Genomic DNA, 60,948 nt, shown 5'->3' with positions numbered 1-60,948 from the left:
TTAATCTAAAAAGTGTTTTGTTCTTATATTTAGAACCGGAGAGACTATAAAATAAAAAGGTATTTAATAGGTTAAAAATTTACTTTGTTATTTTATAATATTTTACAAATTAAACAGTCCCTTGTAAATTATAATTTTGCATAGGCTTTCAATCATATTATATTTCTTCAATTGAATTTCATTAACTAAGTACTGAAATCATCTGAGAGGCGGTGGGTGGATGGATCCCATGGACATGGTTTAGTATCATCATCGAAAAGTTAATTTTCTCAAACTATGCTAATAAATAATGCAGATGTTTGACTAAATAATTGGCACTGTACAGTACACTACAACTAGACTGCAAGACAAAAATATAGTTTTTGTATTGTTTGCAGTACTTGATTGTCTTGCAGTCTACTTGAAATGTACTGTATAGACATTAGTATTAAATTGGAAAGTATGGGAGACAGTGCTATAGGATAAGTGTCCCATAAGAGTGACAATCATCGCATAATATATTATTGTATTGGGTGACAACTACAAGTATTTTTTATACGAATATAGATGATGAAAGACAAATAATTCATTCATTGTTTGTATTTGGTGGTGAGATATTAAAATTTTTATTTTACAAGTGGTCAATTATTCTTATTTTTTGAGAAACGGTACTCATAAAATTAAAGTTAGAAGAATAACTATGGAAGAAAAGTTAGAAGGCTCCGAGAATTAAAATTACTCTTTTGAGAAACGGTACATAGAACAAAATCAAACCTCTTGAAAATAAAACACTTGCAACTCCACTCCACAAAGTGTACTCATAACCACTATGATGATGACCCTTGCTTTATTCAGAGTAAGTAGCAACATCCATTCATTAAAATTGTATTGATTTTTCATTCTTCATCCCATAAATCATCAAGAAGAGGCTTGGTTGGTCCTTTGATGAGTCTCTCTTGATGGATTTCACTTATTTTCCTGTAATCATCTTCAGTCAATGACCAGTCAAAGATTTGCAAGTTTTGGTTCATCCTCTCCTTGTCATAGCTTTTAACCACAAAACTCAATCCTTGTTCATATAACCATCTAAGACAAATCTGCAAATTATTTGATTGAAACATTAAATTTATGAACAGGTAAAACATATATAGTTCTTAAAGTAATATAACTAAAATAAATCAAATCAATGTTTTAATAACCGGATCGAAGATCGAATCGTTGAAGCCTTCAGATAATATTCTGTTGGTTCAATTGATTTAAATACGGTTGAATCAAATGATAAATAAAAAAATAAAGAGCAAAGGAAATGAAAACCAATTAAACTAGTAAGAATCAAACCAATGGATTTTTTATAAAATCGAAAATTTCGATTCGATTTTTAAAACATTGTGGTATATACACACTCTTATGATGATATTATATATACCTGAGCTATAGTCTTGCCATGAGCATCTGCCAATTCTTTGAGTATATCATTGTCCATCACTAAATTAGCTCCCCTGCTAGCACCCTTCCTTAGGGGTGAGAAGGCAGTTACAATAATACCCTTTTCCTTGCAGAAAGCTCTCAGTTTCTCTTGTTGCCAACCAAGGTTTACTTCAACCTATTAGGATTAATTAATCAATGATTATTAGTATATTAATTCAAGTAAAATATGGTTAGCCTAATTTCAATTTATGATATTAGTAGTATTAATTACTTGATTCACTACTGGAGGGATGGTTGCAAAGGATAGCAATTTTTCAAGCTTCTTGATAGAGAAGTTACTGACTCCAATAGCTTTGGTGAGACCAAGTTTTTGAGATTCTTCCAATGATGTCCACACACCTTTCATGTCAAATTCTACAATGTCTGATACATCAATAGGGTATTTAACTTCACCAGGTTTAGTAGTAATTGGCCAATGGATCAAAATGAGGTCTAAGTATTCTAATTGAAGAGTCCTGCAAATTACAAACATGTATACATCATAAGTGTCGAATTTGATTATGTGTCTACTCAGTGGTAAGAGTTTGATTTTGTAACTTTAACGAATATAGTTCAAATCACTTTGAAAACTGTTGTAAAATGATCATTAATGTCAATTTAATTAATAATAATTTCTCACTTATATAATTTCTTTTATATAAAAAAAAAAAGTAGCTAGAACTAGAATTTTAGTTTTTATTACTTGAGAGATTTCTGTAGAGCAGGAACAATGAGCTGAGGATGATTATCAGTGACCCACAATTTAGAAGTAACAAAAAGTTCATCTCTAGATGAAATTAATCCAAGTTTAAGTGCTTCAGCTATAGCTTCACCAACAGATTGTTCAACACCATAAGCAGCAGCAGCATCAAAATGTCTATAACCCTGTTTGATGGCTTCAAGGACAGCATCTTTTGTAGTTACCTTACTGGTTGCTTCCGGCGCAGTGCCGAGGCCCATTACCGGCATTTTCCGTTGTCCGGTGGCGGAAGGGAGGACTATTTCAGGGACTGTAGGTGCAGCAGCAGCAGCCATTTTGTTTGTTGTGTTACAGGATTATGTGATAAGAAGAATGTTTAATTGGAATGTTTTGAACAAAAGGGTGGCCAAAGCTTCTATTTATGATAGGAATTTAGGAATTAATATAAAAAAAATTATGGGGTAGGTGGGTTTAGTAGTGTGCTAATTTGACCATCTACTCAGTGGTAGCTGCACTCTGGATTTTAAGAGAGCAAGCCATAGCTACTTACAATACAATGTGAAATATTTTAATTTTAAACAAATTTCTAATAATAGAATTAGTAAATAAAAATTGTCAAATTATCTAGTAGTTTTTTTTTTTTTTTGACAAATCAAATTATCTAGTAGTTAAAAGTTTATTTTATAAGATGAATAATTAAGAGTATCGGAGTTCCACCTTATATTTCTACTTATTATGTACACTTTCTTAATCTAGTCTAGAGTCTAGACAGAGTTTGAATTGGGTTTTGGATTTTCTTTTTCTTGTTAAGTTTGGGTTTTGGATACTTATAGTTACCATCTTTAACTTGATTTTGTATATATATATGTTTATGATTTTATTTTTTTTGGATAGATCATATTTTGACAAAAATAATTCTAGAGAGCGAAAGAAGTGGTCAACTTCCACTTCTTCAAGAGGCATGATGGAATTGGCGGTGGGGTAGTCAGTGACACGTCAACTAGTTGTTTAGGGAAAAAGATTCCCTGCTGTAACTGCGTTGACGCAGTTACGGTGTGAACCGTCCGATCATAATGAATGGTCAGGATTATTTTAGAGTATATTTAATCAAAACCGTTTGATCAAAAATCAGAGGTAAAGATTCATTACAGTGTTAAACTGTGTGGTTTTTCAACTGTAGGAAATCCAGGTCCGTTGTTTAGTTGCTTCAAGATAATGAAGCTAGTTGTTTATAGTTTATAAGTTTGTTTTACAAAGTTTATAAGTTAAATCAAACGGGCAGGTGAATTGGGGCTGAACAATGTTATTTTTAATTTGGATGCTAAGAGCGTTGTTGTCAACAGTTTTAACCCGACAACACATGATCTATCTTATTTTGAGTTTATTATTATAGATTGTAAATCTTGTTTACTAAACTTATGTTCAAACTCATTGGTTGAGTTCTCTAGGAAGCAAGCTAATATGGTAGCCCATAAGTTACAAAATTCACCGTTGGATTGAAAGTTTATATTATAGACCATCTATAGAAAAATTTAGAAAAATTGAAAATCATTTGATATTTTATTGAGACACATCAATGAAATTTTGGTATTACTAAAATGATGTTACACAAGATGTCCCAACAACTGCTTTATAAATAATGTTGTATTGATTGTTGGCACATCTTACGTAACATGTAAAAACTGACAGAAAATAAATAAATTACACAAGTAATTGTTAACCCAGTTCAGCCAACTGCTTACTCTGGGGGATACCAATCCAGGAAGGAAATCCACTAATAGTTCTAGTCACTAAGACCTCCAGCAAACCCTTGGATTTATGTCTTATACTAAGACCTCCAGCAAACCCTTGGTTTACATCTTATAACCTGGACACTACTCATGCAACTTCTGCCTAGGAACTCCTAGACATGAGATCCCATCTCACTTCCACTCAACCAACACAACCTGTGTTGTTTATACAATGTTGGGAATAATGTGGTAACAACTTACCAAGACAATATTTCACTCTTGCTTAAAAGCTTCAAGTGAATCACACACAGTTAACTCTGTACTTCAAAGCTTAGGAGTAACCTTAAAAAGCAAATAACAAATTCAGTTCTTAACTCGTGTTATAGAATCCACAAGTAAGAATCACAATTAACAAAGACAGACACTTTTGCTCAATAAAGACTCAATTGTATATTTCTAATATTTTCAATGAGATCCTTAGTCTTGAACTTGGTCTTCATATAAATAGTGAACTAGCACGCTCCACTTGCTTTAGAATAGATAGGACGCTCCTTGAGAATCATAAAAGGTGATCTGATTCATTTTCAATCTTCATCAATGATATATCAAAACTTTCCAAAAGTGTTTGAATGACTTTAGAAGATAAGTATAGTCATACAGTTGTTCCATTAAGTCTGACTTATCTCAAAAACACCTGATCAGATCAAATCTTCAATAAACGCGCTCTTAAGTGGATTTCCATATATAGCAGATGCTCATATTAAATGCGCGAGATTTCCTTAGCAAATAGGATGTTGTAACATGTTTTCCAACATCTTGTTAGCATATTTGTTTTAGCAAAATTAGGCCAATTCAAATATCCAACAATCTCCCCCTTTGGCAATTTTTGGCTAAAACAATTTCAGGCCATTTTGAGAGATATAAAAGCGCAATCCTTCAAGTCACCATAATCACACAAAATGAAGGTTGTTAGAGAATTATAAACAAAATTTCACATAGGTGAAAAAATGTAAGTATCAGAGGCAGGCAGCAGCGGAGTCATCATCAAATAGCCTCGAGCAAAAATAAACATGGTTATCTATCGTGGTATCAGAGCGTATATGAGTAATCAAAATACGTCATATGTTAGCAAAGATGTTGCAACATATGGTAGCACAACTTCTATCACATCACAGGTTCTTCAGAATATCAAAGCACGTGATTTTCCAATCAGGGCAGCATCCATCTAGCAAAGACTCCCCCTGAATTCATCAGATCGTGCATCATCTCAGGGTAAAAGAAATTTACTCCCCCTGAATACTTGCTTACTGCTACTTTACACACAAGTGTCTTAAAACATGTCACGACAAAAGACACAACAACATTGTAGCAGAAACAAACAAATCAAAGTCTACTCCCCCTTTTTAGCCACAAAATGTGCCAAAATAGGAAAGCATAGTATCCAAAGTGCAGAATTTAAACAAAGTTACAAACCATGCACTAAGGTGCTAAAATCCAGGGCACAAAACCCACAAACCAAATAAAAGTACAGCAAAACCAAATAATAAAAAGATTACATAATCATTCTTCATCACTGCTATCAGAGTCATCATCCTCCGCATCTGTAGCAGTGTCATAGACCTCATCATCAGCATCTTGGGGTTCACCTTCAGCAGCAACGTTTTCACTAACTTTGACAGGTGCATCATCAGCTTCCAGACCTTGAATCATCTTCACAAACATTTTCTTCTTCTCCTCAAGCTCATCTTTCTGTTTATCAATCTCCCGATATTGAACTTTTAGAGCAGCAATGATCTCCATTTTGGTCATAGTACTAGCTCCATCAGCAGATGTCCCAACATGGTCTGCAACATTATGATCTCCAAACAATTTGTGATGAAAGGTGAAAGCAGTTTCCCTTTTCTTAGGAGTATCAGTCACAACCTTGATATCTGGATATTGATCCAAAATGATCCCACATAACAAAGATGGAAATGCTATGGGCATCTTAACAGCAGTGGATCTAATATGCTTCATAGTTTGATCAAAAATAAAAGAACCATAATCATAATCTACTTTGGTTCCTACAACATAAATGAAACGACCCAAACTTGTTGCAACATTTGTTGCATGATTGGTTGGTACCCAGTTTGTAGACCCAATCCTATTCAGGATGGCATACTTCACATTCAACTTGTTCTTGGGCCACACCTTGACCTTACCAGCAGTAATCTCATAACTCATAACATCGTTTGCAACCTCCAACTCAGCCTTAGGTTCTACAGACTTTCCTAGATAATTATTGATCACAGTAGGAGAAAAATTGATACATTTACCTCTGACATACACCTTGTGATAGTCTTTGCTCAGTTGATTGTCACACTCCTCAGGAATGTTGACAAGAAATTCTTTGACCAGGAGTTCATAACAGGGACTAAAGTCACCAACAGTCTTCAGCAGGCCAGCTTCCTTGATGCAGTGAAAGATGTCTTGACATTTCAGGGCATCTTTGGTCAATTCCCTCTCCACAGCTAGTCTCCTCTGGTATATGTAATCCCATCTTAGAGCAAAAGCAGCACGATGGAAAGAAATGTTGTCACAAGGAGCTTATTCAACATTTTGGGGCACTTTCTTTGTAGTAGCTTTTGTTTAGGTGTGGGAGATGAGATGTTTGGAACATCTTCTGCAGCATCATAATCTGAATCACTTGATGATTCTTTCTTCCTCTTCAAGGTCTCCTTCTTCTTGCTAGTGGGAGCAAAGACTTTACTCCATCCTTTCATTGGTCCAACACCTGTTGTTTTGACTATAGGTGCAGGAGTTTTGCTTGCAGTAGGCACAACTTTACCTGAACTGCTTCTCAGCCTCTCTTTTTATACCACCAGTAGTTCTTTTCAGCAGGCTTGGTGGTCTCATAAGTGTCAACATCAACTACATCATCTCCTTTTCCTTTCTCAGCATCCAAGGATTTTTCAGCTTCCTTTTCTTTCTCACTGATGGGAATAGACTGGTTGCTTTCTTCAGATTGAGTATTGTTGGGTTTTTGAGATTGGCTAAAATTTTGCAAAAGCCAACCAGCCAGATGCTGGATTGCGATGCTGTAGCATCATCGTACAGCATCCTGATACTCTGTTTTGCGCAGAATTTCTTTTTCAAATCAAAGGAAGATTTAAGTCGTTTTTATATCCAAGCACGTGCGACTATTCAAGACGTGGCTTGTTCTACAAGTTTTCCTGAAGGCGGTTTGAGAATTATTATTGAAAACAAAAATATAACTTGTTATATTTTTGAAAATAATAATTTATGTTTTTTTTGTTTGGCCACACATGAAACAAAACAAATTATATTTCTGGAAATAATATAGGGTTGGCCGCAATTTTTACAGCTGTGTTTGTCTGAAGACCTAACTTGCACATCAAGACAATTGAAGACTATAAATATGTGAAGCCTCAAGCTATTCTACTCATGTATTCTAAACCGTGTTCTTTACAAAGTGTGAGTTTTTAGGGTTTAGAGTTTGTGTCTTTTGTCAGCCTTTCTTGTGTCAATTTGATGCAAGTTTAGGACTGTGTTTTGGTTGTTAATTGTAAGCTACTCCTAAGCTTTGAAGCACGGAGTTAGTGTGTGTGATTCACTCATAAGCTTTTAAGCAAGAGTGTGGTCTAGTTTCTAGGAGAGTGTCTCCATCTTGATTATTATTATTGACAGCAACATGGTACGTGTTGTTAGGGGGAATTTGGGACGGGGTCTCATTATCTAAGAGGTTCTTAGATAGGATTGCACGGGTAGTGTCTAGGTGATAAGTCAAGTACCGGGTGTTGGTCGAGGGCTTTGAACTAGAGCTATTATAGTGGATTCATTCCTGGATTGGTATTCCCCAGAGTAGGTGACGTTGCACTGAACTGGGTTAACAATTACCTGTCTTATTTATTGTTCTGCAATTTATTTATTTATTTACTGTGTTCGGCGACTGTCTTGCTGCAACGTGTGCTATAGCATCTTGTGCAGCATTGTGTTCACTGCGTGCCAGATTTCAATTGGTATCAGAGCAGGCACCCTTTCTGGTTATAGGGTGAGCTCCAGGGAGAATGTCTGGCAACATGGAAAAAGAAGGAGGGCTTGTAAGCAGACCACCGCTTCTAGTTGGTGTCTCCAACTATGATTATTGGAAATCACGCATGATTGCTTTCCTAAAATCTATGAATAGCAAAACTTGGAAGGCTGTTCTGAAAGGATGGGACCCCCCTGTAGTCATGGACAAGGATGGAAAGCCAACACTTGAACTAAAAGCTGAGGAGGACTGGTCTAAAGAAGAGGATGAGCTTGCTTTGGGAAACTCAAAAGCACTATATGCATTATACAATGGGGTAGACAAACACATCTTCAAACTGATCAAAAAATGTGTCTCAGCAAAGGAAGCTTGGAAGATTCTTGAAACTGTTCATGAAGGTACTCCTCAGGTAAAAATGTCTAAATTACAGATTCTTACTACTCAGTTTGAAAATTTACGTATGAAGGAGGAGGAAACAATTCAAGATTTTCATATGACTATTCTAGACTATGATAATCAATTTGATGCTTTGGGAGAGAAAATTCCCGAAGAAAAGTTAGTAAGAAAAATGCTTAGATCACTTCCAAAGAAATTTGATATGAAAGTCACAGCTATGGAAGAAGCCAAAAACATATCTCAGATGAAGCTGGATGAACTGGTTGGATCACTCCAAACTTATGAAAGTGTTGCAAATGGAAGAAGTGAAAAGAAAAATAAGAGCATTGCCTTCTCATCTAAAAATAATGAAGAAGAACTGAAGGATGAAGAAGAATCTAATGAGAGTATTTCTGAGGCCATGGTGTTATTGGGAAAACAATTCAACAAAGTTCTGAAACGAATGGATAAGAGACCCAGATCAAATTTCAAAAACAATGCTCCAGGCACTATGCGCAGCAATGAAAATCAAGGAAAACCAAAAGGTGAGGAAAAATCAAGCTTAAACAGAAACATTCGATGTCATGAATGTGAAGGATATGGCCACATCAGACCTGAGTGTCCAACATATCAGAAGAGAACAAAGAAAGGGCTAACTGTCAGTTGGTCTGAGGATGATGACTCAGAAGATGATACAGCATCTGTAACTGCTAAACATATCTCAGTCTTAACAGGTATTGTTACATCTGATACAGAATCTGATGATGGAGAGGTAACCTATGAAGAGCTTGCTGAATCCTACAAGGAACTTTGTCTTAAGAGTGAAGAAATCTGCAGGGTTATTGAGAAACAAAAGGTAACCATCAATGAGTTAAAAGCAGAAAAATCTGAGAATATCTCAAAGATGGAGGAACTTCAAAAGAAGGTAAATTATCTATCCTCTGATCTTGAAATCTGCAGGGTTATTGAGAAACAAAAGGTAACCATCAATGAGTTAAAAGCAGAAAAATTTGAGAATATCTCAAAGATGGAGGAACTTCAAAAGAAGGTAAATTATATGTCCTCTGATCTTGAAGAAGCTAAGGAAGTCATTGAAAAATTAAATGCTGACATTTGGCGGTTGAGAAAATTCTCTGACATGTTGTATAAAGATGATGAGCATCTTGACAAACTTCATAAGGCTGATGGTCAACTGGAGGAAATCTTAGAGAAAAATGTTCGAAAGCCTAGGAATATTGGGCTTAGCTATGAGAATGTCAACAAATTCAAAAATTATAGTCCTGACCTCATGTACATGGATCCTAGAGAAACTCAAAAGCAAAGGATGCCTTATCAAAAGCCGCAGCATCATCAGCAGCATTCCATGTCAAGAAATAGAAGAAAACACCATGCGTGGAGATGTCATTACTGTGGTAGAAAAGGGCACATAAGGCCTTACTGCTACAAACTATATGGGTACCCTAACAGACGTCCTCAGCATAAACCTGTTTCCACAACTGCCTCTACTCAACAAGAATGGAAACCTAAAGGTGAAAATGAGAAGAAAAGTGATACAACTCAACCTGAAAAAGAGACTACTGCTCTGATTGCTCACACATCACTTAGAGCTTCATCAAGGGAAGACTGGTACTTCGATAGTGGCTGTTCAAGACACATGACCGGAATAAGTAAATTTCTTGTTGGTATAAAGTCTTATTCAACCAGCTTTGTAACCTTTGGTGATGGTGCAAAAGGAGAAATTGTTGGGATAGGGGAGCTCAGAAGTAATAGCTTGCCTAAACTAAACAATGTTCTGTTAGTAAGAGGATTGACTGCAAACTTGATAAGTATTAGTCAACTATGCGACCAAGGAATGAAAGTAAACTTCACCAAGTCTGAATGTTTGGTTACAAATAACGAAGGTGAGATTCTGATGAAAGGTGTCAGATCAAAAGACAACTGCTATCTATGGGTTCCCCAAGAAGAAACAAATATGTCAACATGCTTAATCACTAAAGAAGATGAAGTAAAACTATGGCACCAAAAGCTTGGTCATCTTAATCTAAGAAGCATGAAGAAAGCAATATCTAAAGAAGCCATCAGAGGACTGCCAAATCTCAAAATTGAAGAAGGTAGCATATGTGGAGACTGTCAGATTGGGAAACAAACCAAGATGCCACATCCAAAGCTGCAGCATCTTACCACCACCAGAGTTCTTGAACTCCTACACATGGACTTGATGGGTCCTATGCAAACTGAAAGCTTGGGAGGTAAAAGGTACGCATATGTTGTTGTTGATGACTTTTCTAGATACACATGGATAAATTTTATTAGAAAGAAATCAGAAACCTTTGATATGTTCAAAGATCTATGTATTCAACTTCAAAGGGAGAAAAACAATGTTGTATTAAGGATCAGAAGTGATCATGGTAAGGAGTTTGAAAACTCCAGGTTCTCTGACTTCTGTGCCTCTGAAGGCATCATACATGAATTCTCATCTCCCATTACACCACAACAAAATGGTGTAGTAGAAAGGAAAAATAGAACTATACAAGAGTCTGCAAGGGTAATGTTACATGCAAAGAAGCTTTCACATGGTTTTTGGGCAGAAGCTATGAATACTGCCTGCTATATTCATAATCGTGTCACCCTGAGATCTGGAACAACAACTACTCTGTACGAATTATGGAAAGAGAGGAAACCTACTGTTAAGCACTTCCATGTGTTTGGTAGTAAATGCTACATCTTGTCTGATAGAGAACCAAGAACCAAAATGGACCCTAAAAGTGATGAGGGCATATTCTTGGGATACTCAACAAATAGTAGAGCCTACAGAGTATATAATAATAGAACCAAAACCATGATGGAGTCTATAAATGTGGTAATAGATGACACCTCAAGTGAAACTGCTGAAGATGATACAGAAGATGCTACAGCATCTATAACAGGTGGTGTAGATTGTGAAACTACTAATGAATCCAAGAATGATACAGAGGTTACTGCATCTGAACAAATCTCTGCTACTCCAAAGAAAGGACCTTCTACTCGTACTCAAAAGAATCATCCTACAGACCTGATTATTGGTAATCCCAATCAAGGAATTACTACTAGAAGGACACTTGACTTAGTTTCTAATGCTTGTTTTGTGTCTAAATTTGAGCCAAAAAATGTGAAGAAAGCTCTGACTGATGAGTTCTGGATAAATGCTATGCAAGAAGAGCTAAATCAGTTCAAGAGGAATGAAGTTTGGGACTTGGTTCCTAGACCTGAAAATGCAAATGTAATTGGTACCAAATGGGTCTACAAGAACAAGTCTGATGAAAGTGGAACTGTAACCAGAAACAAGGCAAGGCTGGTTGCACAAGGATACTCACAGATTGAAGGGATAGATTTTGATGAGACTTTTGCTCCGGTTGCTCGTCTTGAATCCATTAGATTACTTCTAGGAGTGGCATGCATTCTAAAATTCAAGTTATTCCAAATGGATGTGAAAAGTGCCTTCCTCAATGGGTACTTAAATGAAGAAGTGTGTGTGGAACAACCAAAGGGGTTTGTTGATCCAAGCTTTCCAAATCATGTTTACAAATTAAAGAAAGCTCTATATGGATTAAAACAAGCACCTCGAGCATGGTATGAAAGATTGACTGAGTTCCTTATTAGTCAAGGCTACAGGAAAAGAGGAAATGACAAGACTCTATTTGTGAAAGAAGATCAAGGCAAATTTCTAATAGCACAAATCTATGTTGATGACATTGTCTTTGGAGGAATGTCTAGTGAGATGGTACAGCATTTCGTGCAGCAAATGCAGTCTGAGTTTGAGATGAGTCTTGTAGGTGAACTAACCTACTTTCTTGGGCTCCAAGTAAAGCAGATGGAAGATACTATTTTTATCTCCCAAAGCAAGTATGCAAGAAATATAGTGAAGAAGTTTGGTATGGAAAGTGCTGCTCATAAAAGAACACCTGCAGCAACCCATTTAAAGCTTACCAAAGATGAAAAGGGAGTTGATGTTGATCAAAGTCTTTATAGAAGCATGATAGGAAGCTTATTATACCTTACAGCCAGCAGGCCTGATATTACCTTTGCGGTAGGAGTATGTGCTAGGTACCAAGCTGAGCCAAAGATGAGTCATCTTGCTCAAGTAAAGAGAATTTTGAAGTATGTGAATGGTACATGTGACTATGGGATCCTGTATACTCATGGTGAGAATTCTATGCTAGTAGGGTATTGTGATGCTGATTGGGCAGGTTGTGCAGATGATAGAAAAAGCACCTCGGGAGCTTGTTTCTTTTTGGGCAACAATCTTATATCTTGGTTCAGCAAGAAACAGAACTGTGTATCTTTATCTACAGCTGAAGCAGAGTACATAGCTGCTGGTAGTAGCTGCTCCCAGCTATTATGGATGAAACAAATGTTGCTAGAGTACAATGTGGTACAAGATGCTATGGCATTGTACTGTGACAATCTTAGTGCCATAAATATTTCAAAGAATCCTATCCAACATAGCAGGACGAAGCATATTGATATTAGGCACCATTTTATTAGAGATCTAGTTGAAGAAGGTATTGTGACTCTTGAGCATATTGCCACTGAAGAACAACTGGCTGATATTTTTACTAAGGCTCTAGATGCGGTCCAATTTGAAAAATTGTGAGGCAAACTTGGGATTTGCCTATCTGAAGAGTTATATCAATTATTGCAAGTGTGGCGTGCAGTTTTCTCTTCAACTTATTTAGTAATGCACGCTATTATGGGTAATGTTGAAACATCTGAAGATTTGGTAAGAATTGTGTGTTTGTTGATGATAAGGATGTTTCTTGTGGTGAGAAAGTATTTGTCAGAGAAAGTTATGTGGTGTTCTCCCCTGCTGTGTTTAACATTTGTTGGTAATGATATTAGCGCTCCAACTGAGGTCAAAGATGACTCTGTGTTGGAACATGTCAAGAAGAGTGTTCCTGAGAAAGATGCTGCACATGATGCTACAACATCTGCAGCACGGGAAAATTTGGATAACATCGTGATACCCGAGTCTCCAGACGATGTTATTGTTCCTGACAAAGAAAAGGGTTCTGAAGCAACTACTACTGATAATGTTTTTGTTCATGATATCTATGTGATCCCTTATGTTGATGATAGTGGTAAAACTATGTTTGTTCCTTTGAATGTTGATGAATCTGCTGAGAAAGATTCAAATGTTATTTATGTGGACAATCTCAACCTTACTGAGAGGACTCCTGCTTCTAGTACTAGGAGGTTAAGGAGCAATGCTGGTAAAGGTGTAGCTGTTTCTAATGTTCCTGTCAAGACTGCCAAGGAAAAGAAAATCTATGGTCTTAAAAGACAGTGGAGTAAGATTACTAGGCCCTCTGAGCCAAAGAAGAAGCTTTTGAGGAGGAAGACTATTTCCTCAAGTGATTCAGAGTTTGAGGAAGACCAACATGCTACTACATCGCCTACAGCATCCTCAAAGAAGTCTGTGAAGAAAAAAAGGATCCCTCAAGATGTATCCCCTGTACCCATTGACAACATTTCCTTTCATCGTTTTGAAAATGTTGACAGGTGGAAATTTGTGATAAAAAGAAGGCTTGCTGTGGAAAGGAATTTAAGTGAAGTTTTTTTACAATGCCAAAAGCTTTGATTAATGCAGCTGGATTGATGAAAACTGCAACTGGGCTCCAACTACTCATTCCAATACTGTGGCTACAGGTTTGGCTAGGTTTATATATGTTGTAGGGACCAGATCACCTTTTGCCTTTGGTTCTTATATTCTTGATGAAACTGTTCTGCATGGTAAGCCATGTACTGTGAAGATGTCTATAGACTTTCCTACACTGATGTGTGACATTATTCTAGCTCAACATCCTGACATTTGTACTAAGGCTGGTGTTCCTAGTAAGAGAGGTTGTGATTTATCTTTTGATTTTAGACTGTTTGAGGGTACACATGCTGCATCATCTGTCAACCAGTCAAACTGATGTTTTGCCTAGGAAGCAAATGACTGTTGACCTCAAGGTGTTTTTTCAATGTCAATCCTGGTGTTCTTAATGATATTGCAGGTGGTGATACTGAGGTAGAGGAGGAGGACTCTGACGCAAGTCCTTCTATGTGACCTGCTTATGCTTTATTTGCATGTCCTTTTGGATTTTAATATGTTGGGCTACGCCTTGATGCTCTCTGGATTGTAACATGCATAATCCATGTCTTTGGGTCCGATACTCCAGGTTTTCTATGCCCTGATGGTTTGTGTATGCACTTTATGAGTTCCTATGCTCTGATTCTCTCTGCACTCTATGTGATCCTCTATGATCTGACATCCTGCGACTTTTATGCTACTTGGTATTCTATGGTTCTCTGTTTTGCTCCTATTCTATGGAACTGACCTTCTTTGTCAGAATTTATGGCTAAAAAGGGGGAGTAAAATGGTGTTTATGTGCATGATGTGATGAAAAATGCTATAGCATCTAGTATAGCATGTTTTATGTGATATGCATAATTTGAGGGGGAGTGGAAGTTTATGCATATATTGAGGGGGAGTAGGTAGAATTTATTTTTCTACTACTTTTAATATGCATGCTTATATAGGAATTTATTTTTCCTATTCCCTGTGGCGTTACTTAAATTTTACGGAGTTTATTTCTCCTGTCTTGAATCCACTATGTGAGAGTTTATTTCTCTCTATCTGTACTTTGAGGCTAAGATGTGTTATGTTCCGCTGTTGCATGCCTCTGATGCTTACGTGCTAGCTATATGAACTTTTTACTTTCTTTCTTAGTTGTGTGCTTATGTTGACTCGAAGGAAAGTTTAAATAGCTTAGCATCGTTCTACTTTCTTTCCTAGTTGTGTGCTTATGTTGAATCGAAGGAAAGTTTAGACTGTATCTCTCTATGCACTGGCCTAAGGTTGTTTTAGCCAAAATTTGCCAAAGGGGGAGATTGTTGGGTTTTTGAGATTGGCTAAAATTTTGCAAAAGCCAACCAGCCAGATGCTGGATTGCGATGCTGTAGCATCATCGTACAGCATCCTAATACTCTGTTTTGCGCAGAATTTCTTTTTCAAATCAAAGGAAGATTTAAGTCGTTTTTATATCCAAGCACGTGCGACTATTCAAGACGTGGCTTGTTCTACAAGTTTTCCTGAAGGCGGTTTGAGAATTATTATTGAAAACAAAAATATAACTTGTTATATTTTTGAAAATAATAATTTATGTTTTTTTTGTTTGGCCACACATGAAACAAAACAAATTATATTTCTGGAAATAATATAGGGTTGGCCGCAATTTTTACAGCTGTGTTTGTCTGAAGACCTAACTTGCACATCAAGACAATTGAAGACTATAAATATGTGAAGCCTCAAGCTATTCTACTCATGTATTCTAAACCGTGTTCTTTACAAAGTGTGAGTTTTTAGGGTTTAGAGTTTGTGTCTTTTGTCAGCCTTTCTTGTGTCAATTTGATGCAAGTTTAAGACTGTGTTTTGGTTGTTAATTGTAAGCTACTCCTAAGCTTTGAAGCACGGAGTTAGTGTGTGTGATTCACTCATAAGCTTTTAAGCAAGAGTGTGGTCTAGCTTCTAGGAGAGTGTCTCCATCTTGATTATTATTATTGACAGCAACATGGTACGTGTTGTTAGAGGGAATTTGGGACGGGGTCTCATTATCTAAGAGGTTCTTAGATAGGATTGCACGGGTAGTGTCTAGGTGATAAGTCAAGTACCGGGTGTTGGTCGAGGGCTTTGAACTAGAGCTATTATAGTGGATTCATTCCTGGATTGGTATCCCCCAGAGTAGGTGACGTTGCACTGAACTGGGTTAACAATTACCTGTCTTATTTATTGTTCTGCAATTTATTTATTTATTTACTGTGTTCTGCGACTGTCTTGCTGCAACGTGTGCTATAGCATCTTGTGCAGCATTGTGTTCACTGCGTGCCAGATTTCAAGTATCTTCTTCATCATCAGAAATACCCTCTTGAGCAGTTCCAGTTTCTTCATCAGAAGAATCAGATGCTGTGACAATTGTCTCAACATCTTTCTCAACAGCAGCTTCCTTCATGGTTTCCTTGTCAGCAGTTTCAGCATCCTCAGGTTGATTCAATGATGTCTCAACATCTGGCATGACATCTTCTTCAGTAACAACATGATTTGATTTCTCAGTCACCATCTCAGCAATTGTTGGTGATTTATCAGCAGTTTTAGAGTCAATCTCTGTAGGGGTATCATCTGTTTGCATTTCAGATTCAACAGGCTCAGAGGTAATATTCTTCTTCTCAGCAGCAGATCCCAAATTCTCAGTTGAATTAGGGTTATCAGAAGTTGGGGCTTTGGTTTCAACCACTTCAAACACAGGTTTAGGGTTCTGAGGTTCACCTTCGATAGTCTCAGATGTTTTCTCAAATGTGTTGACAAATGATTGAACTCCAAAAACTAATTCAGACATGGTATAAGGAATTTTAGACTTATAATCCCTTCTTTTCTGTTTAGAGCTTTCCTTACCAGATTTATTAGTCACAGAGGGAGAAATAGCTTGACTTACTTTTGGAGTTTTACTCTTCTTCTCTACTGATTTACCCTTTCCTTTTTTCTCAGCAGCACTTGATTGAACTTTGGTGTTGCTAGTATGCACAGTGGTAATGGGAACAACATCCTTGATAATTTTAGACGATTCAATCTTTGCTTTTGATCGTGTGGAACGAGCGGACTTGGTGGTTTGAGATGATTCAGACATGTTGAGGTGGTGATTTCTGAGTTTTGAGAAGATGAACAAATGGGGTTTGTAGGGAGAAGTAGAAGAATAGGGTTCTCGAACAAAAATTAGATTTTGGGAGAAAAGAAATTGATTGCGTGTGATGACATATTTAAGGGAAGTTTGTAATGATTTCCCTAAATTGGCGTGCATTAATGAATGGGAGAGGAGAGCGGTTTCCTTTTACACGTCATAACTGCTGTAACTGCTATGCTTCCTCATGCAGGCAAATTCCTAATTTGCCCCTTAAAAATTCAAATTGATTTGCATCAAGTGCTTTTGTGAAAATATCAGCTAGCTGCTCATTTGTACCAACATGCTTTAGCTCCACACAATTTTCTTCTACTAGGTCTCTGATGAAGTGATGCTTGATGTCTATATGTTTAGTCCTTGAGTGTTGAACAGGATTTTTTGAAATGTTGATTACACTCAAGTTGTCACAGTATAATGTCATGACATCTTGGTCAACATTATATTCCTTCAGCATTTGCTTCATCCACATCAGTTGAGAGCAACTGCTTCCTGCAGCTATGTATTCAGCCTCAGCAGTAGATAGAGACACACAATTTTGCTTCTTGCTGAACCATGAAATTAGGTTGTCACCTAGAAAGAAGCAACTTCCTGATGTACTTTTCCTTTCATCAGCACTTCCAACCCAGTCAGCATCACAATACCCTACTAAGGTAGAGTTCTTTGTCTGTGAGTACAGAATCCCATAGTCACTGGTCCCATTAATATACTTCAGAACTCTTTTGACTTGTACAAGGTGGCTCATCTTTGGTTTGGCCTGATATCTTGCACACACACCAACAGCAAAAGTGATGTCAGGTCTACTTGTTGTGAGATACAAAAGACTACCAATCATGCTTCTGTATAAGCTTTGATCAACATCAATGCCTTTCTCATCTTTGGTTAACTTCAAGTGAGTAGCAGCTGGAGTTTTTTTGTGTGCTGCAATGTCCATTCCAAATTTCTTGATCATATTCTTTGCATACTTGCTTTGAGAGACAAATATGGTGTCTTCCATCTGCCAAAGCCAACCTAACCTACATATAGTTGTTTATAGAGTTAAACATATTTTTCATCTCTTAAAAATATACAAATATGTTCATTTTAGTTTCAATAAAATTTCATATGTTTTAAGTCCTTAAAATGCAAAACTAGTACTTTTAGTCCTACTGGGTGTCTCATGAAGATCTAAAAACATACTGTACTAATTTTAATAAATCAAAGAGAAAAAAAAACTGCAAAAAGGAAGAAGCTATATATATGTACCAAAATTCACATATTTTTTAAGTTTGAAAATACAAATGCATCATTGGTCTTCCTTATTTTATATAAGTTGAGATTTTAGTTACTTCCATTTCTAAATATGTGATTTTGAATTTTTTAAATCTTTGACATTTTTAAATGATATGATGATGTGGGCAAGTGATATTGATGACATTTTTGGATCCATATTTTTTTGTGTACCACAACTCAAAATTTCTACCCCCCAATTTCATATTAAAGTAAAATATTAGATATTTAAAAAATTAAGGACCAAAATTCCAGATTTAAAAAATAGAAGGATTAAATTCCTAATTATATTTTTATTTTCATAGGTACTAAAAGTATATATAGTAAAGGGTGAAAATAAAGTAATAAACCATTCTTAATATAGGGGTCAAAACTGAATTTAAACTTAATATAAAATGAATATAAGTTCTTAGTGGCGGATGCTAGCATGGGAAAGGCTTCATAGGTCTCCCACCATGGGAAAATTACATGAGCCGTTGGATTAACAATATTATGATGTAGTGCTTCTAGGTGATAATTTATTTTCTCTCTCTTTCCATCATCTCTTTCCTCTAGGTGTTTCTTGTGTGTTTTCGTTTCTTTTCAACTTCAAATCAATATTAATGCAAAAATCTCCCAATTTTATTTCTATTAAATTCATTGAAATTTCAAACTAATTAAGCAATTACTAGCTAGATCTATGCATCATAAAATATTCATAAGTGAATAGAAAAGTCCAACCAAGCAATTGAAAAATTATCGATTTAAAACCCATTAAATCCTCACACAAATACTCACAATCATCTCCTTTTTTTATTATTTTTCTTTGTAGAAGTTTCTTGGTTGGTGTTTACTTACCACAACAACAATGATATTAATTATAATAATAATGGATTTTAATTTTTTTTTTTATAATTTTAACCAAAACATTCGTTGAAAGAATTGGAGAAAATGAGAGTAGGGGAAAAACGAATTGGAAGAAAAAAAATGAAATAAGAGAAAATGGCTAAACAAAAAACACAAAAAAAAAAAAAAACTTGTGATGAATCTTTTATTGTTTGAGTCTGAATCATAGTGTGACTATGGTGAAGAGATGTAGAGAACTAAGAGGTGATGATGACAGAAAAGGTGAAATGAGGTATGTTTCTGAACTTAGATGCAAAGATAGTTGGTAATGCATCTATAACTAGTGGTGACTCTCATAATGTGGTTCAGTTGTGGGACTTCGGGTGGACCTGTTAGTGACATGGGTTTAGTTGGACTAGTGAACAAGGTTTACTAGGTGTTGAACTTAACTAGAATTGTTGGAGACTAACAATAGCTTGAAGTATGTTTCAGAGGAGTTGAAGAGGTCTTGCGTGTTACAAGGTAGAGATATGGTGTGTATACTTTGGTGGGAAACTCAGTTTGAGGTGGAGTCTTCCAATAGTGATAGACAATCAACATTAGCTCTTAGCTATCTAATCGAAGATAGGGAGGAGAATGGTATTGTTGAACCAAAGGGGGATGACCATGGAGACCTTGTGGATCATGTTTTCAATTGTGGCTGAAGAAGTGCAAGACCTTGAGAGGATCTTTAGGGAGGCAATTGAAAGCAACAATGATAAAACTTGAGAACTTGTAGGACTGCTGGAGGTAGTTGGGTGCAAGGGGAGTTTGATGTTGCAGCTTGTGGAACCGCCTAAAATTCCAAGGTTGGTTTAGAGCTAAGCAATACTTCGATAGGACGGAAGGCATTTTGGGGGTCGAAGGGTGGTGGAGGCTTGTAGGGCTATCCCAAAAATCCATGGATAGTCGGAGGCAAGCAATTCTTCAGGAGGACGAAAAAGGCACAATCCGGGGGCTTAAGAGGGATGATGGAGCTTGTTGAGCTATCTAAAATGTCGATGATATTGGGGAGCAAGCGTTTCTTCAGGGAGGTACGAAGTTGACCACTCTGGAGGCTGAAGAGGGTGCGGTGAATCTTGTGGGTGCTACCAAACATCCTATGGTAGTGGGAGGCAAGATCTTCATGAGGGGCGGAAGACAATCCGAGGATGAATGAGAGGTTGTGGGAAGCAAGTGGAGGATGGTACCTAGGTCAAGGTGCAAGTGAGACCTGGACTTGGATGGTGTTCTTGAATGAGAGAGTTGAAGGAGGATGGAGTGCAGCACGGTGGTTGATGGGGTCACTATCCATTTAAAGGCAAGGTGGAGAATTGTTGAAATATGTCTTGAAATCTCAGTTACAAGAAGTCAGGAAAATCTGATGTGAATCTGCCTGCTGTGCGAGGCGCGGGAAAGCTGCACGAGGTGCATACTTGTTTTCTGTCTTCAGAAGTCAGGTTCTGCCTCCTGCGTGAAGTGCATGGAGGGTTGCGCGAGGCGCAGACGCGTAATGCAGTTTTGCTGTTTTGCAATTTTTTTGTGAAAAGAAATCTTTTCTTGGAAAGCACTATGACTTGGATTTGTTTTATTTTAAAATAGATTTGTTACTAGTTTTTTTTGGAATATATTTTTCTATAAATAGGGATCACTTTATTCATAGAAAAATTGAGAGAGAGAAATCATGTAGAGACAAGGATTAGGGTTTGCCACCTCACAAGAGCTAGGGTTTTAGAGAGGAAAAAGAGTTTTCTCTTGGTACAACTCTAGGGTGGGCGAACTATCTTTGTGGTACACCTTGGGAAACACTTATCAAATTGAGTCTCTTGGCCACGAGAAGAGATTCGGGTTTTGGGTAGAATTATGATTAAGTCTTGTAACTCAATTGAAACTCTTTGTAAAGTTACTCTTTGATATAGTGGAACGGATGAGTTGCTCTCTCCCAGACTAGGTCATTGTTGGACCGAACTGGGTAAGAAAATTATCGTGTTCTTTTTTCTCCTTTATCTTATTTATCGTTATTATTATTATTGCTTATTCCGCTTAATCATTGATTGCCGTTATATTGCTCCATACATCAAGTTCTTTTATTAGTGTGATTTATTGACGAATTCACAACAACGAAAAAATTAAAATTATAACATGCATTACTAGAAAACGAGTTCTTAATTAATCTCAATGACATAAACACAAAGAAATTAGAAAAGTTGTGTTACAATCTCTCAATAAGACCTTTTCAATATACACCACCAAAATTGGATCTAATACAACGTGTCTAAGGAGGGATTTATTCTTGTTAAGATTAACTTGAAATAATGCAATATAAGGATGATTTGACGATTGAAATTTGAGTGTTAAAACATGAAATGGTAATAAGATTAAGAGTATAATTTTCACTTTTTTCACTATAAAAATTAATAATACTAACATTCACCGTTTAATTTTTCACTATAAAAATTATTAGTATTTTTTTTACATTAATCCTTTGATTCTTAGGGGAAGGGGCTCCGATAATTTAGAGCTGGGTCTTGCTAACGAGTGTTCCCCGGAGCACTCTTTAAGCATTTCATTTAAAGAAGTTTTTTATTCAAAAAATGAAACACTACAATTTTCAATGCGTTGACTTTACGCATTCCCATAAAAATTCTATAAAAAAAACTTACTATTTAAGAGTTTAAAGAATGACCTGGGGGCACTCGTTAACATTTACCTTTAGTATTTAGTCTCAAAGTAAATAAAGTCCGACAAAAATTATGATAATGGAAAAGAAATCCTACTAAAAATTGTGATAATGGAAAAGGAATCCTACTAAAAAAAAAAAGATAAGTTGATCATAATTGAAGTCTACAAAATTAAACCTTTATATCTATAGTACAATAAATTCTCTCTCTCTTTTTTTTAAAAAAAAAAATTTATTCACATAATATTTTCTAAACTTGAGATCTTTGTAACTGTTCCAAGCGCATTGGTATAGTAGAATCAAAATGAGTGCTTTGTGGATTCTCTGCATAAGCAACATAGTAAGCAGAAACACATGCTTGTGGCCATGCCAAAGCCAACCTAACCTGCATATAGTTGTATATAGAGTTAAACATATTTTTCATCTCTTAAAAATATACAAATATGTTCATTTTAGTTTCAATAAAATTTCATATGTTTTAAGTCCTTAAAATGCAAAACTAGTACTTTTAGTCCCTATTGGGTGTCTCATGAAGAACTAAAAATATACTGTACTAATTTTAATAAATCAAAGAGAAAAAAAACTGCAAAAAGGAAGAAGCTATATATATGTACCAAAATTCACATATTTTTTTTAATTTTGAAAATACAAATGCATTGGTCTTCTTATTTTATATAAGTTGAGATTTTAGTACTTCCATTTCTAAATATGTGATTTTGAATTTTTTAAATCTTTGACATTTTTAAATGATATGATGATGTGGCAAGTAATATTGATGACATTTTTGGCTCCATAGTACATGTATTTCTTCTATTTTGCCTTATTTTTTTTGTGTACCACAACTCAAAATTTCTACCCCCAATTTCATATTAAAATAAAATATTAGATATTTAAAAAATTAATGACCAAAATCCCAGATTTAAAAATAGAAGGATTAAATTCCTAATTATATTTTTATTTTCATTGGTACTTTTAGTAAATATATAGTAAAGGGTGAAAATAAACCATTCTTAATATATGGGTAAAAAGTCAAAACTGCATTTAAGCTTAATATAAAATGAATATAAGTTCTTAGTTCTTGCAAATTTTTTAAAGAAAATCTTACCATGAAGTACCCAATTAGGAAAGCATAAATGGACAATTCAGTAGCATAGTTCTTTTGCAACACAATGCTCCAAATTCCACTCACTAGGCTGCTAATTGCACCCCCTGCCACACCACTAAGGAAACAAAATGATCCAGTAAGATCCAAGTCAATAAGTTGCACCAATCCAACCCTATTAAACATATCCCAAATATCACATGATGCTTGCACAAACCCTTTATTATAAACTCCAACATGAACAAATCCAAATCTATTTCCACAACTCACAAGAATTGTTGCAATTCCCATATAGCAACTAACACAAGAAAACATAAACTCATCACTATCTCCTCCAATAATTTTTAATGACCTAGCAAACCCCCTAAATGTTGAGATAAATGGAACTAAAATTGAACCAATTGAAACACTTCCACTTAAGTACTTTAATGTGTCATTAAATGCAACTCTTGTGTCCATAACTTCTCCAAAACCTAAATTCATATACTTTATTCTTGAAATTGTGACTTGAATCACATTTTTAAGAAATTGCATACTCCATCCTAGGCTTAACAAAATTAACAAGATGAACAAGGATGTTAATTTTGTTTTGTTTTCAATTGCTCTAGCTCCTCCAATTCCAATAACAAGAAAAAAGCAATAAATAATTCCAATAAAAATTGATGAAAATGTTAACCACATGGTTTTGATAGGAAAATCAACTAATGAAGTTGATAAAATTTTGTTGGCATATTCAAATCTATGATTGACCCAACAACCATAAAGAGATTGAATCAATGAAAAAACCAAAGCAATAACACCAAATGCAAGACTTATTGGAGATTCAATGTACACAAACATAATAGCCATTGCACATGTAAGCAAAGGGCTAAGCCAAAATGTTGCTCTTATGGCCTTTTTAGGGTTCTTGAGAGTGATCCATTGCCAAATGAAACCAAAAACTCCAGCACATGTTATTGAGGTGAAGAGTGGAGGGTACCAATTCATTAGGTGGAAATTGTGGTTTTGAGAGGTGGTGATAAGGCCATAGATTGTGAGGGAAATCACCAAAAGTGATATTAGAATCAAGTGGAGATAGAAAAGAATCTTGAACACCTTCCTCACAATATTTCCAACTATTGTTTTGTTTTGAAAGTTTGAATCTTGTGCCTGCACAAGAAAACACTAAGTTGATATATGCAATGGTTATATAAGAGTTCTAAAATTGTCCACGATTATGATCTGGCCCCAAACTAGATTAAGCTACATCAACCATATTTGCCAGCAATTATCGACAATAATGCAACTGCAATCGTAATTTAAAACTATTCATACACATAGTTCTAAATTGCAATCTGCAATCGCAATTTTGGCAACAATATAAAGGTTCTAGAGGTCTCTACAACGACACTACAAGTGCAATTGCGGCTGCAATATCAAAGTTCGTAGGGTACCACAACAACAATTTAGAACTAGAATTATATAGGTTACATACAAAAACCTTTCTAGCTATAGAGTAAAAGCACATGTGGTGTTTTTCTATTCTTGATACATAAACAAATAATGCAAGTCATGATATAATTGAAGATTGAAGAATAAAGAAAAGTTATGAGAAAGAGAGGCACAAAACCTTGGTGGAGCTTGTGATGACATTGATGTTCTTCAAACTAGCCATTTTGGTTCTAATTATTGTTAATTTCACTTAGAATTCCATGCAAAGTATCTCGGAAATTTTGTTTCAATTTCTCACAAAACCTTATAGACGTTACTCTCAACAAATCTTCTCAAATCATTCAAAATGAATTCTTTGTTTTCAATTTCCTATAGTTAAGCTATTATATTGATATTGATATTGATTTATATAATATAGTTTTTTTTTTAATGTGACATGGTGACGTGGAAGAAGTTCTTGTAGTTCACGTGACATATGTAGAAGTGATTTCCCGGGGAAAACGTTGAAGCTTTAAAAGTTGTAAGTTAAGAAAAAAGTGAGAAAGAGCAAAGTGATCCTTTTTAGTTCTTATCCATCAATTCATTCATTTATTTGAGACGTGATGGATATTCCAAAAACTTTTTGTATAATAAGAGACTTTTATTTTCCTTTTACGAAGAATATAAATAGAATAAGTGACTTATTTTGTTTGACCAAGTTAATTAAGATAATAGTTTGGTGTAGTTTTTAGTAAGAACATTGTCCCATTTAAACACCCACAAGCCTAAACCAATAAACACCCACATGAATATTAAAATGTGATATTTAATATTTTATTTTAATTGTGTCAAAAAAAATTATTTTAATTGCAGTTTTAATCTTCTTATTTTACTAAATTCACGAAAGTAATCCCTCTATTTTAAATTTATGTTGCAATTTTTTTCTAACTCATGTATTTTATCTTAAAAGTGACGACTTTTAATGTCAAAAGAGATGTCAATTTTAGTCTCAAATGTAACACTTCATCTTTAAATTCAATATTGATGACATTAAATCCAAGTTATTGTGGAAATAGGGCAGAGCATGATACTCGAATTACACGGAATATGAGATTGAAGTTCTAATTTTTATCCTCATAAGAATAGAACAAATACATAGATATTCAAATTCTATTAGATTTAGAGTCTCTTTGGTTTGATGGAAGAAAAAAAAAAGGAAAACACAAAAATCGATTTTTGAGTTTTCCTTCCTTTACTCTTTTTTCCACTCAACCAAACACACCATTAAAAATAGAGAAAACAAAAAGGATCTCCGCTCCGCCCATTGTCATGCTTAATTATTAGCACTACTAAAATATCTTGCCATAAACATATCCATAATATATACTTATGATCATCATAGACTAAGGTAGCGTTTGACCCGTCTTTTTTTTCCTCTTATTTAGAGCTTATGCAAACAACTTATGCAATTTTTATATATTATTATAAATTTGTCAAGGTACTGTATGATAAAATAGCTTATAAAATTACAATTTTCACCAGTGTGAACTTAAAAAATACCATAAAACTTAATTTATATTGCATAAGCTTAGAAAAAGCTGAGTCAAACGGACCCTAATATACCCATGGTGAAAATCATAATTAAGGGCCAAAACCAACAAACAACCGAATATGAGGGCCTAAACCAAATCACCTGATAGTATTGTCCCATTCAAAAAGGATAGGCAGCATATTAAAGTGAACAACTCAAACACTGCTTGCTTACCAATAAGATCTGAACTTCTTCTAAAAGACACAAGTAACGTACACGTTTTCAAGGATAAATAAAGTATATAGGGACCATTTAATTATTATAAATGCCTCTTTCTTTGCATGGATTAAGAAACTCAAGGTATAACATTAACCAAACAAAATATCTATTGGAAAAAAAAAAATTCTACCCAACAATTTTCACTCTACCCCAACAATTGGACTTGAAAAATGACAAATATACCCTCATATATAATGTAAAATTGTAAAAAAAAAAAAAAAAAATTCATTCTTTACCCTACTCAAAGAAAGTGTTCCGATGTGAGTTTGCCGAAATTGAGAGAGTAAATGTAATTTTACATACCGGTATACTTTTTTGAAGTGTGCCGGTTCGATTTGTTACTTGATGTTCCTTTAAAGAGAAATATTTGCTTATAAAAGGGACGGAGGAACGGATGGGTACATTACGAGTTAGACAAATAAAAATTTTTAGTACTCATGTTTTTCAATTAATGTCTACTATTTTTATGCATGTGTGCGAAAAAAAAGAGAAAAGAACAATGAAACAATACAAAATGAATAGATGAAAACAAGTGAGAAACAAAAAAATTAGGCAATTAATTATATGTTGATAAAATAATATAATATAGCAAAATTTTATGCAATTATTTAAAAAAGATACATAATATATATAATAGGGGTTTCGTAAAAAAAAATAAAACAATTGAGGTTAAAATATATAATCACTTTGTATTTTAATCATATATAATATTCAATCTCATATGACATGCATGATTGAAATAGTCAAATTTAAAAATAAATAAAAAAATTCATATTTAATGCGTGGAAAAAAAAAGAGAGAGATATTTTTTTTTACCAAGATATATTGATGGGCATATAGTTGTTATATTGAAATGCATGATTTAGTCGTATTTAACTAATGAGAATGAGAAAAAATCAATTAAGTGTGAATTATCTCATTTAAAATTAATAATATATTAATTTTGTCATATTTTCTTTAATTAATATTCATAACACTTCTCTATTATATAATATATTAATTTTTAGTCTCATGATTTTGTCAAATTTATTCGTTAAAGCGTAATTGAGCGGTGTAACATTTGAGGTGTAACATTACTCAAATGTTACACCGGTGTAATTTGATCCCTCCCTGTATAATCTATATATATATATATATATATATATATATATATATATATATATATATATATATATATATATATATATATATATATATATATATATATATATATTATCCGGTGAGAATTGGTAATTACTATGAGAAACGGAAACTATATATTAATAATAACCATCAAATTTAATTAACGCGTGAGATTAAAATCTGCTCACTCACTTAAAATCTCTCTTTTGAAGTGAACTGCAATTAATTAGCAGGATTTTCTAATATTCTCGTATAGAATCATGTGAGGTTTTAAGTGAGTGAGCGGATTTTAATTATATGCGTCAATTAAATCTGATGATTATTATTAATAGTTCTCGTTTCTCACAGTAGTTATCAGTTCTCACCGAATACATAGATAGATTTAACAATTAGCAAACTTATCTATTAAGTTTGAAATGTTAAAGTTTATTGAATATAAAACTTTGATAAATAATTTTGCAGTTTAAAAGTTTTTTTGAATCAAATTTGCACTTTAATTATTTATTTTTTTATCAAGTAGTTTAGTGTCTAGAAATTTCACCCTCAAGGTCGATAAAATGGATGATCAGGATTCGAACTACAACCCATACACATATAATAAAATGTCCCTATCAATTGAGTTAACATCATAGACTAAAAATTAATAATTTATATAATATCAAATTTCTTTAAATTTTTTTGCCTTAAACTCCAAAATTTTATACCTTATCCGTGTTAGACTTCACATTTGAACTTTAACAATTTTATACTCTTAAAGTAGGGAGATTGTCCATAGATTTGAACCGGTCACAATGCAACAACCTTACCCTTGTAAAAAGGCTTATAAAGACTTGGGAACTAAAATTAGGTATACAATTAAGATTAATTAAAGAACATGATTTTGGTAAAGTTTGGTAGTAGTTCTTACATTGCTTTTCATGAGCATGAGCTAGTTTGATGTAACATATTAAACTGATCAGAAAATTTTCCAATTTTGGCCATACACTTGCTGATTGGTAATTGCAACCCACATGAGAAAATGCATCAAAATGAAGGGTTATTATTGTAATTAAACTACACAGCTAAAAAAATAAGAAATTGTTCTTTACTTTACAGATTTCTTTGTTACATCCGAAAGGGGAGTCCCTAACCTCTTTTTGAAAGGCTTGCTCTATGATAAAGACACTTAAAAATAATAACACAAGGCAATAAATGTATAATGTATAACATAATAAGTTAGATAATTGAAAAATGTTACAATAAAATTAACATATCACCGGATAATTTATGTGAGAAGATTATAAATTATCTCCGTCTTAAAATATACTCCTTATATTTCAAAATATAAAGAAAAATTTGTCAAACAAAGTTGGTGTATTTAATCCAAATTTTTAACCAAACATTAATTTTTTTTGATCAATTTTTTCTTATATTTTAAGACGGAAGGAGTATGTCACTTTAGAAAAATGACACACAAATTAAAAAATAGTTGATTTTGTATGGAAAATAATTTACTCTTTATTACTCTTTATTAACAGCATGAGAAATGAGACATAGAATATGGGGCAATTGAAACAAGAAAGTAATAAATAGTAAGAAGTAAATAAACACAATATTAAATTCTCGTTAGATTATCTCAGTTGGTAGGAACATCAATTTTTATATGTAATAGTTGAAGTTCGAATTTCAGACACTCCACTTATTTATCTTAAAGGTGAAATTATAGCTATCAGACTATTTGATAAAAATAATAAAATGAAAACACAACATTAATATATTTCATTGACATCTAAGTTGAGACTTTTTATTTTACTTTATTAAAGTGGCTTATATTCTTGAGTGGAATTGGATCATCTCTAGCACCGCCCCTTGCTATCTATCTATTATGCCTCTAAGAGTAATGACTTAGATTTGAGCAGACCTGCAAGAGAGAAACCGCAGTAAAGGATCCATATCTATAGATGATGGAATCTAAATTTCCCCCGATAATAATTATCAGAGATATAGTTAGTTACACTAGTTACTAATTAGTTAGTCTAGTTAGTTACCCTATAAATAAGTCATCTGTACCTAATTTTCTTATTCATTGTAATTTTACTCATTACCATCCATACAAGTTTTCTAACTTTTCTCTCTACGTTTTCATGGATGTCATGTTTCTTAACATGGTATCAAAGCAAATATGGTATCCATCTTGAACAACTTTTCCGCTGTATTTCCTTAAGAAAATTGAATTTTCTCACTGTTCGTATATTTCGACCATTAATTTGAGGTCGAACAATTTCTAGTACACATTCACTAAATCAAATTTAAATAATCACAACTATTATTAATTTAGATCTATCAATACTTGAGATTATGAATTGTGTCACACAGTTACAGCAGATAATCGATTTCTATAGTACATGAATTCATGTGATAGAACTACTAGTAACTACTAAGTACTTGTTATGATGGAATCTACATATCTTATCAAACAATTTAATGACATATGGAGAGTCCTTGTTTCAAAAGAAAAGAATCTAAAAATGAAGTAAACCACACACTTCAAAATTTTCACTCTCCAATTAAGTCCCTTTATTAAAGCATTTAACTACCTTCTTCACATGTGTTCAAAAACAAACAAAAACTACCTTCTTCACTACTCAACCTCTCTCTAATATATTTTCTTCTAACTTCCTCTCCCATTTCCAAATTTAATTTCTTTACAATCATCTCTCAAATGGGTATCAAAATTTTCATTATTTCCTCAATCCTAACCTCAACATTATTCTTTGTTCTTTACATTCCAACCAAATTAACCATACCAATAATTACCTCAAACTATAGTCCTCCAAATCAAATTAACAAAACATTAAACATCTCAAATACCAACAAAAAATATCCAATTAGTTTTGCATACTTAATTTCAGGTTCAAAAGGAGATGCTACCAAGATCAAAAGATTATTGAAGGCTTTGTATCATCCAGGAAATTATTATTTAATTCATATGGATCATGGTGCTCCAAAAAAAGATCATAGAGATGTGATTGATTATGTGACTAATGAAGCTGTTTTTGGTGAAGTAGGAAATGTTTGGATTATAAAAAAAAGTAATTTTGTTACATATAGAGGTCCAACTATGCTTTCTACAACTCTTCATGCTATGGCAATTCTTCTTAGGAATTGTCAATGGGATTGGTTTATTAATCTTAGTGCTTCTGATTATCCTTTGGTAACACAAGATGGTATGGTGAGTGGCCTTTAATTAATGTTTGTTTAATTATATGATATCAATTGGATTATTCAAATTTCTTTATTTATATTTTTTATAAAATCATCAAAAAATTCCTATTATACATTCTCTGATTTCAAATATAAGTAAAACACAACTTTTCAGATTAATTAAATAATTAATAAATCTAGTCTATATTATAGATTATATTCATTAATTATAAAATTAATTTGAAAAGTGATTTTTTTTTTTACTTATCTCTAAAACAGTGGGAAGTATATATATATATATATATATGTTATTCTTATTTGACTTAATGTAAATTAATTATGAAATTTTCCAATTTTCAGATCTGATTCATGCCTTTTCTGGGGTTCCAAAACATCTTAATTTCATTCACCATAGCAGTCATTTGGGCTGGAAGTTGTAAGTGTGATTGTTCTATTACAATATTTTTCTTTCATTCAATTACTAATTTAGTCTCTAAATTATATAATTTAAATATATTAGTCTAAATTCTCAAAACTTTACTAAATTATTAAATAATATATGAAATTGGAAAATTTTGATTATCTATTAGGTAGCTCAATAATTAGTCTCAAAAATTATTTCAAGGAACTAATGCAATGGATTATTTTTAATCTTATAAATCATTTTAAAAATTTATTATTATTATTATTATTATTATTAAGAATTAAACTCTGTACGTTCACATGAACATAGCTCAGTTGGCAGGAATATTGCATGTTATTGTAGAAATCGGGGTTTAAACTCTGGTACTCCTACTTTGTTTTTTTTTTTTGACAAAATTCTGGTACTCCTATTTATTCACTTTAAAAAGTGAAATTATAGCCACTAGACTACTTAAAAAAAAAAATTAAACTCAATACTTTCGAGTTTCCAACATTGGCATGCACTAAACACTAATCTCTTGCACTAAACTTAATAATAAAAGTTTATTAATCTAACAAATAACTATTGCTTACAATTTTAGAAACAAAATTTGTGATTAACTCAATTTTTTATGACTTTTATACTCAAAATTCTAATATTTTTCACTCATATTTTTCAGCAATAAGAGAGGAAAACCAATATTTATAGATCCAGCACTTTATAGCAACAAAAAATCAGATATTTGGCAAGTAACAAAGCAGAGGAGTCTCCCAACAGCTTTTAAACTTTACACAGGTGTCATTTACTTCTTCCTTTAATCTTTAGATTATGCTATTTTGTTCTATATGCATATATTACTTTTCTTCATGGCCCATGCATTTGTAATTTACCTTTCTCATGTTGTATTTTAATCATTAAATGACTTATCTATAGCATGTGATGTTCTGAATCCAAACAGAGTATTCGTTAGAGTTTTCCAATATTTTTCATCCTTCGAGGTTAATATTTATTTTTGGTCTGTTGGGTTTATATATATTTCATTTTCATACATATATACTTCCACTATACTAAAATATAAGAGAAAATTGGTGAAAGAAAGTTAATGTATTTGGTTAAAAATTTGGACTAAATACAACAACTTTGGCAGGGACGGACTGGAGGGGGGGCGAGCAGGGGCTCCAACCCCTCCCTAAATATGTATACTATGTTATATATGTGTATATTATATCCTATAAGTGAATGGAGAGATTGAGTGTTTTAGTTGTTGTCTTTTTGTGTACTAGTGGTTCAAATAGATGATCATTTAATGTCTATGGGTTGCTAACGACACATCATATTTCCTAGCTACTTCTTTTTATACAATATCTAATCTAATACTATATGTCTGTCTATTCTATTTTAGAGTTTTGCTAATGATAATGAATTTAAATATAGAAATTTTGTATTGATAAGAGCATATTTTTTTTTTGTAATTTTAAGAAATTGATTACACGATTTTTTAGTCAAAATTACCATAACCGACTTTTAACATGTTAACATTTTCCTTTATTTTATCACAAAATTTTATTTTGTTTTAGGTGCTACAATGTTTGTAAAAAAAAACTATAGTGATTTTATTTTATATGTATTGTTTGTTATTAAAAAAAAAAAAATCAGCCCATTCGGCCCCCCGTCTCATTGATTTCTAGATCCGTCCCTGAACTTTGGTTGACCAATTTTTCTTTATATTTTGGGTCGGACGGATTACTTTATTTTATATGAAAAAAATTAGATTAGGACAAGTAGACAAGGATAAAGATTCTCTGCAGTGTGTATATATATATTTTTCAATAGATTCTCAGCCGCCATTGATTTATGAAGTCAAATAGTAACCAAATACATTTAGGGGTTTTGAATTTCGAATTTATAACGGTCAATTTTTTAAATTTTTTTAAGTAATAATCAGATTCTCAAGTTTTTTAGATAATAAATAGGTTTTTTATGTTTTCAACTTGCTGTACCGTTACGCTTCCGATTAACTCTTGTTATCTTGTTGTACCGTGGTTGATAATGTACAATAACATCCACCTTGTTGTGCCGTGCGTGGTTGAGTACCTTTTGTACTTATCCTCATTAGTGGGTCTAGATCTAGTACTACTTGTACTCTTGCTCACTTTTTTCATTATATATATATATATATATATATATATATATATATATATGCTGTTAATCTTTATGTGTCGCAATAACATATCAAATGATTTTGGATTTGTCCGAAGTTTGACAAAAATGATCTATATGATATAAACTTTCAATCCAACGGTGAATTTTAGTTTACCCCCTCGTGAAGCATGTCACGTCATCATTTGTGAGGAATCTTAAGCCACCATATTTCATGTGAGGCTAAAAAGACTGAATCTTGATATTACATACAAGAGATAATCGAACAAAAAAATTACAGGAGAATAAATTAAAACTCGCTAACAAACATTATTTTACCCATAATTATATTACATATGAACTTTATTTTTTACAAGTTTGAACTTCTAATCATTCATTAACTTGTTATTTTTATTAAAAAATTCAGGTTCAGCATGGACAATGCTATCAAGATCTTTTTCTGAATATTGCATTATAGGTTGGGAAAATCTACCAAGAATTCTCCTCTTATACTACACAAATTTTGTGTCATCTCCAGAAGGATACTTCCAAACAGTTATATGCAATTCCAAAGACTACAAAAATACAACAGCTAATAGTGATTTACATTACATTACTTGGGATAATCCACCAAAACAACATCCAAGATCATTAACACTCAAAGATTATAGGAAAATGGTTTTGAGTAATCGACCATTTGCAAGAAAATTTAAAAGAAATGATATTGTGCTTGATAAAATTGATAGAGAGCTTTTGAGAAGAAATCAAACACAATTTTCTTTTGGAGGATGGTGTTCTTCAGAATTACAAGGTGGAAAGCATAGAGTATGCAATGATTTGAAAATTGAGAATTATGGTGTTCTTAAACCTAGTTTGAACTCAAAAAAGTTGAAAAATATGCTCTCTAATATTATTTCATTTAAAAAATTTCATAAACAGCAATGTAGGTAAATTTAATTTCAATTTCATATATAATTTATTACTAGTAAAAAATTATGTCCTTTTATAATGGAAATTTTTTTGCATTTCAAGATTTATGTGGCGAGGTTAATCTATTTATTGTCGATGAAGGTTAGTCGGTAAGGAGTTGATTCACACTATACAAAAGTGTAGGTTCAAATTGTGATATATTGTTGTGTGTACTATAAATACCTTATCTAATAACGATAACGATTAACTTAAATATGGCTTTGCACTTGGTTAATCGATTTCTTTCATTTTTTTTTCCAAGTAGTCTAGTGGTTAAAATTTCAATTTTTTAAGATGATTAAGTGAGAGTATCAGAGTTCGAACTCTGGTTCCTGCAATAATTTGCAATGTCTCTGTCAATTGAGCTACGCTCATGAGAACGGTTAATCAAGTTCTCTAATCCACCTGATTAACTAAATCAATTTCCTTAATTATGTTAATTGATGACTATTTTTTTAACATCTTTACCATTTTTAGCTAATTATTTAATTTTCTTATATACAATAATCAATTTTTTAAATTAACTAAGTAATTGCAGGTGATTAACCTTATAATTTTTCAGTTATTGTAAAAATTAGAAGTTAATGGTGTCAAAAAGGTGAAAACCATCAACCTTATAATCGATAAGGTATTGGGTTAACTCAACACTATAAAACTGACTTATAAGGTGAAAATTGCTCATCACTTATAAACGGTAAGTGGTCTGATAGTGGAAACCTGATAGTAGAAGTATACTATATAATTAACTAGTTCTCAAAAATAATAGAAGTGTTACATAAATTCTTCCAACTAAAGTCATTAGATTTAGTTTAATAGTAAGGAATTTGGATAACATGTTAAAAGAAAAAAATTCTTCCAACTAAGGTCAGAATTCAACTATTTTTTGTTCATCCTAGTTTTTCAACAATAATTATGCGTGGAACACCAATTATCTTTTTAATGGTTGCTTTTAATTCTTCTTTATCATATATTCCAATCACTACTATGTTCTTATGGTCAACATCAGTGATCTCATCTATTCTTCCTGAAACATGTAAAATAAGTAAATATGGTTAATTAGAAATATAACAAAATTATAGACAAAGTATTTGTACACACAACAAAATATAAATGGAAATTTAATTTTACCTAATTTCTTCTCACTCCAACGGTTGAGGTATTTTTTTAGTTTGTTTTTTTTGTTCTCATCGATGTTATCATCAAGTGTAATAGTTGTTTTGAGCTACAAAAATAAAAATGCAAAATATATAGTTGGTATTCATCTTTCTAAATTCAACACACACACACATAAAGAAATAAATCACATGAAGGTTTATAACATTTCATGGTATATACATCGTGCATGTAGACTATTCGATTAATATTAAATAATTAATGTATTTAGATTATGAAAAATGTTAAACAGTACTTTAAGAACAATTGGTTACTACGTGTAAAGATGAATAAAACATGTGTATAAAAGAATTACCCTAACATGAGTATAGATTTCTTGAAATTTTCAATTCTTGTAACATGTACAAGTGAATACAGTATTATCTTAATTGTTTGACAAAAGATTACAAAGAAATACTCCGTCCCAAAATATAAGAGAAAATTGGTCAACCAAAGTTGATGTATCTAGTCCAAATTTTTAACCAAATTCATCAACTTTCTTTGACCAATTTTCTCTTATATTTTAGGACAGAGTAGTACTTACTAGTTAATTTAAAATTTTAAAATATTAATTAAAAGTATTAGTCATATTATTGCATATATCAATCAATATATTTTATTAAAAGGGCCTTTATGACAAACCTTGTTACCTTGTGAAACGGCTTGGGCTCAGAACTTTTCATTTTGAAACACCAGATCATTTTTGTGAATTGTGACTTTGTCTCCAACACTTCTTTCTTTCTCGATAGAATATTTGATTTTATGTTGAGAACTTTTTTATATAAGAAAGAATTATCAAAAACACTAAGACACAATTTTAGAAGAACAGATTCTCCTTTAAGACCTTCTCATGAAAAATTCTAACACTAACATGAATAACCTTTATCATAACAAGCTAGGAATCAAAGTATTTACATTGAGCACTTTTTTACTTTGCAATATGTGTGTCCAATATATATAGGGACAAACACATGGGTGGGGGGGAGTTTCATGGTTCTTAAATCTATTGTATCATATACTATCATGCTTTCATTTAATTCCATTAATAATAAGCATGCTTTTTCTTAAATCTATTTAACCCTAGAATGAATAATAACATATATGACGGATATGTCTTATTGAACTTAACTCATCCTTATAAAACCGGTTTGTAAAGTGAAGATTGTCTCTTATTTGTAAACTTTTGTCCAGGCCAACTCACATCCGATGTGGGGCTTCTTAATACACTCTTTCACGCTCAACACCATTGGACTTGGTGCGTGGATATAAATGGTGGGTGACCTGATAGCGGGTGGGCAAATTGATCTTGGAGAGGCTCTGATACCATCTTAGAATTGGGTGTTGGTCTAACTTATCCTTACAAAACCGGCTTGTAAGGTAGGGATTGTCTCTTACTTATAAACTCTTGTCCTGGCCAACTTGATATCAGAGCCTCTTCCACGATTTGCACGACCACTTGCTATCAGATTTCCGCTATCGGGTCACCCACCGTTTATATTCACGCTCCAAGCTCAATAGTGTTGGACGTGAGAGGGTGTGTTAAAGAAGTCTCACATCAGTTGCGAGATGACCTGAATATGTGTGGGCAATTCTCACTTTACAAGCCGATTTTTTATGATTGAGTTAAGTCTAACACCCATTTCTAAGAATATGAGTTTAATTAAACCTCATAAAATCGAGTTGTAAAGGGAAAAGTAATTATCGTCCTCACAAGTTTAACTCAATTCGTAATGTAGCTTCTTCAAAAAAAAACAATTTAACTCGATTGGTAATAACATTATATTTTATATGTATGAGCTTGAGCTTAAATTTCCATCACTTCCACTTATTCACAAATTTTAACTATTAGACTATTTACTTAAAACCAAAAGTAATTGACAAATATCTCCATTATAAAAATTAAAAGCCATATATCCTGTAAGACTCTCACTAGGATCAACACATAACATGGTAAGTAAGTCCTAAGTACACTTGTAATGTCCTACATTATTGTAAGATTCTGCTGCATATGCATTAACTGTCTCACATGTTTTATAATGTTTTAGCTTTGTTTAGGAACCTGACAAATTCAAACCTCAAATTAAGTTCCCTTTTATATGAACTTAGCTGTTATTTTAACTATTACTCGAAAGAAATCTATCTATTTAAATTGCTTTCAAAAGGGGAAAAACTCACTTACATTTGTTCTGTTATCAGAATCTTACAATTTGAAAATTGTGCATTTTTCACACTATGAAGTAGAATCAAGTAAAAAATCATTTGTAGTGCAAACCAGAAAAAGTTCAACTACAAAACCAACAGAAAGAATTTTTCTATGAATCTCACTCAGACAGTACTGAGCAATTCTAAATCCTTGATAACAGGTACTTTTTCCATACTTTCTGCTTGTGCTGTTGTGCAGATAGAGGTTCAGCACATTCACAAATATAACATATATGAAACACAGACACAAACACCGAACACGACACTGATAATAATTTAAAAATAATGATGCATTTAATTATAACAACATGTATCAGTGTTGTGTCGATGTCGAACACCTACATGTGTCAAATACCAAACATGCTTTCAATGTAAAGTGTCGGTGCTGCATAACATAAATTAGGATGCAAAACAAAAGGCAGTGGCAGGTTTCCAACGGTCTTAATTTTCTAAATGGCTGCACCAATAACTTATTAGTGCTTAACTTTATCCTCTTTTCACTGTTTTAGTCTACAATCAACGGTAACCTTTCATCCACTTTTAGACCACATACCAACAACACCTTTTTCCTCACTTTCGGCCTCATTTGTCCTTCCTTACTCTAAAACCATACCCAAAGCAGCTCAAATCACAATAAAAAATGAAAAATAAAGTCTCAATTTAGTCCTTCACAATTTTCTTGCGATCCAATCGAGTCCTTTATACAGGATACAAATTAGTCCTTCAATTAACTTCATAGAAGAACTAACGTGTCTCCTATATAAAAATATCATGAACTAATTTAAGTATAATATTTTGTAAGAGACTGAATTGAATCGCAAAATGCGAGACTACAAATTGAGTCTTTAGTCAAAAATGAATTAATCAATTGAATAACACTTAACTGATACATAGCAGAACATAAACAAACACAGTTAAAAGAACATTATCACATGAAGAACTATTTTATGAATCAATGAATAACAAACACTACTCAATATTGATGATATATACATAACAAAACATAAACACATTAAAAAAACAGTATCTTATTAAGAATTATTTAAACTACATAAATTAATTAAAGTAATTAAAGCAATAAGCTACTACATATCTTGATCATCACATAATCTGATCAGAAAAAGAAGGAAGTCTCCTAAAAAAATTAACAAAAACAGAAGGCATATCATCCCTAAACCTAGGATGCCTCAAATAATAAAACCCAGCAAAAAGCACAAACCCTTTAAAAGGCACAACATAAAACACCAAAGACAAAACCAAACACAACAAAGCAAAAATCCCAGTAGCACGAGGATCTCTCCAACTAAACAAAGCTTCTAATCTCTCACCTTGTGCTGCCACGTCACCGATCAAACATTGCGCCCTCCCCGCAAGAGCACGCACCCTATCGTACCTGATCCTAACCATTTCAACACTCCTCATTGTTGGAAACCCATCAAATTCTTCATCAAGTTCATCTAGACTCACATTATCCACATAAGACATTCTTGGATCCATGTTTTGTGGAACCCTCATTCTCTTCCTAAATCTTAGAACCAAAATCAAGAAACCATACATGAACAATGTTGGTAGAATCAAATTAGGACAAAACACAATTGCTATGAGAAGGATATGAACTAAAACCGTTGTAGAAGGGTTCACCCACGTGCGAATTCCGTCTAACCAATAAAAAATCGTCGTCGCACGTGACAAACAATTAACCAAACGAAACCAATTCGCTTTACTTTTCCTCATGCTCCAAATGTGAGTGTCTGAATCAAGCATGAACTGAACCACTTCCAAACCTAAAGCCGGTTCAGACCGGGCTAAACGAGCTGTAACAATCTTCATAGCAGTTTGACGCAAAACATCTTGTTGAGCCGGGCCGAATGGTTTAACATAATGCATTCTTGGTAGGATTGGGTTTATGTAAGCTTGCATTAAACTCAACCAAGAAGAACATGAAAATCTAACTGCAATTTCAATTTCACCCATTCTCCTCGCGCCACCTGGCAATAAAACAATCAATGAGTAAGAATTAATGTAGACACGGTTAGTGTCCAATGTAGACAACCGCACACGAATTTTCCCCATTCTAACATCTCTAGCATCTTTCTGGAACCTTCCATTATCAAATACTCCAATAGTTAACACAGTGCAAGGATCATAAACATCCCATGTGTATTGCTCATTCCACCTCGGGTTAAACCGGTCCACAATGGTTCGTGTTCGAACCCATTTTGGACCGTATTTACAAACCACATAAGCATCAGTTGTTCCACGTGTCCCATCTTTTGTTTTCACAGGAAGAAGATTCGTTGCGCCACGAATCCCAACTTCAAGTAAACCAATTGGTGGTTTTGTTAACTGCTTCGCCGAAGCACGAACGTCGCTGGTCACGTGAGCTGCTTCATCTATCACGTGATAGCCTCCTTCTAAACAAACTCGAACATGAATTCTACCTGTGTAAGAATGATTTTCCTCTGAACCACAAAGATTAAACCATCTTGACTTCACATCCGTTCGATCATCTGTTCTTCGCTCGATGGATGCCACGTGGATTTTTGTTCTGCCTATTGTTTTTGAATTTGAAACGTCTTCTAGTGTTAGAAGAAGAAACGGTTCAAACGGTTCAGAAGCTACGAAAATTAAATCTTCGTTCCATGTTGGGTTAGCCGAGCTGAGTAAACCGGTTCGACCGGTTTTATAAATCTGTGCGCCAAGTTGAGCCTTAACGTAAAGCTCTGGATGCCGAACCTTAGCTTCGGGACCTGAACCACCCGAACCTAGCTGTAAATCTTGGGTTTGGATAACCGTTAATCTCAAATACCAAAGCTTTGGAGAGAGATAAACTTTGGATCGAGTCTCCGGTATCAAACCGCCGGAATCTGACTGCCATGACTCTTGAAAAGCTTCATCCGCTTGAGTTCCGATCCATACGGCGACCATGACGTCATTTCCCGGCGAGGTTTCTGATTCAAGAGTGTACCATTGAGGTGCTAATGGACTATCAGGTGGAACTCTTTTAGGAACTTCTTGAAGATCAAACGACACCGTTCCAAGTGAACTCTCCGTTTTCAGTTTCTGAATCTCTTCGTTTTCTTTCTTCTCTGTTTCTGATTCTGACCAAACGGAAACTTCTAATGACGTTGAATTGAGTCCTTCTTTATCAAAAGCGAAAACCTGATCCCAATCTTTACCTTCAATTTCACTCTTTGTTCTAACAGTGTGAGTTCCGATCACAAGCTTAGAGTAAAGCGTTGAAACGGATTCCGATTTCGTCGATCGCTTCGCCTTCACGACACGAACATAGAGAAACGGCATTCGATCCACGAGATCGTATGCCGCACTTCTGCTTCGATCGTTGCTCAGAGATCGAAGCTCGTGATCATTCACATTCAGATCAGAACGTTTTTGTATAACTTCGAACTGTTTCTCCTTCAATTTCACTTTCTCTGTTTCAGCAATAGGCGGATTCACTATCTCCGGTGACGGTGCCGGAGTAACAGCCGGTGTCGGAGATTTCTCTGCCGGAGTTTCTTCCTTTGGCTTTTGATTTTCCTCTTGTTTTGTATCTTCTTTCTTTTCTTCATCTTTTTTCTTCTTTTCAGAATTTTCTTCTTTTTTCTCAGTGTCACCGGCTGATTCAGTTACCGGTGGATTCTCTTCTGTTTTCTCTACTTTCTCTTCTTTCTTCTCATCACCGGCTGATTCAGTAACAGGTAAAACCTCATCTACATAACAAACTTTCAATCCAAGTTCACCTTTAATCTGAGAGAAAACGCTCCTTTTCTCTAACGGATAGTAAATAATCACTTCTTCACCGCACTTAACAAAAGTGCTTCCAGAAATTTTGACTTTCCCCAAAAAAGTACTTCTCTTCCCCGTAGTTTTCTTATCATTATACAAATTCACCTCCAACGTTTCAGTAACCATTGATTCTTTGTCAAGAACCAAAAACTCAAGTTTCTCATCCCATTGTGGATTGAGATCTCGAGATTTCGTTTTTGTTCTCTTCCTTTGGCCGTCGAAATCGACGATCGCGTAGGCGCTCGCCGTTCCTTGACCATCTTTCGGCATTAGGTTTTTGGCATTGATGACTTCGACGATTAGTTTCCTTACAGAAACTTCCGCCATTGATGAATCGTTTTTTTTTTTTTTTAGGTTGAAGGTTTTGTAACGGTTTTTTGAGTTGAAGTGAATGAGGTTTTGTTCTGTTAAAAGTGAAAGAATGAATGAATAATGAATGTTATGAGAGAGAGAGAGAAAAGGGTAATGACTATGAGGCTTTTATAGGGGGTAAATAAGAGAAGGAGCGTGGACACGTAGGATGAGATGTGACACGTGGCGAGATCTAGGAACGTGAGTGAGGTAACTGAGTCAGCGTGCTTGGTGCTTCTGATTGTGATTGTGCTACCAAACTGAAGAAATTGGATTCCTTTGCTGCATGGTGGCTGTACTTGTTAATCTCTATCGTTATTATTAAATCTAGATTAAATATCTTGACCAAAAAAAAATCAACACTATTCGTCGATTTCTGCAACTTCGATAAGAAGGGTTGAAATTACTTAGGTTTCGTTTGGCCTAACTTTTTTTGAGCTTATTCAAATAGCTTATGCAATATAAATTAAGTTTTATATAATTTTATAAGTTCACACAAGTGAAAATTGTAATTTTATAAGCTATTTTATCATAAACTACCTTAATAAACTTATAATAATCACTACAAGAAAACATAATATTACTGACCAAACTTATTGAGGGCTAAAAGCCCTCAGTAATGCATTTGTGGGATATTGAAGGCTTATGGCCGTCAGTAAGTAGTCTTGAAGAACGGAAATAATTAAAAAATTAACTATTAAGCATTAGTGACGGTCCTGGGCCGTCAGTATTGCACTGCCCATTTCAGACGGTCCCAGGCCGTCAGTATCGCACTAGCCGTTAAGCAATTATGACGGTCCTGGGCCGTCAGTAACGCATGTGAGTTATGACGGTCCCAGGCTGTCAGTAACCACATTTCCGTTGGACAATTATGACGGCTTATGGCCGTCAGTAATTGCTTGATTTTGAATTTTAAATTGTAACGGTCAATTATGACTACTCCTATATATTACTACTCCTTCACTTCATTTTTTCATTTCCATTCTCTCTCTAAATTTTATCTAACTTCTCTCTTAAATTTTCTCTAATTTCATACTTTCAACTTAATCTCCATACAAAAAGTGGTAAGTGTTTGTGTTTTACTTTTACGAATTTAAAATTTTTGTTTTGTTATTTAAATGTATATGTTCTAATATTTGTGTTTTACCATTTTTAATAGCAAGTCTTATTCTCGTGAGGAGCGGAGTTCGTGGGCTAGGTGCGCGCCAAGTAAGAATCTACTCGGCACCCAAGTAAGTAACGTAATTTTAATTTATATAGTGATAGTTTTTTTTTATCGTATACTTAGTAATAGTTATTAATTAATACTTTGTAATTTATTACTAATATTTTCTTATCACTATGTATAAAAGTTATTGTTTTTGTAAAAAAAATTAAAAAAATATATTTAATTTTGTTTATTTCGAAAACAGAATTATTTTTTTTAAATAAGTATTTTTTTTTCAAAAAAACAGTATATTTATATTATTTTTTAAAAAAACGAAATTTTTTTTAAAAAAATTTATAAAAGAAATTTTTTAACAGTTTGTGTATTTACTTTGTTATTTAAATGTATATGTTCTAATAATTTGTTATTTACAATTTTTATTAGCAAATTCTCGTGGTCATCGGAGGTCGTGGGTTAGGAGCGGAGTTTGTGGTTAGGAGCGCGCGCCAAGTAAGACTCTACCCGGCACCCAAGTAAGTAATATATGTAATTTTAATTTATAATATTTAGTGATAGTTTTATTTTTACCGTACACTTAGAAATAGTTACTAGCATTTTATTATTACTATGTATTTAAAAAAAGAAAAACAATTATATTTTAAAAAATTATAATATATATGTTAAAAAGTCGGTAGTTTTGTCAACTAAAAAACTTAGTATTTTTTAGATTTAATAAACCATAAACTTTAAAAATAAAATGTTAAAAGTTTATATGTTATTGTTGAGTAGACATATATATATATGTCCAAAATACTTTTGAAAAATAAAGTAATAAATTTAATACATATATTGATCTAATTATATATTAATTAAACTATACGCAGATATGGATTTTACCAATCGTAATTGGATGTACGATAGACATAATCCTGGAAAGAGGGGCCGGGTTAAAGAGGAATTTAAAATAGGGGTCGAAATGTTTATCAATACAGTAAAATATAATGACATTGTGATACGTGAAGGGGGAATTAGATGTCCGTGTGTACTTTGTCGATGTACAAGAATACGGAGCGAAGATGAAATTAGGTCTCATTTATATAAAAAGGGATTCCAACCTAATTATTGGGTTTGGTCAAGTCATGGCGAGGGATGTTCCACGACTGTTCCCGTGAATCAAAATCGTGCTTCAAGCAGTGTTTTTCAGCCCGTTGTTGTTCCCGAATATTATCATCAGCATTATGATCCGTTTAATGAGATGGACAATATGATAACTAATGCCCTTGGGTTTAATACGCCGATTTATGTGCCAAATGATGTCGACGACCCTGCTGATGATGAATATGACGCTGATGTTAACGTCGAGAGACCAAATGAGGAAGCCCAGCGATTTTTTGATCTTTTGAAAGAGACAAATACACCGTTGTGTGAAGGCTCTCGAGACTCAAAGTTAACGGTGTGTATTAGACTTTTGGGTATCAAGTCTGAATGTCTTGTTTCAGAATACACCATGGACTTGATAACGAAACTGATGTTGGATATAACAATAGACCGTCCTCTTGATTTGCCAAAAAATTATTACGAAGCAAGACAATTGGTTGCAAATTTAGGACTCGGAGCGAAGAGAATTGACTGTTGTGTTAACGGGTGTATGTTGTACTATAGCAATGAATTTGGTGTAGATGACGGTGCATTACTTGAATGTAAATTTTGTCAAGAACCAAGATATCGTGTAACAAGAAATTCACGGTCAGTCAGAAGGAAGCCAATCCCAAGAAAGGCGATGTTCTATTTACCCATAATACCAAGGTTGCAAAGGTTGTATGCATCGATGCAAACTGCCAGTAAAATGACATGGCATCGTGAAAACTATGAAAGGAGAAAAATGTCAGGTGAGTTGCGACATCCTTCTGATGGAATGGCTTGGAAGCATTTTGATCAAGTTTATCCCGACTTTGCTTCGGAGCCACGGAATGTCCGACTTGGGTTATGCTCAGATGGATTTACACCATATACTCAAGTATCAGCCACTCCATATTCATGTTGGCCTGTTCTGATTACCCCGTACAATCTTCCTCCTGATATGTGCATGTCAAAACCTTACATGTTTTTAGCCGCTGTAATACCAGGCCCATCTAGTCCAACTGTTGGTATTGATATCTATTTACAACCTTTGATTGATGATTTGAAGAGATTGTGGAACGGTGTTGCGACGTATGATATCAACCAAAAACGAAATTTCAATATGAGAGGAGCTTTGATGTGGACCATTAATGATTTTCCTGCATATGGGATGTTGTCTGGATGGGGGACACATGGTAAACTAGGATGTCCTATTTGCATGATGGACACCAAAGCGTTTTGGTTACACAACGGTGGGAAGGCTACTTGGTTTGACTGTCATCGTCGGTTCTTGCCTACTGATCATCCGTTTAGAAGAAATAAAAATGCTTTTGTTCATGGTGAGACCGAGACTCGTGATCCACCAGATTATTTGACATCCCGACAAGTCTGGAACAAAGTGAAAGATATTCCAAAGGTTGAGGTTGTAGGTGGTGTTGCCTCTAAACCGCGTGGTTATGGACAAACACACAACTGGACAAAAAGAAGTATCTTTTGGGATTTGCCGTATTGGAAAGACAACCTTTTACGTCACAACCTTGATGTTATGCATATTGAGAAAAATGTGTTTGAAAATATATTTAACACTGTCATGAATGTCAAAGGAAAAACGAAAGATAATGACAACGCGAGGAGAGACATAGGGTTGTATTGCAAACGTAACGAACTGTTGTTGGTGGAGACATCTAACGGCAAACTTCTTAAACCTCGTGCAAACTATACTTTATCTCCTGACGAAGCAAAATCTGTTTGTCGATGGGTAAAAGAAGTGAAGATGCCAGACGGTTATTCGTCGAATTTGGCGAGATGCGCTGATGTTGACCACGGAAGGATGCGTGGGATGAAAAGTCATGATTGTCATGTTTTTTTCCAGACTTTACTTCCGATTGCATTTAGTTCTTTACCCCAACATGTATTGAATCCGCTTATTGAAATCAGTCAATTTTTCAAGAATTTGTGTTCGACAACGCTAAGAGAGGCTGATCTCATCAAGATGGAAAATGACATTCCACTGATCTTGTGTAAGTTGGAGAGAATATTTCCTCCTGCCTTGTTTGATTCTATGGAGCATGTTGTGGTGCATCTTGCATACGAGGCTAGACTTGGTGGGCCGGTTCAATATAGATGGATGTACCCGTTTGAAAGGTTCATGGGTTATGCAAAACGTGCCGTGAAAAACAAAGCTAGGGTCGAAGGCTCAATTTGTGCAACATACTTACACCGCGAAACAATTTACTTTTGTTCGCATTACTTCAAAGACACGTTGTCATCAAGTCATATTCGCAATGAAACTGAAACATCTCGGCCTGTGAGAATTCACCCATTAAACATGTCAATATTCAGCTTGCCTGGTCGTAATGGTGGTGGTGAGAAAGTGTTGTATCCTGGTGACAAAGTTCTCTATTCGGCGCATGTTCACTTGCTGATTAATTGCAATGAAGTCGAGCCATATTTACAGTGAGTATTTTTAATTAGTTAATAAATAATTATTTATTCCAATTAAGTTCGCTTATAACTAACGATATTTAATAACTTAGGATGTTTTTAACACAACATACTTCTGCTCAAATCAATTCGGAATTTCCAGCATGGTTCAAAGAATACATGTACCAACAAACACCCGCAACTCGTGTCATACAACACTTGAGAAACTTATCTGATGGCCCAAAGTCAACCGTTAAACAATGGCACACCTACTTTGTCAATGGTTACAGATTTGAGACACACAGTTGGAGTGAAGGAAAAACAACAGTAAACAGTGGAGTGTGTATGAAAGGTGTGACTGAAAATGGTGAAGGAGATTTTTACGGTGTCATTGAGAACATATTTGAAATCGAATACAATTACCTTGATTACAAGAAAACAGTCGTGTTGTTTTACTGTAAATGGTTTGATCCTTCAAATAGAGGTACCAGATATGATTCAAAGACTAATACCGTGGACATAAAAATGAACAAACATTATCCATTGTATGATCCGTTTGCTATGGCTCATAACGTCAGACAAGTTCACTATGTCCCTTATCCATCGACTACAAGGGATAAGCGAGGTTGGTGTGCCGCAATAACATCAAAACCAAGGGGTCTGATTGAAAAAAATGAGATAGATGAACGTGAAGATGAACCATATCAGGAAGATGAGATGTCCAATGTTGATGATGTCATTGCAGTTGAAACTTTTAATCAACTTTGTGTACAAGAAGAAGCCGAAGAAGTACCTTCTGATGGTGATGTTGATGAAGAGGACGTCGAAGATAATGGTGATGATGAAGGCAGTGATGATGAAGATGTATCAGATTGGGATGACAATTAATTTTATAATATAGTTATCCGCGTTGTAATAATATTAATCGTTGTACTTGAATATTTGTTTTTGGTTGCATTTGTTTATCGTTTAATGATGATGAATTATAAAACAATATATGTCATGTATTTCTTAATTAATTATATATATATTTGTCATGTATTTCTTAATTATATATATATTTGTCATGTATTTCTTAATTATATAAATATATTTATCATATATTTTTTTATTATAGATGAATCCAGATGAAGAAAATTTTGATGATGACAATGTCGATGATGACATTGATGATATTCCACCAGCACCGGGTGTCGGACGCGGACGCGCTCCACGTAGACGTAGATTACCCCGCCGCGTTGTTCGGAATCGATGGTTGGAGGGTATGCCCAAGTCTCGAACCGTAGATGGTGTGGAAGAGGAGTACGACTCCTACGACGACGATGATGACCACGAGGACGAGGAAATTGCCGATATTGCACTTCTAGCTCCTCAAAATGAATTGTTGGTTGACCGGCATGGTAGACCCATCATCATGCCATATACCGCCACAGAGTAAGTTAATTATTATTAAGAATTTGTGTTTAATAAATTAATTGGATATATATGATAATTATTCTTAACTAATATATATATATATTGTGCAGTTTGCAACCCCAAAATCCGGCGAATAAGGCAATCAATAATGCATTGAAATCCAAATTCCAGGCTCCATATCTCAACTGGACGGAGGTTAGGGCAGATGAGCGTGGATATCAACAATTTTGGAATGGCTTCAGGGTACGTTTTTATTTATAATTACTTTTTTATCAAATCAATTTTGTTACTAAACATATATTTACTAATTTATTAACAATTTTTCTTTATTTTTCGTAGTCGCAAGTAACTTGGCTGAATCACCACACAGCGGCTATTGAGCGTATATTCAACAAAAAAGCCACCAAGCGTCTGTCGACCTTACTTTTTGAAGCGCGGAAAAAGATTAAAAAGGATCCTTCAAAACCACCACTTTGGCTCGCTGGCAATTCATACCCTATGCTGTGCCGCAGATGGGAAGAGGAAGAGTATATTGCAAAGTGTATAAAGAACAAAGCCAACAGAAATACTGATGAAGCCAATCGTGCGTGCGTACACTCTGGAGGGTCTAAATCTGCCGGAACGCTTCGTCTTGAGTTCATCCAACAATTTGGTCGTCCACCCACCTTTATGGAGATGAATGACATGATGCACCGGTATGCAGATTCCGGTCAGTGGACGGGGGCAAGGGCGCAAGAAGTGTCGGTAAGTATTTAATTATATATATTATTTATTATTTATTTCGTATAACATTATTTTTTAAACATTATATAATTATATCTAAACATTATAATTAATTAATTATAAATTTTTTTTAATTTATTGTAGAGGTTGACGCAAATTTGGGTTGAAGAATATAATGCAAGCCAACTACGACTACCACCTCATAGGCGAGATAATGAGGATGTTCGTCGAAACAAGATGTCGTTGGCTTTTGTTAAGAATGCTGGTGGTCCGACTCGAGGTCGCAAATTCGCTGCTGGGTGTACATCTTCTCTATATGCAAGTGACCCAACTGGTTTGAGAGATGTCACTTACACATCTTCATCTTCATCGAGTACAGGACGCTCTCGTCCAACTCAAAGAGAGGAAACCGATGATGAGTATGAAGCGCGAATGAGGGCCACGTATAGAGAAGAATTCCGCGATGAGTTCGAAGCATCATTTGATGACCGGGTGGACCTACGGGTCCAACATATATTGCAGGAATTCTTTGCGCAGCAGAGGGCGCCGGCGGGGGGGGGGGGGGTTGGATCATCATCTCAGGCTTCGGCACGACAAAATCAAAATGCCGGTGAACAAGAATATCGACCGGATTTGAGTAGCATGGTTAATTTGAATCAGCTGCCGGAGTACCGAGAGGGTGATCCAGTACTGAGTATGAGCATAGAGGATATGAGTCAGATGCTTAATGAACCAGTTCATTTACAATTTTTTGATCCTACTGGGCAAACAAGTGGAAGCAGTAGTGACGGAAGCGGTAGAAATAATCAACAAACTGCTTTCACCGAATACCAGAGATCATTAAATCCACAACAAGACTTCATAATCCCACATCCAAATCAACCCCAAGGCAACTTCTTCCCAAATCAAGCCCCAATTAACTTCGTTCATAGGCCTGTGGCACGACCTCCTTCGCGAACGTCACTCCCCGGAGTCGTAATACACGAGGGAGGTAGAGGCCGAGGCCGAGGAAGGTCGCGTCAGCCAACAGACACTGGCAAGGGGAAGCGACCACTATATCAGCCGCCTGACCAACGTTGATGTGTAATTTTAATAATCTGTTGTTGATTATTATTTGTTTAATTGTTTTCTTTTTGTAATGACAATATTATCATTATATTTAATTATGCTTATGTTAAGTATTTTTATTATGCTTTTTATTAAATTTTAATTTTAATATTTTTTTAATTATTTATTATGCAGTATATTTTTTGTTTTAAAAAATTAATATTAATTTTTTTAAAAAAAAATTAATAATTTAATTATTTAAAAATCAAATACTGATTTTTAAATAATTAAATTATTAATTTTTTTTTTAATCGTTCACCATTACTGACGGCTCTAGGCCGTCACAATGTGCGAAAAGAACAAAGCATACTGACGGCTCCAGGCCGTCACAAATGCGTGGCCTTTTGAATTGACCGGTGTGTATTATTGACGGCTCCAGGCCGTCAGTAACGTTATTGACGGTCCTGGGCCGTCAGTAACCATTACTGGCGAGCTAATTACAGAGGGCCCAAGGCCGTCAGTAATGCATGCATTTTAGACGAAATTTGTGCATTACTGAGGGCCAAAGGCCCTCAGTAAATGCATGTTTTCTTGTAGTGAATATATAAAAATTACATAAGTTGTTTGCATAAGCTCTAAATAAGAGGAAAAAGAAGTCAGACCTAATGATACCTTAATATCAGAACTGATATTCTAATTAGATCAAATTGGTGGCGAAAACAATAAAAATAAATCTAGATTAAATATCTTGACCAAAAAAAATATAGATTAAATATTAGAGATTATTTAAATTAATGGTGGAGATTATTTATTGTGTTTAACAGTGTGATCCACCTATTGTAAAAAAAAACTACGTGATCTACTTTTTTCTATAAAAAAATATATGTGATCTACCTAAAACATTGAATCCAAATCCTAAATCCTAAATTTATGATATGTTTAATCTTACCTTTATTTTAGATTTTAATTTAATCTTTTACTTTTAAAAAATTTTAATTAATTTTCTTAGTCAAATATTATTGACTAATTTAGCTTCTTGAAAAAAAAAAATCAAATTCCAGTTTAAATTGTCTATGTAGCTAACAAATTTGAATACCTGGACAATTTACGAGATTTGCACTGAAAAATTTGTACAAAGTTAACTCAAAATTTAACTAGGTAGTAACAAAGTTATCATTTTTGTCTCTGACATATCATCGTGCCACTTAATTAATGCCTACTCTGCATATCACATGTTTCAAAAAAAAAGTCACATCAACTTTTTTGTAAAGTTAACGGTCAATTTTAACGTCAATGATCAAAATGACTAACATATTACAAAGTTGAAAACTATTTTATATTTTTTAAAGAATCACATACCATAATAATAATAACAAGTCGGACACTTAGAGACTAAAATAATTGTTTTCTCAGTATATTAAAGTTTCATGGTAGTTTTTTTATTTTTAATTTATTAATTAATGGGTAAAGAAGCTAGCTTTTCTTTTGTTCATGATAAAAAGCGTTGGAGGTGAAAATGCATAATGCATTTGGTGTAAAGAAACTTTTTACTGCAGCAGGTGCGCCACTTATATTGTTCAAAATCAAAGGCTGCTACCCAAGTCATTAAAAAAGGACCCAACATTTTATTTATGCAACAGTATATTTAATTTATATTCATGCAGTTTTGGGTAATTTAATCAGAAAATACCATGTGTTAGTTTGATGCATATGTGTGAGTCAGCACAAATCAAACTCAGGATATGTCTTCAATTAATTTAATCAAAATAATGTAGACATAGATTCTCATGAAATTCAGTTCCTGCAGTACTATTATTATTATTTAAAAAATTGTCCTATATTATCAAATTTTTATTTTTTTGTTGTTGTCTTAATTTGTCCATTGATAAAAATCCCACTAGCAGTAAACAATATCTGCAAATATGAACGTTGCTTTGTTTCTGTGCTAATTTATGATAGTTTCTTGATCAGAAAATAAATTTAGAAAATGACATTAAAGAAAAGAATTTATGAACTTCAGGCTTTGGCTAATATGGAAGACTTCACTAAGTCTTCTATGGTGCACAAGTTTCGAATATTATTACATCGAATATGAATTTTATAAAATCTACCGTTGGATTGAAAGTTTATAGCATATAGATCATCCATAAATTTAAAAAAAAAAATTAAAAATTATTTGACATGTTATTGAGACTCATCAAGATTAACGGTATTCAATTAAAATTCATAAATCGTTAATTTTGATGGGTCACAATAACATATCAAATGATTTTCGATTTCTTTAAAAAAATTATGGACGATCTATATGATGTAAACTTTCAATCCAACGGTGGATTTTGTAAAATTCGTATTCGTTATAATAGTATGAGCAACTTGTGCATGATGCACAATTTGGGCTACTTGTGCACATTAGAAGCAGCCTGAACTTCAATGTGTTATGTTTACAACAACCGCTATATATGTACGGTGGTACTGACAAGATGCATGCTGTTAGTATTTAATATATGTACTTTATTTTTTAAATATATTTTGGTGACTAAATTTTAAATGTAGTTGCATGGTTGAATCGGTGGATGCTCATGCTTTTCAAGTTTTTTGTTTGTTAGATTATTTCATGCTTTTCAAGTTGAGTTTAGTTTAATGAGTAGGTGTACTTTAAAAGGAGGTGGAAAGCTTATGATGCTTAGAAGCTCATCTTCGCTGAAACACCTTCACAATTGATCTACCGTAGATAAGTAATTAAAATTATTATAACGAATAGGAGTTTTATAAAATTTATCATTTGATTGAAATAATTTTAATGGGTTTTAATAACATATCAAATTATTTTTAATTTTTCTAAATTTTTTATAGATGATCTATATGATATAGGGTCTGTTTGTTATAGATTTTTTTAAAATACATTTTTATAGTGTTAAATAATTTTGTGTAAAAAAATTTTACAAAGAATTTTTTTCTAAAAACTTCAAATGAAAATTTGGTTTGAATAGTTATTCTTAAAATGTTATTTTAGGTATTTGATCATTTTATTGAAAAAAATTTGGATATCAAAATTTCGAAAAATCATTTAATTTTGAAGCTATTTCAAATAGATTTTTATAAAAATCATTTTTGAAATACAACTTTTTGAAAAAAAATTGTGATTTTGACTATATTTTGGTCTTCAATAATATGTGTTTATGTTATATAATATCAAAATTAGTGTTTCAATTTAGAAAAAACTAATATAAAAAAACTTGTAATATTTTGAAAACCGTTTTAGAAAATCTATTTTAAAAAATACAAAGAAAAAATCCATTTTTAAAAATCTGAAACAAACAGCCCCATAAACTTTCAATCCAATGATAAATTCTATAAAATTCGTATTAGTTATAACATTATTTGAATTTGTCTCTATATGTTTCATTTTTAGAGAATGTGTACTTGTCTCCATCTAACTCATACTATCACACAACTTTTGTTTATAATGGACAATATACATTGAATGTCTGATGAGGCTGATATACATTGAATGTCTATAATTGAGTATTCTCTCCGGACACAAATATAAGAAAAAAAACACTTCAAATTTTGGTCACTATTATAAGCAAAAGTTCATTACTTTTAAACTAATTAATACTACTATTCCTAATATACCCTTATTTAATTCTATTTTATTTTAGGCATTTATTTCACTTTTACACTTTTCAAAATGGGTAATACGGTAAACTTAACTCATGTTTTAAAATTTATTGATTGGATAAGGCAATTAAATTTCTTAATATTCAAAATTTATATTGTTTGAATAAAGTAATTGAATTTCATTTTCAAAATTCATTGTTTAGACAATATTTTTTTTGTTTGAAAAAGCTAAATTAGCTCACACAAATTGATAGCAGAGAGAATCAAACATGAGACTTTAAAGAGAATTATTTAGACAGTAATTGAAATCCTAGACAAACTATTTTTAACATTCTCTCTGTTACATATTATAAGAAAGGGTCATGCTAAACAGTATCCAGTGGCACTTGTTAAGCATATTAAAAAAGGAAATAAATAACAAAAGTAATGATGAGAGAGAATAATTTTATACATTTTAATACATTGAATGCACAATTTACGAGATAAAATTTCCATAATTATATCCTTAACCAGTGCCTAGGGCACTTGTTAAGAATATTAAAAAATGAAATAAATAACAAAAATAATGATGAGAGAGAATAATTTTATACATTTTAATGTATTGAAAGCACAATTTACGAAGTCACATTTTAGACACACACATACTTTATTCTAAACTACATTCTTGTTTATGTTGTCATTTTTACAAAACTGTTTTTTTTTTCTTTTTCAAGTAGTCCGTTGGCTAGAAATTTCACCCTTAATTTCTACATTCTTGTTAATTTATGCTTCTTTTTGTTTAATAATTTTTATTTTTATTTAAAAGAAGAATGCACATATGTGAGAGGTTATAAAAAAAATAAAAAATAAATGAAAATGGATGTATAAAGCAACAGTGCAACAAGTTGTTGGTATAGTTGTTGTTACAATAAGCATTTCTGTTAAAGTTAAATGTTTATCCTCTAAGAAAGACCAAACTCTCAATGTAAAGACAAAGTAAACCGTAAAAGAAATTAACTACTATTATCTTTGTCTCTAAAACTTTTGGAAGTTGAAGCTTTTGAAGGTTCAACATTATCCTTTGAAGTTTTCCTGTGCTTATTCAAATGAAAAAGACAAATTGAACGTTGATATTTTTCTCAACAATCAAACCAACATTGCCTATATATATATGGAGTTCTTCACATTCTCATACATAAGAGATAAAGAGAGAATGAGTTGAGTTATTTGAACAACTATTTAACTGACAACTTTTGGGACAACATAAATTTACAAAGAAAAGTAGGTATTGGCACAAAAATCAAAGCAATAAAGAGAGAAAATAGAAACATTATAATGTGAGTATCTGAAAGAAAGTTGTCACAAAAGTTGTTAAAAAATGGTTGTACAAATATCATTTATCTGTTTCAAAAAAATTGTTAAAAAATGGTTGTACAAATATCATTTCTTAGAGAGAATAGCCACACACAAATTCACGAAGCTTTCAAATTCACAAATTATCTTGATTTTAGTTTTTGAAAATTTTATAGATCAAAATTGAAACTAGTTTTAGTTTTGAATTTTTTTATTTTTTGACCCTTTCAAAGCAGAAAACCACCTCCAAAAGGCTCTATAAATTAACTACTTAAGAATAGATTTTCAGAATCAAAATAACTAATAAAAGAAAAATTTATATATTTACAATTTTGATACATTTAATTTAAAAATTATAACAATGTTTGTCTACTCACAATTTATATTTATGATAAATTTTAACTATTTAGTATAAAATAAGATATTAATTCCTATGCATTGACGATATAAAACTATTATACAATTTGCATTTAATCAAGCCTTTGATGTATACTACTCCCTTCGTGAGATGAGTTAAATTCTACATTGTTTAGAAAAATAGAAGTTGAACACTTTACAAATGAGTTGACTCATAACCTAATATCTTAAGATTTTGGGTAAAAATATAGTGTTTTTGATTCACTTATTTGATTGCTTTTAAGACTAATGTGAATGATGCTTGAGGCTGTCTAACATTCATCCTTAATCTTTAGTCCTTTTACCAAAACTTTGATTTTTTTTAAGAAACTAAGATGAAATTAATGATATTTTACCAATTATTATACCTTACAAAAATTAAAGTTTCCATAAAATAAAATTTACCTTTTCATAATGAATTAAGGATATAAAAGTCTTTAATTCATTTAAATTTAGGATCCGTTTCAATTGACCTATTTTTAAACTTATAAAAAATTTATTATGTAAATAAATAAATTTTTATGTTAATTCATAAGTTTTCACGTAAATAAATAAACTTTTATGTGAATTCATAAGTTTTCACTAAAAAAAATTGTATATTCAAAACTATTTTTTATAACTTCATCAAAAAAAAACTATTTTTTATAACTAAATTGACAAATTTATTTTTTGTTTACAAAAATTGACAAATTTATAATATCTACAAATATCTTTGCAAACTAAAATATCTACAAATAATTTTATAAAAATAAAAAACAAGTTGTATTTTTTTAAAAGAATAAAACCACAAAGGCCCTACTTCCCTTTCACACTGTACCAGCTATAGCTGTTTTTATCATATTTCAATTTTAAGTTTTTGTTCATTTTTAATCTTTTCAAAAGTTGTAAACTTATGAATTACGGTAGAGACAATCTTTGTGATGATTTAGTGTAGACTTACTTCCTCCTTCATGTCAAACACCAATATCTCTCATTCTTAATCCAAATATATTTGCCTTTCTTTTTCTAAATTACCTGCATAACTTTTTTGCTTGCAATTCAAGAATTAATTACTAAAGTCTGTTCTTTGCCTTTCTTTTTTACCAAATATTCCATTCCATCTGACGGTATGCAATAATATAGTACAGTTTAACAGTTTTAATATGTTTTTACATTTGAGAGGTATTTGAAAAGAAAGCGCTCTTAGTTCAATTCGGGGATTACTCAATATACCTGTCTTTAAGAGCGCGCCGCTGCGCGCATGCGTGTATAAGTTGTTTTATGATCAAAGTGAAAATATGAAAGTAAACTTTAGCTTATAATAACCTATATAGAGAAGAACATGATTAATACCTCGATCAATTAAGTGTATTTGATAATTGATATTTAATTTTCCAAATTGAAATTCCAGGCCTCTTCCATCAGACTTTACAAACAATAATTCAAGTGGATGGAGAAGATCATTGAGGTGATAGAGAACAAAGTGGACAACTAGAGAATGAGAGAAATGGACCTGTCAATGCAATGTCAATTGCTGAAGGCACGCTAAGTGTGAAAAAGGGTGGAAAATTATGCATTGATTCTGTAATATTGGGGTGAAATTGGTTACCTGGTGAAGGTTTTGTGATGGGTTCAACTGTGATTGGTGAAGGAAAAATGAGTACACCTGTTGGTAGTCACTACTTAATACTCTTGATTTTATTATTTTTTTGTAAATTGCACGATGAGTTTCAATTAATCTCATATTAGTTTGATTCATGATTTTGTTTTATTTTTATAGATGTTGTCTTTGTCAAATAACCGATTATCCCAAAACCTTAAGGTGTTAGGATAGAGCCATATCAATGGTTTTATATTATTTCTAACACGCCCCTTCACGCAAGAGCCCACTTGGGCTTGAAGCGTGTATAATGCATAGGCCCACCTACCATATGCTTAAATTCCACTTTTTAATTAGAAAGTGAGGGGAGCGGGGATCGAACTCTAGACCACTTAGTCATAGAGGCTCTGATACCATGTCAAATAACCGATTATCCCAAAATCTTAAGGTGTTAGGATAGAGCCATATCAATGGTTTTATATTATTTCTAACAGTCTTATGATGGATTTTGTTCCATGTTGATATTTCTAGACTTCAAATATTATGGTAGTCTTGAAACTAGCCGATAAACTGTCAAAACATCCAGAAACAAGTCCAAGAACATGCAGCTTTGATCATCAAGAACTAGATCCATATGACACAAGACTGTTTATTAGTATTAAATATTATTTAGGTAAATTTGTCATAGGTGTGCGTACAACTTTTGTTGGAACAAAGCTTTCTATCAAACCGGGCATTACTTTATTATGTTATAAGCACCACCATGGAGTTGAAATTGTCTTTTATGATTAAGTTTGTATGAACTTTTGTGATATGGCTATTTTGTATAAACTTTTATATTATCACTTTGTATGAACTTTTTTTTTTAGAAAGCACTTTGTATGAACTTTGCTTTCTTAATATCTTGGTTTTAATTTTTTGTTTGAGTACTAATATAATACTAATTAGTGCTTAGCTCACTTAATTGTGTTTAATTTATATCATACCCTTAATTTAAATCAACATTAATGATTGACAACATTCATGATTGACATATATATGGCGTTCCGCCGAACCCGTGCAACGCACGGGACAGAGACTAGTTGAATGTCTAATGAGGGCTGATATACATTGAATGTCTATAATGGAGTACTCCTTCCGGTCACAAATATAAGGAAAAAAACACTTCAAATTTTGGTCACTATTATAAGCAAAAGTTAACTATCAAATTCGTATGTGTTAAAAAAAATCAATTAGCTCACCACTTTTTTGATATTTAAATGCCTATATGCAGCACATCCACCAGGGCAATAGGTATCTAGATGGTATATAACTTCATTCTTCAAATGTACAATCATCATAAACCAATGATCTACTGCACATTTGAATGGAACATATATCTGCAATTCATTGATGTAAACAAGATTGAGCCACGAGAACTTTGACACAATTTATTACAAAGGTGATTGATTATTATATACTTACAAAGTTGAGGTTTGGGAATGGTGGCATCCAATGGTCACAATATTTTTCTCTAATTTCTGGTAATTGCATGCCAGACTGGAAATCAAACTATTAACATTGAAAGAAAAATCGTGTTAACATTGAAGTTGTGAAATGATTGAAGTGGTCTAGTTATGAGAAAAATACCACAAAGGATGGTGGAAGACACCACAATGCTTGTCTATCAGTAAACTGTTGTCGGTCAACTTGAATACAAGTGATTCTCTCAGTCGCAGTGTAACAACCTAACACATTATTATTGTAAATTTCGTTAAAATAATATATATTTAAATAATTTTACGTAGCATGTCTAAAATGATAAATATCAAATCACTAATGACTCTAGTAGGGAATAATACATTGTAGATCAGCCCTGGTAGCTTATGATTTCCTTGCCACCACAAGTATTTCGGCCATCAACTTAGCATCAGATGTTTTCTGAAAAAGATAGGCACACACTTGAGGCTGCCTCTTCGCCAATATCATATCATATGTTGGTTTACAAGCAAACTTGACCTCCAGCTAATAAAAATCGTAAACATACAATTAGTAAAACATACACACATTAAAGTCTCGATAAAAATTATGAATGTATTGTTCAAGACAATATAAAATATATAATATATTAACCTTTGGTACAATACATCCTAAACTTTTAGTGTTGTTATGTGAAGTCGTAGTCAATTCAGTCATGTCCTTTGACGAGGAATGTTGTCCTTTTCCACTTGTTTTTGCACATTTAGTCTGTGTTCCTTTAGGTGGTGGTGTTTGGAAGAGTGTATTGGTCACACAGTCCACAATCATGCATGATTCTCTCAGCTAAAATAATTTTACAAAATTGTCAAAATCATATATAATTTTAATAATTGAACAAAATTGTGACCATGGTTTTTTATCTAAGTAGTACCTTGAAATGTGAATTTTTTTTTAAGTCACTCTTAGTGATGAGTGCGGTCTGTTTGGCACTTTTCTTGATGTTGCATTGAGTAAATACGGATCAACAAATGAGCTTTTGTCCTCATTTGAAGAGGGTCCATTTACCTTTAATTTTACAATATTTTCTAAAGTCTCAATGGATTCTTGGATGGAGTCGCATGATGTCTTCAACCCAACAATTTCATCGACAGTTTCCTTTTGTTAAGCAACAATAGATCAATAATAAAAACACAACAACATACTTAGTTCCTATAATTTGAACACATTTCTTTCAACATAATCAATTTCTTCACCACTCATCAAAATAGAAACATAAAACATATACAAATATGAGAGTTTAACAACATGATATATAACAACCCTTTCAAAAAATACATATAGTTTTTTAAAAAATATCGACATTTTACCTTAAAATCACAAAGGATTAACTCTTTAGATATAGTTTTTCAAAAAATACATATAGTTTTTCAAAAATTACATAGAATTTCTTTTAAAAAATATCAATATATTTACCTTAAAATGACAATCTTGTTTGTTCAACACTTCATAGAGCAGATGTTTCAAGCTTGTTATTTCTTCCATTACAACTTGAAGGGTTAACTCTTTAAATATAGGTTCAGCATCATTTTCTTTGTTTGATACACAACCACTAAGTGTATCATCTACTTTCATATATTACTACCATTGATGAGAAATGCATCTTCAACTCCTATAACATTAATATCCTCCATTACAATATGAGTGCAAGACTTCTAATAGATATAACAGTATTTAGACTAAACTACAATTGAGAGTTTATTGACTCGGATATCAGATTCACTCTAAACGATCCAAACGGGTCCGATTACACCCCTACCGATACAGATTAAAAAAAGATGTGTACTAAAATTTGATACACATATATTGTTAAAAAAAAATTGATACACATATGTAACAACATAATAATTCTTTCGTTAAAAAAAAATCATTTAATTTGCATAATTTAATAACTAACTGCATATTCATTATAATAATATAAGTAACTATTTTCTTAAATTACAATACATGGTTTTTAAACATCATTTTTTAAATCAGTAAATCTAATAGAACTTAAAAACTTAATATCTTCTGACAAAGTGGCATTCTCCAAATGTAGTTGGTAATTTTCGTCTGCAATTCTTTCCAATTGGTCTTCGAGCAGAATAACATTATAATAGTTATAATCAATTAATTTGTGGTTTGTTGACGATAACAATCTACGCATGCAATAACATTATCGCAACCATATCACATGCCTTTTCATGTGTTCTTGCAAAATTACCAAGACAAACTTTCGGTTTACCTAGCATCTTTGTTGTCAACGACGCTCGATATCTATAATATCTTTTTCCGTCTACGTCAGTCTTATGGTCATGCAACACGTATAATGGTTGTTCAATATGAAATCTAAAACATGTATTTTGAAGCCATTCTTGAATATCCTTTGTCTCTAAAACTTTTGGAAGTTGAAGCTGTTAGATAATAAAATATTGGGCTTATGCAATTGGACCCATTAGGTTTATAGTCCACTAGGTTTTGCTATATAACAATCTCTTGTAACTCTATTTTATCAAGTAATGCAATTGTGATGTTTCTAACCCTAGCCTTCATTATTCACTTCTCTATTTTGTATCTCTGAATCTAACATGGTATCAGAGCTTGTTTCAATCCACCTTGAGGTGATGAAAGTTATTCCGCTGTAAAGTTCCCAAAAGTGGGAATTTAAGTTTTGCTTTTGATTCGGTCTGTGAAAGCATTATTGGTCGTTGGCCCCTATTCGATTTGGTTCTAAGAGAGATTAAAAGATTGCAAGCATCGTGTGTTGTGGGATATCCTGTGTTGTGGCCTCTGTGTTGGTAGTGAAGTCGTTGGGTTCAAATCAGTTCAGGTTTCTAGTTGGTTGATCCACTTTGAAATTTGTTGTTGGTTCTTTCTTGCCTTCAAAGAGGATGTTGATCCACTTTGAAATTGTTTTAGATCGGTGGATTTTGGCTTTGTCTCTGTATGTTGTTGTCCTTCGTTGTCTTTGTGTATGGTGGAATCTTAACATTTTTCTTCTTTGGGTTTCAACTTTTACGTCTTTAAGTTACTCTTTTGTTTTGGTCTGACACTTTGATTGTTCCCCTTTGATCTTAATCTAGTGAGAAAAATCTAGTAGATTGGATTTGTTTTCACATAGTAATTAACAAATGCTTGGTTGAATTGGTTAAGGAATGAACTTGTGGCTGGTGTTGTTCACCATCATCAACACGT

General features: G+C 33.1%; 8 protein-coding genes across 8 annotated transcripts; 3 read left to right on the top strand and 5 right to left on the bottom strand.

The window, feature by feature from the left end:
- Positions 1–457: 457 nt before the first annotated feature.
- LOC123885831 (NAD(P)H-dependent 6'-deoxychalcone synthase-like) lies at positions 458–2,557 on the bottom strand. Its single transcript, XM_045935161.1, has 4 exons — positions 2,150–2,557; positions 1,679–1,922; positions 1,406–1,582; positions 458–1,076 (listed from the first exon to the last, which is right to left on the bottom strand). Exons 1-4 carry the CDS (start codon positions 2,479–2,481, stop codon positions 876–878), a joined length of 954 nt encoding a protein of 317 aa, XP_045791117.1. The 5' UTR covers positions 2,482–2,557; the 3' UTR covers positions 458–875.
- Positions 2,558–5,436: 2,879 nt separating this feature from the next.
- On the bottom strand, positions 5,437–6,638 carry LOC123885947. The gene is made up of 2 exons (XM_045935283.1): positions 6,456–6,638; positions 5,437–6,396 (listed from the first exon to the last, which is right to left on the bottom strand). Exons 1-2 carry the CDS (start codon positions 6,636–6,638, stop codon positions 5,437–5,439), a joined length of 1,143 nt encoding a protein of 380 aa, XP_045791239.1.
- A 10,833-nt stretch (positions 6,639–17,471) lies between these two features.
- LOC123885946 (secreted RxLR effector protein 161-like) lies at positions 17,472–17,983 on the bottom strand. The gene is made up of 2 exons (XM_045935281.1): positions 17,586–17,983; positions 17,472–17,523 (listed from the first exon to the last, which is right to left on the bottom strand). Exons 1-2 carry the CDS (start codon positions 17,981–17,983, stop codon positions 17,472–17,474), a joined length of 450 nt encoding a protein of 149 aa, XP_045791237.1.
- A 4,067-nt stretch (positions 17,984–22,050) lies between these two features.
- On the bottom strand, positions 22,051–24,733 carry LOC123885151 (protein PNS1-like). Its single transcript, XM_045934418.1, has 3 exons — positions 24,535–24,733; positions 22,929–24,074; positions 22,051–22,208 (listed from the first exon to the last, which is right to left on the bottom strand). The coding sequence occupies exons 1-3, from the start codon at positions 24,577–24,579 to the stop codon at positions 22,074–22,076; spliced, it is 1,326 nt and encodes a 441-aa protein (XP_045790374.1). The 5' UTR covers positions 24,580–24,733; the 3' UTR covers positions 22,051–22,073.
- Positions 24,734–29,855: 5,122 nt separating this feature from the next.
- Positions 29,856–34,206, top strand: LOC123884581 (beta-glucuronosyltransferase GlcAT14A-like). Its single transcript, XM_045933706.1, has 4 exons — positions 29,856–30,473; positions 30,811–30,886; positions 31,533–31,648; positions 33,420–34,206. The coding sequence occupies exons 1-4, from the start codon at positions 29,969–29,971 to the stop codon at positions 33,941–33,943; spliced, it is 1,221 nt and encodes a 406-aa protein (XP_045789662.1). The 5' UTR covers positions 29,856–29,968; the 3' UTR covers positions 33,944–34,206.
- A 4,071-nt stretch (positions 34,207–38,277) lies between these two features.
- LOC123885789 (FT-interacting protein 7) lies at positions 38,278–41,562 on the bottom strand. The gene has a single exon (XM_045935111.1). It carries the CDS (start codon positions 41,429–41,431, stop codon positions 38,417–38,419), a length of 3,015 nt encoding a protein of 1,004 aa, XP_045791067.1. The 5' UTR covers positions 41,432–41,562; the 3' UTR covers positions 38,278–38,416.
- Positions 41,563–43,046: 1,484 nt separating this feature from the next.
- Positions 43,047–49,476, top strand: LOC123887329. The gene is made up of 5 exons (XM_045936631.1): positions 43,047–43,135; positions 47,263–47,579; positions 47,672–47,804; positions 47,901–48,305; positions 48,429–49,476. Exons 2-5 carry the CDS (start codon positions 47,263–47,265, stop codon positions 49,362–49,364), a joined length of 1,791 nt encoding a protein of 596 aa, XP_045792587.1. The 5' UTR covers positions 43,047–43,135; the 3' UTR covers positions 49,365–49,476.
- LOC123885945 lies at positions 43,858–46,182 on the top strand. The gene is made up of 3 exons (XM_045935280.1): positions 43,858–44,491; positions 44,597–45,208; positions 45,326–46,182. Exons 1-3 carry the CDS (start codon positions 43,858–43,860, stop codon positions 46,180–46,182), a joined length of 2,103 nt encoding a protein of 700 aa, XP_045791236.1.
- Positions 49,477–60,948: the final 11,472 nt, after the last annotated feature.

Source organism: Trifolium pratense, linkage group LG5 (genome assembly GCF_020283565.1).
Source record: "Trifolium pratense cultivar HEN17-A07 linkage group LG5, ARS_RC_1.1, whole genome shotgun sequence".
Classification (NCBI taxonomy): Eukaryota; Viridiplantae; Streptophyta; class Magnoliopsida; order Fabales; family Fabaceae; genus Trifolium; species Trifolium pratense.
Note: the sequence above shows the minus strand (reverse complement) of the source record. Positions and strands in the feature narration are given on the sequence as shown.

What these genes read in the sequence shown, in the direction of transcription:
- LOC123885789 (XM_045935111.1), bottom strand. Translation starts at nt 41,431, where the DNA reads ATGGCGGAAGTTTCTGTAAGGAAACTAATCGTCGAAGTCATCAATGCC.
- LOC123885947 (XM_045935283.1), bottom strand. Translation starts at nt 6,638, where the DNA reads ATGAAAGGATGGAGTAAAGTCTTTGCTCCCACTAGCAAGAAGAAGGAG. An exon ending in AAATGTTGAATAAGCTCCTT is followed by an intron (nt 6,397 to 6,455) that starts GTGACAACATTT and finishes TACATATACCAG; the next exon opens with AGGAGACTAGCTGTGGAGAG.
- LOC123884581 (XM_045933706.1), top strand. Translation starts at nt 29,969, where the DNA reads ATGGGTATCAAAATTTTCATTATTTCCTCAATCCTAACCTCAACATTA. An exon ending in TCCTTTGGTAACACAAGATG is followed by an intron (nt 30,474 to 30,810) that starts GTATGGTGAGTG and finishes TCCAATTTTCAG; the next exon opens with ATCTGATTCATGCCTTTTCT. An exon ending in AGCTTTTAAACTTTACACAG is followed by an intron (nt 31,649 to 33,419) that starts GTGTCATTTACT and finishes TAAAAAATTCAG; the next exon opens with GTTCAGCATGGACAATGCTA.
- LOC123885151 (XM_045934418.1), bottom strand. Translation starts at nt 24,579, where the DNA reads ATGGCTAGTTTGAAGAACATCAATGTCATCACAAGCTCCACCAAG. An exon ending in TCATCACAAGCTCCACCAAG is followed by an intron (nt 24,075 to 24,534) that starts GTTTTGTGCCTC and finishes TTTCTTGTGCAG; the next exon opens with GCACAAGATTCAAACTTTCA. An exon ending in TCCTAATTGGGTACTTCATG is followed by an intron (nt 22,209 to 22,928) that starts GTAAGATTTTCT and finishes AACTATATGCAG; the next exon opens with GTTAGGTTGGCTTTGGCATG.
- LOC123885945 (XM_045935280.1), top strand. Translation starts at nt 43,858, where the DNA reads ATGGACAATATGATAACTAATGCCCTTGGGTTTAATACGCCGATTTAT. An exon ending in TGAAAGGAGAAAAATGTCAG is followed by an intron (nt 44,492 to 44,596) that starts GTGAGTTGCGAC and finishes GGTTATGCTCAG; the next exon opens with ATGGATTTACACCATATACT. An exon ending in ACACAACTGGACAAAAAGAA is followed by an intron (nt 45,209 to 45,325) that starts GTATCTTTTGGG and finishes TGAATGTCAAAG; the next exon opens with GAAAAACGAAAGATAATGAC.
- LOC123885831 (XM_045935161.1), bottom strand. Translation starts at nt 2,481, where the DNA reads ATGGCTGCTGCTGCTGCACCTACAGTCCCTGAAATAGTCCTCCCTTCC. An exon ending in GCTCTACAGAAATCTCTCAA is followed by an intron (nt 1,923 to 2,149) that starts GTAATAAAAACT and finishes TGTAATTTGCAG; the next exon opens with GACTCTTCAATTAGAATACT. An exon ending in ATGGCAAGACTATAGCTCAG is followed by an intron (nt 1,077 to 1,405) that starts GTATATATAATA and finishes AATAATTTGCAG; the next exon opens with ATTTGTCTTAGATGGTTATA.
- LOC123885946 (XM_045935281.1), bottom strand. Translation starts at nt 17,983, where the DNA reads ATGATCAAGAAATTTGGAATGGACATTGCAGCACACAAAAAAACTCCA. An exon ending in GGTGACAACCTAATTTCATG is followed by an intron (nt 17,524 to 17,585) that starts GTTCAGCAAGAA and finishes ACATAGCTGCAG; the next exon opens with GAAGCAGTTGCTCTCAACTG.
- LOC123887329 (XM_045936631.1), top strand. Translation starts at nt 47,263, where the DNA reads ATGAATCCAGATGAAGAAAATTTTGATGATGACAATGTCGATGATGAC. An exon ending in AATTTTGGAATGGCTTCAGG is followed by an intron (nt 47,805 to 47,900) that starts GTACGTTTTTAT and finishes TATTTTTCGTAG; the next exon opens with TCGCAAGTAACTTGGCTGAA. An exon ending in CAAGGGCGCAAGAAGTGTCG is followed by an intron (nt 48,306 to 48,428) that starts GTAAGTATTTAA and finishes AATTTATTGTAG; the next exon opens with AGGTTGACGCAAATTTGGGT.